General features: G+C 32.7%; 6 protein-coding genes across 6 annotated transcripts; 1 reads left to right on the top strand and 5 right to left on the bottom strand.

Moving 5' to 3' along the window:
• Positions 1 to 388: 388 nt before the first annotated feature.
• On the bottom strand, positions 389 to 1495 carry LOC129921545 (protein cornichon). Its single transcript, XM_056003429.1, has 4 exons — positions 1247 to 1495; positions 1018 to 1130; positions 783 to 926; positions 389 to 718 (listed from the first exon to the last, which is right to left on the bottom strand). The coding sequence occupies exons 1-4, from the start codon at positions 1394 to 1396 to the stop codon at positions 691 to 693; spliced, it is 435 nt and encodes a 144-aa protein (XP_055859404.1). The 5' UTR covers positions 1397 to 1495; the 3' UTR covers positions 389 to 690.
• Positions 1496 to 13733: 12238 nt separating this feature from the next.
• LOC129905710 (uncharacterized) lies at positions 13734 to 15685 on the bottom strand. Its single transcript, XM_055981250.1, has 3 exons — positions 15546 to 15685; positions 15386 to 15473; positions 13734 to 15326 (listed from the first exon to the last, which is right to left on the bottom strand). The coding sequence occupies exons 1-3, from the start codon at positions 15597 to 15599 to the stop codon at positions 13795 to 13797; spliced, it is 1674 nt and encodes a 557-aa protein (XP_055837225.1). The 5' UTR covers positions 15600 to 15685; the 3' UTR covers positions 13734 to 13794.
• A 698-nt stretch (positions 15686 to 16383) lies between these two features.
• LOC129906620 (uncharacterized) lies at positions 16384 to 17363 on the bottom strand. The gene is given in 4 exon segments (XM_055982435.1): positions 16384 to 16494; positions 16700 to 16714; positions 16716 to 17142; positions 17207 to 17363. Coding segments are annotated over 4 exon segments (564 nt in total). The 5' UTR covers positions 17218 to 17363.
• Positions 17364 to 22948: 5585 nt separating this feature from the next.
• LOC129921399 (uncharacterized) lies at positions 22949 to 27084 on the top strand. The gene is made up of 2 exons (XM_056003206.1): positions 22949 to 23345; positions 26802 to 27084. Exons 1-2 carry the CDS (start codon positions 23022 to 23024, stop codon positions 26961 to 26963), a joined length of 486 nt encoding a protein of 161 aa, XP_055859181.1. The 5' UTR covers positions 22949 to 23021; the 3' UTR covers positions 26964 to 27084.
• On the bottom strand, positions 26948 to 36401 carry LOC129921398 (phospholipase A-2-activating protein). The gene is made up of 6 exons (XM_056003205.1): positions 36098 to 36401; positions 35627 to 36039; positions 29881 to 30331; positions 28394 to 28574; positions 27896 to 28329; positions 26948 to 27832 (listed from the first exon to the last, which is right to left on the bottom strand). The coding sequence occupies exons 1-6, from the start codon at positions 36244 to 36246 to the stop codon at positions 27127 to 27129; spliced, it is 2334 nt and encodes a 777-aa protein (XP_055859180.1). The 5' UTR covers positions 36247 to 36401; the 3' UTR covers positions 26948 to 27126.
• A 4301-nt stretch (positions 36402 to 40702) lies between these two features.
• Positions 40703 to 58687, bottom strand: LOC129909485 (serine/threonine-protein kinase NIM1). Its single transcript, XM_055986562.1, has 7 exons — positions 58522 to 58687; positions 49858 to 49957; positions 45656 to 45767; positions 45402 to 45558; positions 45211 to 45319; positions 41986 to 42228; positions 40703 to 41922 (listed from the first exon to the last, which is right to left on the bottom strand). Exons 3-7 carry the CDS (start codon positions 45709 to 45711, stop codon positions 41135 to 41137), a joined length of 1353 nt encoding a protein of 450 aa, XP_055842537.1. The 5' UTR covers positions 45712 to 45767; positions 49858 to 49957; positions 58522 to 58687; the 3' UTR covers positions 40703 to 41134.
• Positions 58688 to 71888: the final 13201 nt, after the last annotated feature.

Below are 71888 nucleotides of genomic sequence, written 5' to 3'. Positions count from 1 at the left end.
TTTTTCATTTAACAAAATTTTGCCCTAAATGTCGGCTCTTCTCCAATACCATTTTTTTTAAATTCATTTTTATTTATATAGAGCCAGCTCTTTAAATCTACAAGTAAACTAATATAAAAGTACTTTGAACTGCAAGAGCAAGTACGTGCGACCCTGCGCGACTGGCGTGCATTTTATTTTCTTTAGAATTTCTAAAACAGTCGGAAACAACGTTATGCTTTCGGAAGTTAGAGGTTTTACAAAGCCAATTTGACGTGAGTCGAATAGCAGAATAGGGCTGTAAGATTTATAGATTGATTTTGATTAGATAAAAGTTCAAAACTACTTGATGTGGGTAATGTTACCAATAAATCAAACGAATACATTTAATGAGCATAATATGAAAAACGTTTCTTGTAATTTACGTTTATTTCGAGTTAATCAAAAACAGATTTATTTGAAAAAAAAAGTATTGCTTATGATTAATGTTAAACATTTTTTCGTGTTCGAATGTAGACCTGTGTTTTATTTTTTATGTTTGTGTGTATGTTTTTGTTGTTGTTGTTTGTTTGGATGATGAGTTTTTGTTTATTTCTTTATTTAATATTAAAGAAACAAAAGGTGAATCCTTTTTACCCACTTGTAAATATGTGTATTTTTTGTTCTTTTTTTTTTTTGTAATTTCTTTGGTAACTTTGATGAAAGTACATTTTACGTTGAAATCAGCGAGTATACCATTCTATTAAAAAAAAAAGATAAAAATTGATAAAAAGTGAATTTAAAGCAACAAAAATCATACAAACCCATAGATATAGTAAAAGAATGAGATCAAATAAATGGCTAATTTAATCCAACCTTCTCGCATGTTCTTAGATAGATTATCTGTGCTTAAAACAGTTGTTGGATCATACAAACCTGGCCCAGTCATTACAGGTCGGTTTTTGTACCTTGAAATTTAAACGATTAGTCATTTGTTTCTTTTTGGTTATTCACCTTCTCAACAAACAATATTAAGACGTATTTATGTATAACACTTACCGCCATATATGGTACGCAATTAGAGGTATATTAATGCATAGCGAAAACCATTCGCCTGAGAACAAGAACAACAAATTAAGGAAGATATGAAGCAAATATTCGGGCAGCACAAGCTAAAAAAGATTTTTTTTAACAACAATTATAGACAAGTTTATTTTCATTCGCTCATGACGAGAGGGGACTTAAAACAAGAAAAAGAAAATATTAACGCCTGGGTTCTTTCTCTTACCGGGTTAAGGCTATTACACTGGTCAATGGGATTTTTGTAATCTGTTTTGAGCTCATCGAATGCAATTACATGGAAAATTGCAAAGAATATTAAAAATGCATCACCGATTAAAGCCACAATATATGTGAAGGCCGAAAAATTAAAAACCATTTTTTGATAAATTTTTCTTCGTTTTTCTTAAATTTTGTAGGTAAATTTGATGGACAGTGAAATGCTCACAAGTGACATTTTTTGATATGGAATTTTTTTTTTTTTTTTTGATAAAAAAAATTGAGTGTCAAAATTGAGTGGTACTGAATGCGGCCATTTATGTTGTGCGATTGCAGCGGACTCTGGGAAGTCGTGATTAAATTAAATTAATACAGTGTGTATCAAAATGGAAAATGTACAAAAAGAAAATATGGATGTAAAAAAGTTAAATATTAACAGCCATATTTATAAAAGAAAGAATATAAAGGTTGTTTAACTTAAAACCACCTCTAAATAGCTCTTAAGTACAAACAGCCGTATTTATTAGATTTGCTTAGATTGGTTTTCAAAGGTTGTTAAGTTAAGCTTGCTTAAATATTTAATTAGCCTTTAAGCAACGTTGCTTAAATTTTTATTTATAATCGAATTTCCACAGATGATTAACTAATCGATAGTTGTGTCAAAAAATGAAGGGGAATTGACTAATCTAGTACAAAATACTATTACATTTTTAAAGACCACGTGGTTTTTGACAGCTTGAGGGTATGTAAACAAAAATTCTTAACCTTGACTGCAAAAAAAAAAAAAACACATTAGGTCGTTGACGATGATTTTTAATAAAACGCACAGAGCAAAGTCAGAGAGCATTGATTTTTTTTATTTGTATTAACCATTTTAATTTTGTTTTTAACATTCTTTAATTTTAATTTTAAATTCAAACTCCTTTTAGGGAATAATTTCATACGCCTTCACCCCACACCCGCTAGATAAATTATTACCATGGTACTGAGCTCACGATCTTAGTAATAATTCATATCTGGTCAAATAAATCTTAAAATGGCTCTAAGCAAGCTCTAATCGCGGTGAATGGCGTTTAAGTTAAGCAATCGTTAAGCAACGTTGCTTAAATGTGTAAATTTTTTATAAATACACTAGCTAACCCCACCCGCTTCGCTGAGTGCATTTATGAAAAAAATTTAACCTGTGTGAAAATAATTTAAAACCGAAAAAGTGAATTTATATTTATTGCAGTGAACATTTCTCCTTTTATTCTAATGTTTTTTGGTTAGATCAATACCTCATATTTTCAACAATAGACTTTGCGTTTTATTAATGGTTAAAGCGAATGTGTAAAATCAAAAAGCAAGTCTGATGGAATCATTTAAATTCGATTAATCAAAACATCTTTGTCTTTGAATTTTCCACACAAAATGGTAGCTTCAATCAGATTTGCCATTAAATTCTTTACGGGAAGTCTGGTACCATTACAAAGTTTAGGTTGATTGATATTCCGAAGCAATATAATTGGCGCTCCTATTGCGGAGTTCCTGGTTAATGTATTACCCATTTGACCAACCGTTATTTTTGTAGTTTTCCTTTATGCTTGGAAACACAGTTTAAAGCAATTTTTTCCTCGATTGCATTACAATAAAAATTCGTTCGTAGTGTAGTTTGGCCTTCAGATTCAAGTGGCATTATTTTCCATTACCAATGTCCAATAACTACTTAGAAAATTCTGGCACTGAAAATACTTTTGAATATTCACTTTCTATTATAAAAAAAGAAAAAGTTAAAAATTTTAATTTTTTCACTGTTAAAAATACAGCTGACTTTTCACTGAACGATAACAATTTGATGAAAAATCGCAAAATCTACAGTCATTCTTCGGCGCCTCAACTGAAATCTTACAGATGTGATCGATCATACTAAAAGGCACGTATTTTATATTGCAAGTGCCAATTTTACTTTTTCATACAACGTAGTACAAAACCGGTTTGCCCCCATAGGCGCTCTTGCCCCCACTTCCCCTGTAGTTTTTTATTCATACACGAACATTGTTCCAATATTTTTTGACTTTATCGCAAATCCATCAAGGTGAAATCTAAAACTTCAATTTTAAGTGCGCCATTGTGGTCTCATCCACACAATAACCTGACACTAAGGCAACTTAAGAGCAGAGTGAGCTGTACTGTTACTATTTAATAACGTATCATTATAACGAAGAAAAAAATAACAAAAATAATAAAAAATTATTAAAATTATTTTTATTTTAAGTGGAGTGATTGAATATAATTCAATATAAGTTCAAGTGACCTCAACTCCAAAAATGTATAAAGCGTTTCGCCCAGGTACGACAGTGGGCTCATCAGTTAGATCTGTCGTACCCTTACTAAGACGCCTTATTTTGGTCGATGTTTACCGACACTATTGTAACGATGAACGAACTACTTTTAAGATAAAAGTCTGAACACACTACCTGCTACAGTAAAGGTAGAAATGTGAACGGACCTTTAGTAATTAAGAAACTACCCTCTGAACGCATCCAAAGAAATTCCCTCGACTGCTGAATATCCCAAAATATCCCACTGGACTGGAAGTATGAAGCGCCCCCTCTTGGAAAGGAAGCTTCGAGAAGCAAAGACGAGAACCTTCGAAGACATTCTCGAATTCCGAATTTCAGGTATAAAAGGGCAGCGTGGACACCGACCGGACACAGTTTAATCTTGAATGTGAAAGAGTACAGTACAAAGTGAAATAAAGTGTTGGAAATTGTTAGTAGTAAATAAAGTGATTGAAAAGTGTGTTTGTTTGAGCGAATAATAAAAGTAAATTGATTTGAAATAAAGTGTGTTCTTATTTGAACGGAAAGATAAGTGGAAGTTAAAATAAACGAAATAAGTTTTATTGTGAACCCGGAATAAAACATTACATTGGTGTCAGAAAAGTGGAATAAAACTTATTTATTTGTGCGAATCAGATAATTTCGCGAATAAAATAAAAAGTGCGCGTGTGTTTTAACAATAAACAAAGTGTAAAACATTTTGAAATAAGAAAGTGCTCGCGTTTTGAAAAGTTAAAATGGGTAAAACACTAAATCAGTTAAGTTTGACTGAGTTGAAGGCGGAATTAACTAAGCGAGGTCTTCCTACTGCTGGATCGAAAAATGATCTCATTATTCGTCTACAGGATTATTTAACCCAGAAAAACGAAGATTTGGATACATTTCAATTCGAAGTTGAAATGATAGAAGAACGAGTAAGTACTAGTTCCGATATATCATCCATGATGGCTGTTCTCCTTGCAAAATTTGAAGAACAGAAAGATCAAATGGAACAACAACGTAAAGAACAAAAGGATGAACAGAAGAATGTTCTCGAACAAATAGAAAAACAACAGAGTAGTGTTCTAGAAAAAATCGAGGCGCAACGAACAGAACAAAAGAGTGAACAACAGAATCTTCTCGAAAAATTGGAAACCCAAAAGAACCTTCTGGATGAACAGAAAAACCTCATCGAAGGTAAGCTTGATGCTATCGAGAACAAGTTCGTTGCTCTTGATGCTTCCATCAAAGGTGTTGAAAAACAATCTCAAGAAAAGTTCGAGAAAGTTGAAGAAAAACTCGAGAAAGTAGAAATAAAATTCGATGACAAATTGAAAGGAATGGAAGTTAAAATGCAAAGTATTACTGAGGAACTTGACAAGGTTCGGAAAATTAAGATCCGAGAAAGTTCTGGTGAGTACCCAAAGAAGAAGGAAATGCATCCACCAACATTTGATGGACAAAGTTCTTGGTCGATCTACAAGAAACAGTTTGAGGCAGCTGCCACAACAAATGGCTGGGATGACGAAGACAAATGTATAGCGCTGACTCTTGCTCTTAGAGGTCCTGCTGCTGAGTTGTTACAAACTTTACCACCAGAAAAGAATGGTAACTTTAACGCTCTTGTCCAGGTCATTGAAAAACGCTTTGGAGATGGCCATATGCAGGAAGTCTTCCGCGTCCAACTCAATACAAGAGTCCAGAAAAGAGGAGAAACTCTGCAACAACTCCAAGCAGATATTGAAAGGTTAGCTCACCTGGCATATCCGACAGCAGGAGACGACATTATCAATCAGTTTGCGACAGAAGCCTTTGTACGTGCTGTATCTGATATAAATCTTCAGCGAGCAATTCGAACAGCTGGAAAACGTTCCCTTCCTGAAGCATTAGCGTTTGCACTCACTATGGAAGCAGCAGAACAGGCTTCTCAAGGCGTTCATCGGGTAAGAGAAGTTGCAGTGGAGGAATGCTCTTGTCAAAAACTCGCATTCCAAAGAAACCAGCGAGACGGAGCTGCTCGATGCTGGAACTGTAACAAGACAGGACATCTCCAGCGGCAGTGCAGATTGTCACCAAGAAGAACTGCTTGCGAACACTGTGGAAACAGGAATATTACCCAACAACAGGTAAGCGATACAACTAACACTCATGCTCATCTTGATTCCCATTCGGGAAAACGAGTAAGAACCAACTTCGAGGGGCAGAAGCTGATTTCTGATATCGATGGCCCCAGAACCACAATTCAAGTCTCACAGACTAAACGAGACAACAAAAGTCTGACAGTGGAAGCGACCATAAACAACAAACAACACGTGGCTACAATTGACACCGGTGCCACCGCCTCTATTGTACGAAGAGACTTGGTGAAGATGACGTGGCTACATAACACCAACAGCTACCGTCTGAAGACCGCCACAGGAGAAGCAGCAAGGGTGTACGGTGAAGTTCGTCTTACGATCCGTATGGCAGAACTAGAGTTTTCGCATGTGTTTTTGGTGGCAGATATATGTGACGAGTGCATCATTGGAATCGACTTCATGAAGGAGCATGGAATCATTTTGGATATCGGTAATCAAGTCCTGAAATACAGAAATGTGGAGATCCCAATGGTCTATGGCAACGAAAATTCAACAACAATTAGAACTGTCATCAAAGAAGATATGTGCTTGCCTCCTTCTTCAGAAGTTTTTGTGTGGACGAAGTTAAAGGGGAACTGTGGAAGCCATCGATACCTCATGGTCGAACCAGAAGTTGAGCAAAGTTCCGAAAACATCTTCATCGGGAAGACTCTTGTGGCACCAAAGAACAACATGGTACCTGTACGGATACTTAACATCAAACCGTACCCAATCAAGCTTAAGAAAGGAGAAGTTGTTGGGCAATGTGAATCTGTGGCCGCAATAACTAAGATCAACGAGGTGGATACACAGATGACTATGAACTCTGAGAAACTAAAGACTCAAATTCTCAAATCAGACAACTTGAGTCAACATCAGCTTAATGTTGCTGGAAGGCTTCTTCATGAATATGCTGATATCTTCTCTTCACCCAGCGGGCAATACGGCCGAACACAACTGGTGCAGCACCGAATCGATACAGGAGACGCTAGGCCGATTCGTCAACCAGCAAGACGTCTCCCCTTGGCCAAACAAGGTGAAGTTGAAGAAATGATATCGACAATGAAGAAAGACGGGCTGATCGAAAATTCCAAAAGCCCTTGGGCATCACCGGTAGTTCTCGTCAAAAAGAAGGATGGAAGCACTCGATTTTGTGTCGACTACCGCAGACTGAATGATGTGACGAAGAAAGACAGCTACCCACTGCCAAGAATCAGCGATACTCTAGATGCAATGGAAGGAGCACAATGGTTTTCGACTTTGGACTTGAAGAGTGGCTACTGGCAGGTAGAAATCCATCCAGAAGATCGAGAAAAGACGGCTTTCTCCACAGGAAATGGTCTGTGGCAGTTCAATGTCATGCCGTTTGGGCTATGTAATGCCCCAGCTACTTTTGAGCGCTTAATGGAGTGCGTTTTAAATGGATTAACCTGGAAATCTTGCCTAGTCTATTTGGATGATGTCATCGTTTACGGGAAAACATTTGATGACCATTGTGAAAACCTAAAGGCTGTATTCCAGAGGCTACGAGAAGCACATCTTAAGTTAAATCCAAAGAAATGTGCACTTTTCAAGACCGAGGTTAAATATTTGGGGCATATCATCTCATCCCAAGGAGTAATGACTGATCCAGAAAAAGTTGACACTGTGAAGAATTGGCCAACCCCTCAGGACAAGCATCAACTTCGGAGTTTCCTCGGTCTGGCAACGTACTATCGACGGTTCGTGAAGGATTTTGCGAGAATCGCCAAAAGCTTGCACCAGCTTACGGAGAAGGGTAAACCCTTTAAATGGTCAGGTGAGTGTGAGAAAAGCTTTCAGGAACTGAAGCTACGGTTATGTGAAGCTCCTGTGTTGGCCTATCCGACTCCAGGCAAACAATTCATCATTGACGCAGATGCAAGTAATGTTGGAGTTGGTGCTGTTTTATCGCAAGTTCATGACGGAGAAGAAAAGGTCGTTGCCTATTTCAGCAAGGTACTCTCGAAACAAGAAAGAAACTATTGCGTGACCAGAAGGGAACTTCTAGCTCTGGTATTGGCAACAAAGCACTTCCATAAGTACATCTATGGACAGAAGTTCCTTCTTCGCACAGATCATGGTGCACTAAATTGGCTTTTGAACTTCAAAAATCCAGAGGGTCAAGTAGCAAGATGGATCGAGATACTCCAGACGTATCAATGTCAGATTCAACATCGAAGAGGAAAGCTACATTCAAATGCAGACGCATTATCTCGGCGCCCGTGCAAGCAAGACTGCAAGCATTGCACACGGCTAGAGGAAAAGGAAGTGGTCGCTGTAAGAAGAACGAGAGCTGATCCCATTTGCGGCTGGAGTAATGAAGAACTCAGGATGGCCCAACAGGAAGATTCGGACATCGAACCCATCCTTGCATGGAAGGAACATGAAGAGAAACCAGAATGGGCCGACATCTCCGACCGAAGCCCCAATCTCAAAGCATATTGGGCACAATGGGACTCACTTCATGTGCAAGAAGGGTTACTCAGGCGTAAGTGGGAATCCGCAGATGGTAAATCTTATGTAATGCAACTAATCGTACCTCAGTCAAAGGTTAATGATGTTCTCCGAGAGATGCACGAGGGAACTTCTGGAGGCCATTTAGGCATCAACAAGACGCTGGAAAAGGTACGCCAGCAATTCTACTGGTTACGTATGAGAGAAGACGTTGAAAAGTGGTGCCGAAAATGTGATACTTGTGCCGCTAGCAAAGGACCAGCTAGAAAAATGCAAAGCAAGATGCATCAGTACAATGTGGGCACACCTTTTGAGAGGATTGCAATAGACGTGGCAGGTCCTTTTCCCGAAACCAACAAAGGAAACCGGTATATCCTCGTAGTGATGGATTACTTCAGCAAGTGGCCTGAGGCATTTGCCATCCCAAACCAGGAAACCAAAACAGTTGTGGATAAGATTGTCTTTCATTGGGTGAGCAGGTTCGGAGTACCCATGGAACTTCATTCCGACCAAGGAAGGAACTTCGAATCTAAGATTTTTCAAGAGGTTTGCTCACTCCTTGGCATCAAGAAGACGCGAACAACACCGCTTCATCCACAATCTGATGGGATGGTTGAGCGATTTAACAGGACACTTAAAGAACACCTGTCAAAAGTAGTCAACGATAATCAACGAGACTGGGATCGACATATTCCATTATTCTTGATGGCTTATAGAAGTGCAACACATAGTTCCACTGGACATACACCATCGGAAGTCCTTTTTGGTTCTACAATACGGCTGCCAAGTGAGATAAAATTCGGATGTGTTCCAAATGAGCCACAGGAAATAGATGAGTATGTTGATAACCTGAAAGAAACACTGGCTGCCATTCACCAACGGACAAGGACAAATATAAAAGCGTCTAGTGACAGGATGAAAACAAGATATGACGCGCGAGCGACAGCAACAGGGTTTCAAGAAGGAGAACTTGTGTGGTTTTACAATCCCCACCGACAAAAGGGACTATCACCGAAGCTACAACAAAACTGGGAAGGCCCTTACACAGTAATAACCAGAATCAACGACGTGGTTTACCGTATACAGAGAGGGGTAAGAGGCAAATTAAAGGTAGTTCATTGTGACCGTTTACATCGTTATAATGGTGAAAGAAGCAATGGAGTTGTTCGGGACGAACAATCCTAAGAGGGGGGCAATGTAACGATGAACGAACTACTTTTAAGATAAAAGTCTGAACACACTACCTGCTACAGTAAAGGTAGAAATGTGAACGGACCTTTAGTAATTAAGAAACTACCCTCTGAACGCATCCAAAGAAATTCCCTCGACTGCTGAATATCCCAAAATATCCCACTGGACTGGAAGTATGAAGCGCCCCCTCTTGGAAAGGAAGCTTCGAGAAGCAAAGACGAGAACCTTCGAAGACATTCTCGAATTCCGAATTTCAGGTATAAAAGGGCAGCGTGGACACCGACCGGACACAGTTTAATCTTGAATGTGAAAGAGTACAGTACAAAGTGAAATAAAGTGTTGGAAATTGTTAGTAGTAAATAAAGTGATTGAAAAGTGTGTTTGTTTGAGCGAATAATAAAAGTAAATTGATTTGAAATAAAGTGTGTTCTTATTTGAACGGAAAGATAAGTGGAAGTTAAAATAAACGAAATAAGTTTTATTGTGAACCCGGAATAAAACATTACACTATATAAAACTCACAGCATGAATATACTGTGAATTATAATATTCTAAGGGAATTTGCCCAAATTCAGACACTTAGAAAATGTATGCCCGTGGTCAGGCTTATATAATAACGAAGAAAAAAATAACAAAAATAATAAAAAATTATTAAAATTATTTTTATTTTAAGTGGAGTGATTGAATATAATTCAATATAAGTTCAAGTGACCTCAACTCCAAAAATGTATAAAGCGTTTCGCCCAGGTACGACAGTGGGCTCATCAGTTAGATCTGTCGTACCCTTACTAAGACGCCTTATTTTGGTCGATGTTTACCGACACTATATAAAACTCACAGCATGAATATACTGTGAATTATAATATTCTAAGGGAATTTGCCCAAATTCAGACACTTAGAAAATGTATGCCCGTGGTCAGGCTTATATAATAACGAAGAAAAAAAATAACAAAAATAATAAAAAATTATTAAAATTATTTTTATTTTAAGTGGAGTGATTGAATATAATTCAATATAAGTTCAAGTGACCTCAACTCCAAAAATGTATAAAGCGTTTCGCCCAGGTACGACAGTGGGCTCATCAGTTAGATCTGTCGTACCCTTACTAAGACGCCTTATTTTGGTCGATGTTTACCGACACTATATAAAACTCACAGCATGAATATACTGTGAATTATAATATTCTAAGGGAATTTGCCCAAATTCAGACACTTAGAAAATGTATGCCCGTGGTCAGGCTTATATAATAACGAAGAAAAAAATAACAAAAATAATAAAAAATTATTAAAATTATTTTTATTTTAAGTGGAGTGATTGAATATAATTCAATATAAGTTCAAGTGACCTCAACTCCAAAAATGTATAAAGCGTTTCGCCCAGGTACGACAGTGGGTAAACATCGACCAAAATAAGGCGTCTTAGTAAGGGTACGACAGATCTAACTGATGAGCCCACTGTCGTACCTGGGCGAAACGCTTTATACATTTTTGGAGTTGAGGTCACTTGAACTTATATTGAATTATATTCAATCACTCCACTTAAAATAAAAATAATTTTAATAATTTTTTATTATTTTTGTTATTTTTTTCTTCGTTATTATATAAGCCTGACCACGGGCATACATTTTCTAAGTGTCTGAATTTGGGCAAATTCCCTTAGAATATTATAATTCACAGTATATTCATGCTGTGAGTTTTATATAGTGTCGGTAAACATCGACCAAAATAAGGCGTCTTAGTAAGGGTACGACAGATCTAACTGATGAGCCCACTGTCGTACCTGGGCGAAACGCTTTATACATTTTTGGAGTTGAGGTCACTTGAACTTATATTGAATTATATTCAATCACTCCACTTAAAATAAAAATAATTTTAATAATTTTTTATTATTTTTGTTATTTTTTTCTTCGTTATTATATAAGCCTGACCACGGGCATACATTTTCTAAGTGTCTGAATTTGGGCAAATTCCCTTAGAATATTATATTTCACAGTATATTCATGCTGTGAGTTTTATATAGTGTCGGTAAACATCGACCAAAATAAGGCGTCTTAGTAAGGGTACGACAGATCTAACTGATGAGCCCACTGTCGTACCTGGGCGAAACGCTTTATACATTTTTGGAGTTGAGGTCACTTGAACTTATATTGAATTAACGTATCATTAATTCCAGAAGAAGCCAGAGCCAGTGCTTTTTTATTTTTTAGATGTTGCAATTAATAATATACGAAATGTTTTCCCCGTACCATCAGGAACCAGGTGCATATGAAAAACACAAGCCCAAACTCTAATTGATCACAGCTTGTTGTCCGGACAACTTTCTTTACACGTTGTTGCAGCTTGAAAATCTCAAAATCAGATTACAATGCCCAAATTTAAAACCGATAGTTTGTCCTTCAGTCGGCACACGGGTGCGAATTTGACGCACACACATGAAATGTATAATAAAATTCCCGGTATAATAAAATTCCCGGTTGTTTCTCTTCCTGGCGAAATTTTCCTTTGCTGATCAGAAATTCATCAACTTTTATTATTTTATTAAACAACTTTTAGATCTCTAAAACCAATTTATTCCCCCTCCGTTATATTTAAAATCCCCATTAAAAATCACATACAAATTTTATAGTTTACCGTTTAAAGTTTTCTATTTTACGTTAAAAATCACAAAAAAATAAGAATTGGATATGGAAATATGTATGTATGTAGAAATGGTCACACTTTTTAACTTAGTGTTTGTTTTGCTGACCAAACAAAAACAATTAATTAAAGTAAAGTATTTTCCTGATTTGGTTTATTCACATGTGCATTAATTGCCACACGACGCTTTCGATTTGCTATATCCTGAGTAATGTTTTCTTAATAATAATGCCAAAGTCAAGCTTTAAACGATAATAATAATTAATAAATTATTGTGAAAGCCTGTCTTAAAAAATTTGTTTACAAATTAAGCTAAGTAAAAATTTTTAAAAAGCGAGAGTGTTTTTTTACTCGTACAAATTGACAGCTATGTAAAGATGCGAGAAAAGGTATTATTTTTTTTTATACAAACCATCTACATATAAATACCTTTCAAACAAAAAAAAAATTACCAAAATCGGACCAGCCAAACGCGAGTTTATCGGCCACACACACTAAACGAACTCATTTTTATATATAAGATAATACACTAATAAATTTTTTTCAAAAGTTGATAAACTTGAGATTTGAAAACTGAAAGCTAAGACCGTCAATTTTCAGTGAATAAAATCGAATTCTAAAGTTGAAAATAAAAATCCTCGAGTTGTTTTCAACTTTGAGTGAATAAAATCGCCCTCAAAGTAATAGTACCCTGCAAATCAAAACTCAGTAGTTTGCTTGAAAACTTAACCAGAAACAGAAAGAAAATATAAGCTCATTATGGAAATACGAATGAGAAGTACTTCTGAAGGGCAAAATTTAGTTTTCAAGAAAGTACTGTTTAATGTGCATTTAAAGTTCATCCAATGCTGCTTTGATTTTATGCACTTTGCAAGTACTTTTGTTACTACTTTGATGGAGGGTAAATTCACAATTTATTTCTTGCTTTCCAAAAAGGAGGAGGTATTCAATTCGTCTGTATATTCTTTTTATATATGTTTGTTACCGCATAACTTTGGACTGAGTGAACCAATTTAGCCTTTTTGTAAAGCTGGCATCTGCATTTCCCATTTCAATTTCGTTCAGTTCTGGCCATAGAAACTATTATGGCCATGCCAGTTGTAAGAACGTGGTTCAGCCTCGGGTTAAGATATACAAATGATCTTCGATTTTTGTTAAAAAAAATTTTCTGAATCCAACATGGATGCAATATGAATGGTTTTGGTTTTTTGTGCAAAAAATTTTTGTTTGAATCCATCATGGATGTAATGGCCTTACCACTATACGGAGTTAAAAAAAAACATGAGCATGGCACATTTTTGACAGACACCTGCCAAAGTGTATGTTCAGTGGTGCCAAACACTTGGACGGATTTCAAAAATCCTGATGTCGTTTTTTTTGCACAAAATCTATGTAGATAAACAAAAAAACACACCTATTATATACTACCTATATTTTATTTTTTTTAATTTAAAAAAAATGTTTGTTGTCAAAAATGTCCTTTAAGAAATCGATTATTTTAAATAATTTGATTCATTGGACTTAACTTCTGAAGTGACCCATACAAAATATTCTTGTGTCTCTTGCATATTTATTCAGCTTTCAGGTGCCGGTTCTTCTGTTCAGATTGCTTCGATAAATCATGACAAAAAACTTTGAAAAATCATATCGCGAAAACCTATCCAAAAACATTTTATAAGTTAGGATTTTCGAGTTTTATGGGTTAAAATCTATTCGAAAAGTATAACGGCACTTGGTGTCCAAAAAACTGTAAACTATATAGTGTAATCTATAACATATACGCAGTTATTATGTCTCGGTTTTATTACGTTTACATTTATTTTTAACAAAATTTTAAATTCAAAATCTTAGATTCCCTAGAAGGCTACCCTGATTTCCGCTGCGTAAACCCCGTTGAGCTTGAGACAAACATAGGAATTCCATTGCTCCTTGTGGGTCGTAAAACTTTTGCTCTGATTTACCAAACTCCAAACTTGGAGCCAACTGTAAACTTTTGAATTTAGACTTGCCTATGCCATGAGAGCCAAAACTAAACGGTTTATGTATGTTACTTTCATTTTTTAAAGCGGAACCAAATTTTACTTTTGATCCTTTAAAATGAAAAGAATCTAATTTCTGGAGTCTTGCTTTTCTTGGAGTTACACTTGATTTAGAGACTTTTCCCGTGAATGGTTTTTGTTTTAAAGACATTAATCGAAAAGATGAAAGCCCTGAATTTGGAGTTCCCTCTTTACCAAATTCTGGCTTCTTAACAACAGGTGTAGCTATTTGTTTGTTGTAGTGTTCAATGGATTTATGATTCCAGCCATTAAAAGATAACTTGACAACATTTTTTTTCGGAGTCTCAGGTGGCTCAACGATGGGAGGTTTTTTAACAACACAAATCTTTTTCTTGAGCACATCGTCAATGGCCATCAGATCATTACAAATTTCTTTCGAAATCGTAGTTGTATTTGGTCTAAAATACACTTCACCAAAAGGCCTTGGTGAGGCAACTATATTTTGATGATTGATGATACTTGGCGATTGATCTAAGTTATTTTCTTTGTTGGTTGCTTCTTTTGAGATGAATCGATTAAAATGGCTAGAACCTTGTAATGATTGAAGTTTTGTTTGTGTTTTCCTTGGCGTTGGTCGCAATTTAGTGACTTTTCCTGTGAATTGATTTCGTTTTACAGGCATTAGCTCAAAAGATGAAAGTACTAAATTAGAACTTCGATTGCTCCATTTTTCGGGTTTTTTAATATAAGGTATAGCTGTTAGCTTTTTAAAATGTTCTATGGATGGATGATTGCAATCTTTGAAAGACAACTTTAGCACATTTTCTTTAGGTATCTCAAGGGGTTCAACAATGGCAGGCTTTTGTTTAACAATACAAAGCTTTTTCTTTAGCAGCTCATCAATCGACATCAAATTCTTGCAAATTGCTTTCGATACTTCAGATGTTTTGGTTCGATTATACGTTTCATTAAAAAGTTTTTTAGAAGTTTCAGTGTATTTTGTGTTTAAAAGATCTTTAGTTCCTCGAGGTGTTGGATAATGAAATTCCTGAGCAGGTGAATATATCTTTTTTCGGTATTCGTCATTGCTGTTTACTTTATTCCGAATAAAGCTAGATTTTGAACTGGAAATACTAGAAGCATATCTGCGTCTTGCATAGATTTTGAAATTAGGTGTCTTGAGGAGCTTTTTCGGTGGTGCAATAAAACTATTCTTTACTGTCATTGGTGGAGAACGATAGCCATTCGATCGCAGTTTTGAAGTCGGCTTATTTGATATAATGGGTATAGTAAACTTTTCTGGAACAAACTTTCGTAATGGGAATTCATTTTGAATCTTTGAAGCAGCCATTGGTCTAGGTTTTTTCAAATCTTAAAACAAAAAATTATTATATTTTAAAGGATAAGCAGTATGTATTTTGTCTTAGTACCATTTTTGAAGTTATCCGGAGTTTGCTTATAAAATTTTTGTACATAGCCATTTACAATTTCGGTTGTATTTTTTGCTGCAATCCAAGGCTGAAAAAAGTAATTTAGGCTTCAAAATTTGAAAAAAATATAAGTTTACGTATGAATTATGAAAATATGTACCTTAAAATTTAAATTACCACCGCGAACGATTTTGTTGAAATTTGTAGTAGCCATTTGATCAATAAATATTAAATTTGATTTTAAAGTAAAAGTAACAATAATTTTTACACAAGAATAGATTTCAATGATTAAGAAAAAGTTGCTAACTTGATTTTGTTGTTTATTTGAATAAAAATATAATTTTAACTTTACATTGAAGGTTTTGAATGAACAACAACAACTTGTGTGTGTTACCACCAACTTTACTTCTAAAAAGTAAAAACCTTATTTCGTGTAGTCGAAAATAATGCAGTCGAAAAATCAGTTAGGAGGTCAGACTGTGTTAAAAAAGTATAAAGCTATTACAATATTTGTACTTTTTGCGAACCAACAGGCATATTGTTGGAAGAGTTATGATTTCTCCACATCGAGAACACAGTTCCACATAAGAAAATAAGAAAAAATACCTCTTCAAGATCCAAAAACTGTCAATTGCTTGTATATTAAGCAAAATTCTTTGTTTCAACAAAAAATATGCCCGGAAATATTGTTTTTTTATTAGTTTTTTTTTCTAGAGTTTTCAACTCTATATTGGATTTATCTATGTCTTGAAAACTAATTTCATATAAGTGAGCTTTTACGGGTCACTGTGGTGTATGCGTAACATTTTTTTCTATATAAAATCTTAAACAGATAATATCTACAAAATTTATATCTTTCAGCAAAAACTAAAATTGTAAAAAATAAAAAGTCTTCTATACTACTTGTTTTTTTAATAAAAAATAATAAATAAATATTCTACAATTTGAGCTCAAAACCTTTTTGGCTAGCTTGAAGACTTCACCACACAAAGTGGATTTTAACGTTTGGTTTGCACCGTGTTGTCGGTTGCGTTGTAATGAACAGATGCGGATGTGACAATTAGATGCATTATCTGATGTCCACAGTCACTGATTAGAAAGACTCGCTCCTGACGTCAGAAAAAACACTTCTAATCTCAAAGTTTAAACAGTTAAAAAATTAGAAACAATTTAATAAAACACATCACCTATTTAATTTATTGATTTTTGTATTCTTATATTTCGCATTGAACAAAATTCTAATATAGAACGACTGATTAATGAACTATTGTTATTAAAAATATGTTTATTATTGTATGTGACTTTATTAAGTACCTTGCTATGCAAGCCATCTTAAAATTCTTAACATCATCTTAGCTGAGTAAAAACAAAACGGATATTCTGCATAGCAACCTTCAGTAACACCCCGATATGCTAATCCTTTTGCATATGCTGATCTCACAGCTGCAGGAGCACTATGATATGTTAATTTTATAAACTCCATAAAAGTTTCTGCTTCCGTATCGTTTGATTGTGCTCCTGACACTATTTGACAAATTAATGACTGCAAGCAGCTTAAAGGATCTTGATCTAATATCCCCTTCCAATTAACATTGATGTCAACAACCTCATTACTTTCGTAGGTATCCATTACGTCACGTTTTCCTCGAAGTGCTCGTTGAATTGCTTTTATTGGTCGACGTATTCGATCATAGTCCTGAGCCAAAAGATGCATCATATACATGGCTCCTAGTCCCATTACCGCCAGAATAACCAACCTTGTGGGAGAAATTCCTTTTATGTGTTTATATCAATTTTTAAATAATTGAATATAATAATCACCTTATTCCCATTGCACCAGGATTTCTTTTATCCACTTAACAAGTCAACATCCAAACACTGACTGAATTCCATTGACCAAGTCTTTTTTTTTGGTAAATCGCTTTCAGTTTTATTTGTTTGCAAAGAAAAATGAAAATCCCAAACCGGAAATCACCTCCATGTGGCCAAAATAGTTTTTCCTACGTCTTGGTCGCAGTTACATCTCGAAGCCTATAGCATTGCCTATGATACAACAACTGCGCTGCATATGGCTGCACAGGAGAATCGCAAGTATTATGTAGCTTGATCATCCTAACCAGTTGCTAGTGGCAAAGTAATAATTGAAATTGTAACATTGGATATTGCTGGCATTGGACGAGGGCACGTATTTGAAATCAAGCTTTTCAAGAAGTTGCGTGTGTTCGTTGCTGATAATCTACCAAGTCAAAAGTGGAGGAGTGCATAGTGTGTAAAATGGAATAATATAACTCGGGTGTAAGGAAAAATTCAGGTTTTGTGACAGGAAAGTGATGTCCCATAGTAAAACTACTAATTAAATTGTTTGTCACTGGTGAAATGGGTAATTCCAATGTACACGCAATACTTATATTTTCTAAGGAATCTATCGAAGTTAATGTTTAATACTTCTTAATGCTCAACTAATTTTTTTTTTTGTTAGAGAGATGTTTTCGATATGCAAATTTCTTTTATTTTTATTACTTCCTTGAATTCAGTTGTACAGGAAGCCTTTATTTTGATAGTTTGATAAATGAATTGGACTGAAGTTGAAAATAAATACCTAGATTGGAATTGATTTCTTTTATTTTATTTTTACATACGACGACTTAAGGTATTTGATTGAGATGACGGAATTTTAATTTAAGTATTTATTTAGTATTTGTTTTATTATTTTTTTATTTAATTATTTTTATTATAAATATTAATATTATACCGATGCATGTTCCTAAGATCAAGATGTGACAAAAAGTTAAGAGCATTGGGTAGAAACAAGAAAAAAAATGCACACTGGGTCGCACGTACTTGCTCTAATGGGAAAGTAGCTTTTTTATAAACAAATATGGAAAACAATTTTTTTAAGGAATTTCATAGGAAATGTAAAAAAACATAAAATTTGTTTTTATAATTACTTAAACACCGTTTTAAATTATTTTGATCACGAAATGAAGTATGCCACTTGATTTCTTTTACAAAAAGGATTTAAAATTTAATTTAAATTTATAATATGGATTTTTTTGCAAAATAAAAAAGTTACTGTTGTTTCAATAAAATACAATAATTTACTGAAAAAAGTTATTTAAAATACCTTTTTTATTTAATCAACATTTAAAAAAAAATTTAAAAATAAATCAATGCTCCGTTGTGCAAAAATTAGTTTTTCAAAAAAAAAAATTCAAATTTTTTTTAAATCCAAAAATTTGTTTTATTTTTTTTACTTTTTTATTAAAAAGTTCTGACCTGTGCCCATGTTCTGTAACTTTTATCACTGGCGATAAAATATTTTAATGACCTAAAAATCCATTAAAGCTCATCAAAATAAAAGAAATTTTGTTCCAGATCATATATTCTTAATTCATAAATTCTGAAATTGAAATAAATTTTGCTTTATTTATGGAAGAAAGTGGATTTTAGAGATGTTGAAAAACGTTTATCGCCAGTGATAAAGTTACAGAACAGGGGCCCTGGATGTGCGACTATGTTAATTATATTATTTTCGGGTTGCTAAAGCCAAATTCGAAGCCTTTTTAAAACTATCACGTCAGGTTTTCGAGATAATCCTAAAAAATGATGTTCGTTTCAGGGTGCCTGTGAACACTTTTTGAAGTTACATATCTGGAAAATTTGAAGTGATCGAGTGAAACGGACTTTGGTTTCCTTTTCAGCTTCAAAAAACATATTATTAATATATGTAGCTACATTCCTAGGTCAGCAATTTTTTGTGACTGTCACAGGGTATTTTTTGGTCTGGCTTTGACAATAGTATGTTTTTTCGCTGAAACCAACCGTTTCACTCGAAGTTCGATCATCAGGTTTTTTAGAAACCGCAAATAGTTCTCTATGTCAATCTGTTGAAACTTGAAATCCATAAATCTACATTTAAGCAGGTACAAATTATATTGATGTACCAAATACGACATCAGCGTTGCCGATTTTTTTTTTAATCGGGCCACTATTAAATACAAATCGGGCCATTTTCGTCTTTTCAGGGCTACAAACAGAAATGAAGAAAATGCACTAGCTGTGTCTTTTTAAATCCTTTTTTCCCATGAAACGCACAACTTTATATATAAAAATAATTTATGAAAAACATAAATAATAAAATTAATGAAAACATAACAAAAATAAATAAGTTAACATTGAATATAAAATAAATAAACTTATTCAGTTTTATGAAGCTGGTTAACGTTTTTATAAAAAAAAAAATAAATAAATCGAACTCGTCACTCAAATATGGAAATCTTAAATGTTTTTGGGTAAAAATGTATATAGCACTCCAGCCTATGAACTTGGTGGTAGCCCACACAAGTTGTTGTTGTTTAATAAAAACCTTCAATATAAATTGATTACACAAGCAGCTGCCCTGCAGTTATGAAAAAGCCATACACAAACCCTTCTAATAAATTAAAATTTCAACCAGTGTCATCCTCTTTCCACTTATCTCTCTCCTTGTATACAACGAATTGTTGTCATACGAATAGAGTCGGAGAAAAAGCGAAAGAAACCGAATGAACAACAACAGAATTGTGTGAGTTAGTAATAATGCTAGTCGGTTCAAGTAAACTTGATAATTTTAAAACCTGTTCGGGGTGGTACAATGCGTAGTGCGTCGGCCTCCCAAGTCCCAAGGTCGGGCAATTTTCAAATTTAATTGAACATAAGGGACTTAACACCACTGAAAGGATTCTGATGATCGGGTTACCCAACTAACATTTCAGCTTCGATTAAGGTATTACAAAAGCTACATTTCAGCTTCTTTTAAACATTAGTAAGGTTGTTGGGCATGGAAAAAGGAGAACGTTATACAAGTTTGACCCTCTATAAGAAGTTTTAATGAAGCTTTACCGAAGCTTTGAGATTTGACAGATAGCTTCGGAAGAGCTTGTATAACTCTTTAATACATGTCTTATCGAAATTATAAAAACAACTACAAAAACAAAAAAAAAATTCTTTTTTTAATTGGTTTTTATTTGATTTGAATTGATTTGATTGGAATTTTATCTTTTGATCTGAAATTATATATATTATTCCATTTGTTTTTAGTATATCTATTAACAATAATTTTCAAAGTATATAATTTTTTTACCACACCCAGGAATCGAACTTCGTATCTGCTTGGTGGCAGTCCGCCACTCTACCCACTCGGCCATCCTAGTATATTCATTAATGAAGTCAAAAATTTAATCAGTTCAAATAGCAGAAATGTCAAAACAAAAAATGTCTGAGCTAAATAATTCAATGTCAAAAGCAAAAAGTGTCCCAGCTAGATTATTCAATATCAAAACCAAAAATCAAATACTAAACTTGGTAATTTCTGTAAAGCTTCTATAAATTCATTAAGCAGGCTTTTCCGAAAAAAAGCTTTTTTCGTTTAAGTTTCTTTAACAGTATTTAAACAACTTATTACAAGTTGTTAAACAAATTTGAACTTCTATAAGCAATTAAATTCTGAAACAAGCTCAATACAAGCTGTATAAAAAGTAGTACCTGCGAGATCTCAATTTATAGAAGCTATTGTGCTAGTTGGGCCCAACTAACATTTCAGCTTCGATTAAGGTATTACAAAAGCTACATTTCAGCTTCTTTTAAACATTAGTAAGGTTGTTGGGCATGGAAAAAGGAGAACGTTATACAAGTTTGACCCTCTATAAGAAGTTTAAATGAAGCTTTACCGAAGCTTTGAGATTTGACAGATAGCTTCGGAAGAGCTTGTATAACTCTTTAATACATGTCTTATCGAAATTATAAAAACAACTACAAAAACAAAAAAAAAAAATTCTTTTTTTAATTGGTTTTTATTTGATTTGAATTGATTTGATTGGAATTTTATCTTTTGATCTGAAATTATATATATTATTCCATTTGTTTTTAGTATATCTATTAACAATAATTTTCAAAGTATATAATTTTTTTACCACACCCAGGAATCGAACTTCGTATCTGCTTGGTGGCAGTCCGCCACTCTACCCACTCGGCCATCCTAGTATATTCATTAATGAAGTCAAAAATTTAATCAGTTCAAATAGCAGAAATGTCAAAACAAAAAATGTCTGAGCTAAATAATTCAATGTCAAAAGCAAAAAGTGTCCCAGCTAGATTATTCAATATCAAAACCAAAAATCAAATACTAAACTTGGTAATTTCTGTAAAGCTTCTATAAATTCATTAAGCAGGCTTTTCCGAAAAAAAAGCTTTTTTCGTTTAAGTTTCTTTAACAGTATTTAAACAACTTATTACAAGTTGTTAAACAAATTTGAACTTCTATAAGCAATTAAATTCTGAAACAAGCTCAATACAAGCTGTATAAAAAGTAGTACCTGCGAGATCTCAATTTATAGAAGCTATTGTGCTAGTTGGGTAGTCCCCGTGAAATAGCTATAACTTCAGCTTATGAACTTGGTGGTAACACATATACAAGTTGTTGGTGTTCATTCAAAACCTTCAAAAATTTTCTGTATTTGGTTGAAATATGTACTTTTTAGAGTGCCATTTTCAAATTTTTGGGGCCACTAGGCTATTTAAGTAAAATAGTGCCAAAATGTGTCATTTCGGCAACGCTGTACGATATACCTCCAAAAACAAAAATAGCCCTGTTCCACTGGAGGTGGTAGTTTACTACTAGTAGATGTTTTGGTTAATCTAGTACTATCATCTACTCATGCTCTTCTTCCCGAGTAGATACGATTTTTTATTGAATTCGTTAAAAGTGCGTTCCATTGAAAATCGCTAGTAAACTACTAGTAGTACCTACTTTGCCACCTCCCAAAGGAACAGGCCTAATGTACAAACCCATTTTCATTAAAAAAAAATAACGAACTTCTTTTGAAATTACATCGTATACCGGAAATAAAATTGATTTCCTTTTCCAATTGGTCTAAAATCCAAACAGTGATGCCAATCTCCATAATTGCGATGTCACAAAAAAAAAATTGACACAAACGTCAATTTTTCGATTATTGTTTATCCCAAATAATCCACAACACAGTAGAGGTGCGTTCTTTTTCTAACAATAGTTAACTATTGTTAACTATCGTTAGCTTTTGTCGTTCCTAAACTACAAAATAGTTACGATTTGTAACTATTTGACAGATGAACATCGTTCCTAAACTCGTTTTGAAGTGTCAAATAGTTACAAATCGTAACTATTTCTAACTCACCTCCATGATATGAGTTGAACATTCATGAGATTGTTGATGTGTCAAAGTGGATGTTTTGTTTACAAAACGAACACAAAGATTTTTTTTCTTTTGAAATAAGAGGAAAAAATGAAAATAAAAAGGGAGTTTTGTAATTTTTTGGTGATAGATAATTTATTTTGAATAAGAAACAAAATTTTTTGCTATAATAATGGAAATAAAAGTATTCTCAAAAAAAATTAGCTGGTGGTTTGACAGTCTTACAATCTTTAACAATAAATCGTTCCTAAATGATTTGTAAAAAATTCAACGATTTCTAACAATGACACTTTAACAATAATTTTTGACATAACAACGATCGTTGACTATTGTTAGAAAAAGAACGCACCTTAGTGCAATAAAATAATAATTTCGTGTTTTTTTTTTCATAATTTAATAAATCCAAAAGAAAATCATCAAATAAAATGGGTTCACCTGAATTACCTGGTGAATCGAATGAAGATGATCTCCGTCCAAGTCCAATGCATATAATAAATCAAGGTGGAAATAATAGTGATGATAGCGATGGCGAAGATGGCAACGAATACGATGGTTACCAGCCACTTCCCATCACCGACCAAGGTGATGACTCAATGGAAATTGATAACAATTTATCAGAGCCAATAACTAATGGAGATCCAAACTTCCCAAATGTTGAAAGTATTGATGCTGAGGTTGAAAGAGAAGTATGGAGTCAACCACGTCCCCGAGAACTAGATCTTGAATTGGATAGTTCTAGGACAGAACAGGTGCGAAAATAAACAAATTACTTGTAAAATCTAGGAATCCAAGGAAAGTCAATGAATTTATAACGACTGTTGGACTGCATTACTTAAAGCTCAAATAACAAAGTTGTTAAAATAAAATTTGACCGCTCTCATTTTAGATTTTGCTCAAACTTTGTGAAGATGCTTTCTAGGACTAGGACAGGGATTTAATTTTAAGTTGTGTCGTTTCCCCGTTACCCGCTTTCGAACCTTTGAAAAATGTCATTTTCATGTTATTTTAATTTTGCTTCTGAAAACTTTTCTATTTAAGATCAGCGGAACAAATCTTTACATCGTTTAGGAGAAAGTAAGATTGTTGCGATTGATATTTAAAAGGCATTTCATTGAGTTTGGTATCAAGCTCTCTTATCAAAAATGCTTGCATTCGGTATTGATGAATCTCTTCTTCGTTGGATTAGAAATTTCCTTTCGAACTGTTCAATTCAAGTTGTATTGGATGGATTCAAGTCTGGTGTGCACCAGGGCTCCGTTTTGTCTCCGATTCTCCCATTTTTATTAATGATCTGCTCTCTGAAACTTCTAATCCATTAAATTGTTTCGTTGATGATAGTAACCTCAGTTTTTCATATTCGTTTGAAGATTCACACCCATGTCCTTCAAATGTGGAACTTCAAAGGCAAAATAGGCAAATGCCTTGTCCAATGGGGAATAAGAAACCGCGTAGAATTTAATGCTTCTAAAACACAATGCTGCTTACTATCGTTTAAACGAAACCTTCTCCCTTTGCTACTATCCATGAGAGGTACTTGCATCGAGGAAACTGAACAGCTTTCGATTCTAGGTATGTCCATTCCAAACGACCTTTTGTGGAATGAGCACATATTCGATGTTGCCAAAAACTCTGCGAAATGCCTAGGTTTCCTTCGAAGATGTAAGAAATATTTCACCACTTCTGATTACAATTTATAAAGCATATAATTCGTCCAAAGCTCGAGTATAATTCTCATATCTGGGCAGGTGGTCCTAAGACCTACTGGAGTTACTTGGATAGAATTCAAAATAGAGCTTTTAAAATAATGATAGGTGATAGGCTCATTACTGATACAATCCCACCCCTTGAGTACCTGCGGAATGTATCAAGCCTGTGCTTATTTTATAGGTATTTTTTTTAATGTTCTAATGAAAGAGTTAGCTGCATTCCTTTCCTTAAACAATTCAACCGTAATACTCTTACTTCAAGGAATGACCATCAGTTCACACTTGAGCCCAATTTCGGACGTACCGTCAAATAATACAAATCGTCGGTCTCATGAGAAAACCTCGTAACTCCCAAAATCAAAATTTTACAACAACAGAGTAGTTGGGAAGAAACGCGCTGTGCAAAATTTGAATTTAAGTCTATTTAGAGTTTTCGGAATGACTCCAAATTTTCTGGGTTGCTCCGCTGACATATTTTCTAAAGAATGGCATTCAAAAGTCAATTTTGAAAAAAAGTGGAGTTACGAGGTTTTCTCATGAGATCGACGAAATGTTCTTTCCTTAGTTGCACTACTAGAATATGAAATGCATTACACGCCTCAGTTTTTCCCTCCCATTTTAATGTTCAGAACTTAAAAACCAATGTGCATCGGTATCTCCTTTTACATCTATTCCTCTTTTCCTAAAGCTTGTACTGTGTTTACATACTATTAAGGGTACCCAAAACCCCTTTAGTGTAGTGTTTTTGTTTGAAACGACATTTTAAAGCTTTTAAATATGTTATTGTTTTTTGAGTAAATATTAAAAAATCTTGATGTATCACTTTTACTCTGTCCCGAAAAAAAAGGAATTCATGCAATTCAACACTGAAAAAAATGTTTATTTCGAACCTGCTGTACGCAGTGTTTTACGGTCGCCATTTCCGTTCAAAAGGCCGAAAGGATAGGTTTTTCTACCATTTTTATTCATAAACCTATGCTAAAATGTAGTCTACCAACTATTACCTTTAGTGAATTATTTAAGCTTGTTTTATGTTTTAAAAAATCAGCAATTTACTACTTCTAAAAATACAAATTCAGTTCTGAAAGGGTACAAAAATTAAATAATATGGAAAAAATTACCTAATTAAAAAAGTCGGATTTCTTAAGAAAAACATTTTTATTTCCGTTATTTATTGAATATTAACAAAAAGAGAAGATGAGAATTGAACAAGCCAACTTTTAATGTAACTTGCCAAAGTTTTGTAGTGCATTTTTTTACACTACGGTTCGTTGAATTAGGGTCATGTAAAATGTTTGACTACTTAGTTGGGAAAAAAAGTGATATTTGCTTTAAAACTGATGCAGATGAGTTAAAATGTTTGATTGTACTTTTTAGGGTTATTCAAGGTTCCGTAGCAAAAGAAAAAATTAAGCAGGGTGACCATTTTTTCGAATGCCCATAACTCCCAATATAAATGGCTGTGATTTTTTTTTTATTATTTTTCTGATGACAGTCATTATCTACTCTATCTACCGTTTTCGTTTTGACGTTGACTTTTGGCACACCCTGTATATAAACTCCTGCTTAAAATTAACGCACACTTTTTTCAAATGGCTTTAAAATTCTTTAGTGTATTTTTTTGTGTTTGCTTATTGTTTAGCAAGTCGAATAAATGCTAAACTGCAACAGTATTATAAACCAAAAAAAAAAAGATGAAACAATTTTAAGGATTCAAGGTCTGAAAACTTAAATTTTAAAATAAATACTTGGTATTGTCTTCTCTAGCGCATATGACAACTTGGAGTCTTCTGTTCATTCCACGAATTAACTTTTGAAGGTTTTGTTTTAACTCTTTTTTCACTGCAGTTTTCAGTTGATCAAGACTGCTTGGAGGTGGATTTCGGTAGCGAATGCATTTCTGCGATATTTCCTAGACGTCTTCTATTGATTTTAAATCCGGACTTCTGTGTGGTAAATCCAAAGCTTGCATATTTAAATCTTGAAGATATTCTCAAATCACTCTAGCATGCGTTATCGTGCATCAGACTAAACTGTGGACAAAATCTAGAGGTGATTGGAAGCGCATGCTGTTCGAGGATATCAGTCAAGTATCTCTGGGTACTCAACGTAGTTCTAGGAGAGCTCACTTACTCCGTACGTGTTGTAAAGCTGGTGTTACTCCATACAAATTTATGACTCTTCTCTAAAAGATTCGCGGGTTGACCAACGACTCTCTCCCCAAATCTTCCCACAAACATTTTATTCTATGCCTTGAAAATAAGATCACTCCTGTCTCATTTTAGAAAACTACAATGATACTGTTACATAAAGTAAAAATAGGACTTTTCAGAAAAATAAATACGATGTGCGTTAAATTTGAGCAGGAGTGTAGTACTATTAAAAACACATTTCCAAAGGTTATATAAAGATTCACTGACTTTCTCTTGATTCCGAGGTATAAATCTTACGGCACTCCACTATTAATCAAAGAATTAATTCCAACTATTTTCTTTCAAGATAATGTCTGCAATGGCTGGTATCACCTTACCAGATGTTGCAATACCCGATTGGGCACAAGGTGTGCCCGAGGAACGATGGAAGGAAGACCTCCTCGAAAGGATACGACAGCGCAAAGATATCTCACCAAATACAAACACAACAACTCGTAGAACATCATAAGTAGTTTTTTATTCACAATATTATGAGTGTCCATCTCACAGAAGCCAACTGTTCCGAATAATAACAAAGTGTTAATAAGTCCCCATAAGTGTTACAATTAAAATAAAATATTTAACATAAATTTTCGTTTTTCTTTCATTTTTTTTTTGTTTTGTTCTTTTGTTCAGAAAGCAGCTAAAAGAGCTTTAGAAGCTGCTTGTAGCTTCTCGAATCCAGCTGTTTGAGGGTGTTCTGCGAAGACTCGAATTTTGTCCATGACCGAGTCTACGGATATTATTTGGACACTGCTCAGTGGCCCATGGATTGTCGTTGTGAGATTGCCAATTGCCTGAATCGACCGGTAGCATGCTTCCAAGTCATTCGACCAGGTTAGCAACTCGATGATGCCCTCGGTGATGAGGCGACACATGTCGCTATTGGCAGCAGCTTGATTCTGCGATATGGTGGCGTTCAGATAGAATGTCGCTATTGCAATTTGAAGATTGGCACTGCCTGATTTAATGCCTTTGACGATTTCAATTGTTGGCTCTAGACATGACTCGACTTGCTGACGACCGCTAGGATGATTCATCATGTTGGCGAGACACCGAATGATCATAAGTTGATTGGGTGCCGATGTATTCAGATTGGGTAAAATAATCTCAAGGAATTTGAAAGAATTGAGGAAATTGAATATTTGTTCATTTCGAATGGCTAAACGGGTAATGTCAAGGACAGGGAAGAGTATGTCGCTGGGCCATCGGAGCAGATGACGCAGAGCTTCGATTGCAGTCTTATCGATTTCAGGAACATCAGCGGCTAATCGAACGACAGTTTCTAAAAGATTATCGCTAACTCCTGTTCCTTCAACTTGCTTTTGATTGAATTCTCTGAAAAGAAGCAGGATGATTTTTTTCAATGCGCTTAATCCAATCATGATTGATTTAACTCACCTCAATTTTTCCAAGACCTTTTGCGGGTCACACTTGTCGAAAGTTAAAAACTGGGTCACCGGAAAATGTTTGCCTGAGCTAAAATTAACTTGAACTTTAGCTGGAGCTTGAGTTGAATAACTTGAAGCTCCAGTGAATGGATCAACATTTCCACCAGCTGATGTACTGTTTGCAGCTGAACCGGGAACATATCTTGAGCCTCCAGTAAATGGATCTTGATAGCCGCTAACTGATGGTTGTGGTTCAGAAGGAACATCGCTACTTTTTGCATTTTTCACAATGAAATTTGCAACTTCATCAAGATATGCTTGGGGTAGTTCGTTTTTGTGGATAAATGTTTGTGCCACTTGCCATGGGTCCTCACCACGATTGTAGGGTAAATTGAGGGGTGGTGCGTCGTCGGAGATATCAACAGAGAACACATAGTCGTAGCTCTAAAAATAAATTAATGAAAATTATTTATATATTTGAAAAATTAAGTTTTTTTGAAAAACAAACCTTTCCTTCAAATTGTTTCTTTGAAGCTGAAGGACCTCCAGTTGCGCCTGTAACATCTCCAACTAGATTCCATTTGCTATTTTCCCAAATGTAACATTTTACGGAGCCATCCGGGTGGCGACAAATTTTCTTTTGTCCGTCAGCTGTACCATCGATTAACAGAGAATTGACTCCAGGTAAACTGTTGATAAAAAAAAAAATAGATTCAGAACAAAGATATCAGAGATTCTCTTTTATCAACAAGAAAGCAATAATTCTAAATGGCACATCAACTTTCTTATCTACACTAACTAACATTATATCTCTAATATAAGATCTACAATAATTTAAAAAAAAAAAAAAGTTTAAAAAACGGCATATATAGTAAATAATTGCAAACGTTCCGATTCTGAAGTCGCCTTATTAGTTTTCGGAAGGAAGTCGTTCAAACGCCAAAATTTTTCTTGGTTAACTTTTCAGTCAGCTTTCCAACTGGAACAACTAAATTGGAAATATTATTTTGACTGCCAACTTATGTTTACTAAAGGTGCCCAATAGAAATTGTTAGAAAGAACCGTCTTTGAGAAAATTGTAATAATTCGAATCATTTATATCCTCTTTAAATTGTACGAGGGGGGTCAAAAATTTCGAGCAATGAAGCGGTGGGAAAATTTGCCTTGGAGCAAATTTTCTACCTCCTATCGTTTGGATTTACATTAGAGCAAATTATACTAAGTTTGGTTAAAAACGGATCATTAGTATTTGTATTTCGTTAAGTTTACAAGTGATCTAATTTTGCAAGCCAAGGCTTTCAGTTCACAAGACCCATTCTGCGGGGACTACCTTATAGAAATCTGGGTCCATTTTAGTAAGTTACTAATACAAAATTCCATTATTTTCTAAAATAATTGACTCACAGTTAAAAACGCTGTTGAAAAATTTCATTAAAATTTGAAATTTGTTTATCGATGCCAAATTTTAAAAAAAAATTTAAACACCTGTGGTATAAAAAAAGGATATGTAGGTGGCCGACAAACAAAAATATGCGCGTCTAAAGGGAATTTCAGAATATTAATAGTTTTTATCGTATCTAGAGTTCGTAGGAAGTTATTGGTTGCAAAATGCAAAAAAAAAACGCATCAGTTTTTTTACAATATTTCTTCTAATACATTACCATTAAAAAAATGTTATAACCAGGGAATTTGCCTTTTTTTCTTGCTCAATCGTAAGACACTATAGATTAAAAACAAACACGTTTCACGTCCCCCTCGAGCCAAATATATGAATTTTATTTTGCCTTTTTTATGCCTTTTCTTTCGTTAATGCCTTTTTTTGCCTTTTGTCTTGTTATTGCCTTTTTTATGCCTTTTTCTATGTTTTTTATCTTTTTAGCGTCTTTAAAGTAATGCCTACACACAAAACATTCAAATACAAACAAAAAGCTAACTCAATATACTACTTACTCAATATATCTATATTAAGGATTTACTAATTATATAAAAACTTACTCTGTTTTCTTCATATCTCCAAGTTCCTCATTCATCTTTTCGGCTCGAACTTTGACAGCTTCATTAAATGCAGTGAGGACAGCTTCACTTGCATATCGGGAAGTATCTCTAGTAAACACCCTGACGACTCCATCACTGCTGCCAGTGACAATGTCGCCATTTTTAAGACATGCTACAGACCACACGGATTGGGTTGGATGAATAATAGGCCGACCCAATTCCCCAGAGTTAATACTCCACATACGCAGTGTGCTATCTTCTCCACCTGAAACAACAACATCTCGCCCAAGAGCAAGGTTTTGTGCAATAGAATAAATGTAATTCGAATGACCGCAAAGTTCCCGGACACATTCGCCATCCTCGTTCCAATACCGAATGACTGCATCATTGGCACAACTGACTAAAGATCCATCGCCAAGGCTAGCCAAACCACGAACACAATCGGTGTGTCCTGTTAGATGGAGTTAAGTTTTACTATTATCTTAAGAAAGAATATGTATAGTGGAGTGTCGTAATATTTATACCAGGGAATCAAGGGAAAGTCAATGAATCTTTATATAAACTTTGGAAATGTGTTTTTATTTAGTTTACATTTTATAAACATTTCTAAATGCCAATGTATGACATTTTGCCGAAGTTCAATACCGATCATTTATTCCTATAACATTGACGGAATTTCTTTATCTAGAGTTACCGGAAAAAAGGATGTTGGTGTTATCTTCGACCTAAAATTTACCTTCACTGGTCACATTGACTATATTGTTGCTAAAGCTCGCTCAATACTTGGCTTTATTTCAAGAAATTCGAAAGACTTCTCTGATGCATTCATTCTTAGGTCTCTTTATTTTGAATATGTAAGATCTATTCTAGAATAATGTTGTATCATTTGGAACCTAATATACCTATGCAGTTAATTTTGCAAGAATGGAAAAAAATCCAGAAACGTTTTACAAGGATAGCTTGGAATATCTTACGTTGGAATATTGAAATGCCTTCTTTTAACTCTAGATGTTTATTACTTGGCGTCCAAACTTTAGAAACGCGGCGAAAGTGCTTTGATGTAATGTTTGTGAGGGATATTATTAACTACAAAATCAATTGCACTGATTTATTTTCATTTATAAACATTGGTGTACCATTTCGTTAACTAATTTCGTTTTCTTTCACTCTATTAAGGAGTACTTTAAATTTTTACTGCTTTTTCTGGAGTGATAGAAGATAATGAGAGTAATTTTTTTTTGTAATTGTGTGTGTGACAAGGCAAAAATGGATAATTTCCTTGAAAAAAATAGTGATAACAGGCCTAGGGAAAAAATTTTATGAATTTAAAAAAAAATTAATATTAATAAGTCAGCTATTACATGAAGCCTCATCTCAAGAGGCTTCACTCTTTTTTCGAATTTTCTTTTGATAATTGATAATCATTCTTTGAGGCGCGTACTATTAGTCAACTATTACATGAAGCCTCGAGAGGCTTGACTCTTTTTTCGAATTTTCTTTTGATAATCATTCTGTGAGGCACGTAAGTAGAAAATTATTGCCAAAAAAACACTTGAAATCGATTTTTATGATTTTTTTTACAGAAAACAGAGCTGCGTTCTTGTAATAGTCAACGATCGTTGTTATGTCAAAAAATATTGTTGATGTGTCATTGTTAGAAATTGTTGGGTTTTTTACAAATCATTTAGGAACGATTTATTGTTAGATATTGTTAAACTGTCAAACCATAAAAAAAATTGTTTTGAGAATACTTTTATTTGCATATCGCACCCCCGGTGGAACAACGACGTAAGTGCAAATTTTGAATTTTCTGAGTTAAGTATGCCATAGTTTCAAGAAAAGGTATTTCCTTCCGATGAAACAAAGACCCAATTGAAAATGTTCTATTTGTATCCAGGGGGCAGAAATGTCTTTGGACCGTTACATTGTTTTCAAACGTTTTCAAAATGTTAAATCGAGTTTTCTGAAGAATCAACATTTTTGCACTTACGTCGTTGTACCACCGGAGGTGCGATATGTAATTGTAACAAAAAATCATGTTTTTTTAATCAAAATAAATTCTCTCGCATCATAAAATTACAAAAATCTCTTTTTATTTTCATTTTTCCGCCTATATCAAAATAAAAAAAATCTGTGTGTTCGTTTTGTAAACAAAATATCCACTTTGACACATCAACAATCTCATGAATGTTCAACTCATATCATGGAGGTGAGTTGGAAATAGTTACGATTTGTCACTATTTGACACTTCAAAACGAGTTTAGGAACGATGTTCATCTGTCAAATAGTTACAAATCGTAACTATTTTGTAGTTTAGGAACGACAAAAGTTAACGATTGTTAACAATAGTTAACTATTGTTAGAAAAAGAACGCACCTCTTTAAAATTGCGAGTGCTCTTATTTTCTTTTGTTCGTTTGGTACTGACAGATGAGCGAAATTCCGAATTACACCAAGAAGCAAAAAGAAATGAGGAAATGTTGAAAAAAGAAAAAGTGGAAAAAGAAACGCCAAAAAAGAGTCTCGGACTCACGACCCACGACTCTCCGGTCGGATAATTTTTTCTTTCATCTTTTTTCTCTTTTGCACTCATTATGTTTAAAAAGAGTCGCGCCTCTTGAGGCTTCATGTAGTAGCTGACTAACATAATAAGCGTTCGTTAATAAGTCTGCTTCTACACGAAGACGCAGAAATTATATTTGAATTTCCTTTTGATTTTCGTTTCGGTGCGTCGCGCGCTTTTACATGTAGTATTTTTTTGAAGACTCAAATTTGACAGCTATTTTCTTTGGGTTTTTTTTTTGTTCTTGTTTTCGTATGACGACTTCTACAGGAAGACGTAGACGCACAAGATGCACATAAGAACAAGGGAGAGAGAAAGATCGATTTCTCCTTTGCTCTTATGTGTATCTTGTGCGTCTACGTCTTCGTGTAGAAGTAGACTATGAATTTTAATTCCAAAAAAAAAAAAAAAACACCCAAATATACAAAAACAAAAAAACAACTCCAGTGGGGCCTATGTGCAACGAAAACTTTTGAATAAATTAAAAACGTTACTATACACGCAAATAATACACAACCGACAAAGCAGACTCCGCGACCGACGAAATAAAATAAAACAGAACAGCAAAAAAAAGATCAAGATCAAAGAGAAACGTCAAAAAGAGTCACAAAATTTTTTTCCGGAGACTCACGGTCAGGGATGGGACTTTTTGAAAAAAATGTCGAGGTAGGTTTGAACAAAAATAACGCAGTAGATTCATTTTTATCGCAGTAGATTTTTATATTTGTATAAAATTTTATAAAAATTAACAAAAACTTAACATTTCATATTTCATATTCTATTTGCAGTGGAAAATCTGAGAATTTTACACAAAAATCTCAAAAGTCAATAGAAAACGACATAAAATTCTCAGATTTTCCACTGCAAATAGAATATGAAATCTAGTTTTGTAATTGTGTACGAAATCTGAGCGTATAAAAAAAATAAAACAACAACAAATTTTCAAACAAATGTCAAACAGAGGAGTGTGTGTGAAAGTGCGTGTGTTTGTATGCGTGAATCTTGATCAAAATCCAGATTCAGGGGGCCTATTACGTAAAACGATTATCGTTTAGATCGGCTCGTTATCGTTGAAAAGCGACTCCGTAAAACGATTATCGTATAAAAACGATGACACGCGACTGCGTAAAACGAAAATCGTTTAAGGCTGAACGATACTCGTTTTTTTCAATACGACTGACATTTTGCTGTCGTTTGGCTTTCCTTTTGGTTTTGTTGTGGAAAATATTTTGTGTCTACTAGTGATATTCCTCTTGAAATAATTAAAATAAAAACTAATTGGAAGAGAAGATGTAAATAAATACACTTTTTATTCGTCGTTTAAAAAATATTTTCGTGTCTGCCAGTGATATTCCTATTCGGCTAAAAAATGTGAATACATTATATTTGGAAATAAAGAATGAAAATAATCAAATATTTTATACATTAAATATGCCGCCACCAAATGGATGTTGTTCTTGTTATCATATGTATGGAAAACAATCCAGGCCTTGCTAATGTCGAATTCCTTTCAATTGAAAAATCGAATTTTCGGCGATCTCGAAGCGAATTTTTTCTGAAAATCATGTTCCATACAAAAAAAATTCGCCTCAAACGAAGCAGAATTCGAATTTTTTGTAATCCCTCTTTTTTAAGAGATTTACACGGATTTGCACACACACTTTGAACATTTGACATTTCTCAAACGTCAAGCTGAAAGTTTTCTTCGTGTTGTTTGTTTATTTGAGAACACCAAACTTCAAATAAAGAGTAAATTTTAATTGAATATCGTATTTTTATTGCGGAAAAATATGAAATAAATAAAAAAAAACAATGTGCGATCAAAATATATTTTTTCCTGGCATAGTTCTTGTTAAACCTTCTCTGTAAAACCACAGCATACGGCCAAAATAATAACCTTCTACCTCATCTTCACTCAGATTTTAATAATAACTGCAATTTCCCTTTGATTCTGATTAAAATAAATCTATATTACCGAAGAAAATAAACAAAATTTTTGATCAAAGGAATCTCTGGTTTTATTTTGCAGAAATTGTTTTGGTTTCAGCTTGACGTTCGTGTAAAAATTGTTGTCAAATGACACACATACAATCGCAAAAAGAATTCGGTCTGTTTTCATGTTCCTTTTTAAGACCAAAAATTCGATTTTTTTGAGGCGATTCAAAAAATTGAAAGGAATTCGACATAATTTACTTTTTTTTTTGTTTGTTTATATAGCCAATTTTGACAGTCACAATTAGGAGTGAAGTTAGTTGCGCTTGAAAAAAGAATTAATTCATTATCGTTTTATGTAGTCGCTCTTTGTCGCGACTATCGTTTGTCGTAGCTATCGTTGTTTTGCCGTTCGTTTCGTATTATGTAATAGGCCCCCAGATTTCTGATTCTCAGATTAATTTTTTTGTCATTTTTTTGAATCTCAAGACGCAAATAGATCATGAAATCTGAGATTCTTCCTCTATTTCCCCTCTTCACCCCCCCTTTCAGCTGTCTAATTCACAAATCTCATTCTGAGATTCGTCAATAGAAAACGACAATAGTTTTACTTTTGGTATAGTTTTTATTATACTTCTGATGGGTTCATAAGTGTGTGTAAATCTGACTAAAAATGTGGAGTAAATCCGGGGTACTCCGTAGTACTAAAATTACTCTGGATTAATTGTTTTTTTTTACACTTTTGTGGCGTCAAAGAACACAAAACCTTTAAAAGTGCAAAAATAAGTACTAAAAGGGTACACTCATTGGAGTGAAAGAAAACGACATAAGACACTCTCATCTGTTTTATGTCCCTTATCGCAGAGTAAATTAACCAAATACACGTTGAACCAATAACACGTTGTTTCAAACAAGCAAACTCAGTCTGTAATGTTTTAGACTTAAACATGTACTTAAGCAGAGAATGTTTTGAGAAAAAACTATTTTCAATAATGAATTCTGATGAATTAAGTTAAGAATCTTTTTGTTAAATATAATTAAGTAGTCTATAAAAGAAATTTTAGCTCTGTTTGATGAAGAAATAAATACAAAATAGAGAGCGATCAAATTTTTGTTTAACTTTGTTATTTGAGCTTTTAGTAATGCAATCCAACACTCGTTATACAGATTCATTGACTCTTTCTGGATTCCTAGATTTTACAAATTTTATTCTTAACAACACTCCACTTAGGAGTATGTGTAATCACTTTACCTTGTAAGACTTTTAAACGTTCCCCAGCAGCATTCCAATAGACAATAGTCTTGTCTGCCGACCCTGTTACAAATTGTTTGTTTGGTAAAGATATCACAGCCCAGACAGCGCTTTCGTGGCCTTTTAAAACCACAGCGCAAGATAGACCAGACTCGTCAATGGTCCAAATACGAGCAGTTTTGTCCCAACTTCCTGAAACAATACTCATCGACTCGACTCCTTTGCTAATCGAACAAACAGTCGAGTCGTGTCCCTTCAAGACGCACGCGGGAACATAACCATCCTCTTTGTAAACACAGATAGTTGCATCATTGCTGCCAGTACAAATAAGTCCTTCAGCTTCAAGATAATACACACACGACACAAAATTTGAATGATCTCGTAAGGTTACACCTTCGATATATTCGTCATCTCTACAAAAAACAAATGATATGCAAACTTTATCTTTGTTCTAGTTAATTGAATTTTTACCCAGATTTTTTCCATATTTTTGCTGTTTTATCGCGTGATCCAGAAATAATATTTTCGCCAGTAGCCGGCGAAACAGAACGTACATCATTGCTATGACCATGCAATTCACAGGACAATTTATAATCGTCCAGAGTAACTGGTGAAGTCATTTTTGTATTTTTTTTTTGTGGAATTACGTGATTAAATTAATACTTAAAAATATTTAATTGTAAAAATTGTTTAATAAAAAGACAATTTTTGGTGATTCGCGGATTATTAAAAATACTTTGTCGATGCGGTCTTCGCGTCTTCGAAAAAGTGAAAATGCAATTTGCAAGTTTTTTGACATTTCTTTGTGCGTAAATGGGGTGTTGCCAGGTAAAAATTATGAAAGTTTATTAATTATAATCGATTGGTATAAAAATTTGTACTGGTGTTTACACGGCGTAGCATGGAAAGCCCTGTTCCATTGGAGGTGGTAGTTTATTCGTGATTAGAAATCTAGTACAACAACTACACATTCCTATCTCCTCGAGTAGAAAATCATGTGTTAATTCTAGTACTAGATCTACTCATGAGTAAACTACCACCTGAATGGAACGGGGCTAAAGCGTGAAACAGATTGAAGCAGCACCAGCAACAGCGGCAACAAACAACAACAAAATGAAACATGTTTTTGTTGTTTTTACACGAAATTTCAATATTAAGCCCTGTTCCATTGGGAGGTGGCAAAGTACTACTAGTAGTTTACTAGCGATTTTCAATGGAAAGCACTTTCAACGAATTCAATAGAAATTGTATCTACTCTTGAAGAAGAGCATGAGTAGATGATAGTACTAGATTAACCAAACTAACTAGTAGTAGATCATCTAATGGAATAGGGCTAGATGAATTGACGGTGCTGGGGGTCAATTCCCGATCTGTGCAGCTGTGAAGTGATAAGTTTTATCACCTTTTCATAATAAAATCGATTCTTGAATTGTGAAAAAATTAAAACAAATATCTAAACCTTTTCACATGATAAATTATTTATCAAAACCGAATATTTTTGTGAAAAATAATAAACAAATAAAAAACACAATTAAAAAAAAAAATAAACAATCTCAACTACACCCGGATTCGAACCTAGGCCGGTATTTATAATATTTCGAATTTATTTATTATGAAAACTTTTGTTCATATAAGCTATTTTTCTCCAAAATCAAAGTTTTTTTCATTTAGTACTTTTTAGTACACATATCTTATCACATTGAGTTTGAGAATCGCATAAGGGGTGCCTCCCAACTAGCACAACAGCTTCTATGAATTGAGATCTCGCAGGCACTACTTTTTATACAGCTTGTATTGAGCTTGCTTCAGAATTTAATTGCTTATAGAAGTTCGAACTTGTTTAACAACTTTTAATAAGTTGTTTAAATACTGCTAAAGAAACTTAAACGAAAAAAGTTTGTTTTCGGAAAAGCCTGATTAGTGTGTTTATAGGAGCTTTACAGAAATTACCAAGTTTAGTATTTGATTTTTGGTTTTGATATTGAATAATGTAGCTCGGACATTTTTTGGTTTTGACATTGAATAATTTAGCTCAGACATTTTTTTTTTGACATTTCTGCTAGGATGGCCGAGTGGGTTGAGTGGCGGACTGCCACCAAGTAGGTACGAAGTTCGATTCCTGGGTGTGGTAAAACAAATTATATACTTTTAAAATTATTATCAATAGATATACTTAAAAGTAATGGAATAATATATATAATTTCAGGTCAAAAGATAAAATTCATGATTTAAAATAAAATAAAAACCAGTTAAAAAAGAATTCTTTTTTGTTTTTGTAGTTTTTTTGTTTTATTTTCGATAAGGCATGTATTAAAGAGCTATACAAGCTCTTCCGAAGGTATCTGTCAAATCTCAAAGCTTCGGTAAAGCTTCGTTTAAACTTCTTATAGAGGGTCAAACTTGTATAACGTTCTCCTTTTTCCATGCCCAACAACCTTACTAAAGTTTAAAAGAAGCTGAAATGTAGCTTTTGTAATACCTTAAGGTCCATTTTCTTCACTCGGAGTTGAACAAAACTTGAGAATTTTTATATTAAAAATTCTCAAGTTATGTTCAACTCCGAGTGAAGAAAATGGACCTAAGTCGGTACGATGCTCGCTCTAAATTTTAGCAAGTTATCGATAACTTGTATGGGAATTTTATCTCAGCTAAAATTTAGCGCGAGCAGCGTACCATGCTTTAACCGAAGCTGAAATGTTAGTTGGGCTGTGAAGTGATAAAATGAAAAAACGCTGTGAAAATTGAAATGATATTATTTTTATCACTTCACAGCTTCACAGATCGGGAATTGAACCAGATTAAAATATGAAGGTAAATTTATTACAGGTAGAAAATCGAAGTCAGTATTGTGGAGGAAAGTTCTGGAGGAGATAAAATGTGTGACTCCAGATTTTAATTCCAACAAAGATTTTTTTTATCACGTCCATCATTAAGCAAAAATTTTTTTTAAACGTAAAACTTTTTGTCAATCAGCATCGCATCGTAATCAGCTGAGCAACGATCAGCATCGCAAAAAAGCAGTGATGCTTAATCACTACCAAAAAATTTGACGTTTGTGAATTTACCCTTTATACCGAAGATTGAAATAAAACAACAACAATTTCTAATTAACAAATTTGATTTATTTAAATAATCATTTGTTTATGTACTCTTATGAAGATATTCATTTTTTCAAACTAATTCATGCAGCAAAAAGTCTTACTACTTTTTACTATTACACATCATAATCTTAATTCATTTAATTCTACATTAATATTTATTTAATATTTGGTTTTTTATTATTACATAAAATAAAGGTATTTACTACATACATACAAACATATGTACAACATACCAATTTTTGAGGGGAAAATAATCGTTAAGATGCATGCATTCTTTTTTTCGAGTTGTTATAAAAGTGTAAGACTCTTAAAGGCTGAAATTTCTTTTTGTAATAAAGAGTTACATAAATTTATTTACAAAAAATTAACTATTTTATTTGTTTGTCTATACTTACATATTTTAATATAGGCCATTCAATGAACCCATCTACATTTTTGCTTTGGGAACAGCTATTTATAATATAATAATTGAAAATACTATATTTTACTAATTAATTTTATATGATTTTAAACATTTATACTATTTATGATTTAATATTTTATTTGAAATTCTAATTGGCATCTTTGTTTTCTATCAGATATTACCTTATATAAAGTTAAAAAAAAAATAGATAAAATTAGGTCAATTAACAACAATGAATTAAAAAATATTTAAAATACGTTCTTAGGAACGTCATATTAAAAATATGAACTTCCTAAGACCTCTAACACCAAACTGTTATACACTTTCTACATTGATGCAAAATTTTAAAAATTGAAACGAGGTCTGTGGAGTGTTTCAAATAGTAATACAACGGAACATTTCGTAAAATAAGAAACGCTTTTCTATTGAAATTATCAACTCAATAATGTTTGAAATAATAATCACAATGCAAAAGTTTTAATAATAAATAAATTAATTATAATTCTCACATAAATATAACAGTTAAAAATAGAATTTGAAGCATGTTCCTAATAACAAATATACATAACATTGCGTACTTTTATAAAAATACAAAATTTTCTAAATCTAATTATTTAATTTTACACTGTTTACTTTTTTTTTTTTTAATTAAAACATGTCTCCATAGGAGACATAAAATATAAGCTTCAATGTATCATTCTTTTATACAACTTGAAATAAAATTTAATTCTGGAGTTTCAGTGTGATTTTTGACCATTTTCTTTATAAGTTAATAATATTACATATTCCTTAGTGCACATTGGAATACATGAGTTTGCTTTTACATTAATACTTTTGAAGCAAGACGTTTTTCGAACTTTAATTTGAGCTCTTATGTTTACAAATTTTCTGTTTAACTAGTGCATGTGCATTCGGAAAGAGCCTTGTTGAAAATCTTTACTTAAAAGCGGACAAAGTTGGCTATTATACGATGACTGAAGAAAATTATTGAATTTCGAAAATAGTCATGGTTCTTGAGTCATTCGAACTCAAGAGTTAAACCTATCTTCAAAGTCAATCAGCCAGCAGAAGAAAAATCATCAAGTGTTCGTTGAATTTCAAAAAAAAACTTACCCCTTTAGTGTAAGTCATCGTTTTGACTAACAACGTAGAACATATTTTTCGAAAAGCCTTATTTTAAGTGCCAGTTAGAAAATCCGAAAAGATGAGAAAGTTAAAAACTTTGAATTGAGTCTAAGGTAAAAACACCGTGACTCACATTTTGGAAAAAAAATTCAGAAAAAGTCTAACGAAGTCTAAATGACTTTTTTTTTAAATCTTCTTGGAAACTGTGAGTAGATATATTTTTTATCTGAGTCTCACAAGACAACTTTTTTTTTCTTTCTCATCTTTTCGATTTTTCTAAATCAATTGCATTAACGTAGTTCGAAAAAATTCTTAAAAAAGCATACGTAAACTGTGCAGTTTCGGAAGTGAAGTCTACATGACTTTTTTCGAAATCTTTTTGGAAACTGTGAGTAGATATATTTTACATCTGAGTCTCAGATGTTTCTGTCTCATCTCTTTGATTTTCCTAAATCACTTGCATTAACGTAGTTCGAAAAAATTCTAAAAAAAAACAAATGTAAACTCTGCTGTTTCGGAAGTGATCTTCGAAAATTTGATAAAATCACTCGACTTGTTTGGGTGGGAACACAATATAGCATGAAATGAGAATAACTCAAGTCAAGTCATCGTGTAATATCATTAACTTATTCAATTATTGATTGTTAATTTTCTAATGATACATTTACATGCATTTTAACTTCAGCAATTTTTTGTGTGACGCAATTCAATTTTATATGTTTTGCTGTCGATCGTTCTTAACTTAAAAACTAAACTTTTCTATGAATGTTTACAGCTTTGGTATTGAATTATTATTAATTTTGACTATAAAAAAAACTGAAACTTCTTCAAGCAGAGATCATAATATTGCTAAATGATTCCAAGCCAAAAAGTCTATACTTAAAGAATAGTACATGTTCGATTTTGTTTTAGAATCTTAGGCTGTTCCTGCAATGCTATTTCTACATGACGTTTAGCCAACCATGATTGCTTTTGAAGGCGATTTATAACAATTCTATAAGCTCCAATTATATCACTTCTCGGACCATTTTCACTGGCATTTCGTAACATCTCTGAAGTCACACCAAGTTCATCTAATATTTTTCTAGCTTCTGATTCTAGAGGACTCAAAGCACTTAAATCATCGATGGCAGTTGGCAACATTATAAAAGCACCTTTCTCTTCGTCGTAATTCTTAAACAATGGTGATTCTGCAGCTGCTTCAGCATTCCAACGACGATGTTCGCAACATTTATTCGACCCATTTCCATTCATTATTGTCTTTTCTCGAGTCGTATCCAAGGGGCTTATTTTTTTCTTCATAATCGTACTGCCAAAAAATGATTTGCGGGGAAGGCTTGTTTGTGAACATTCTGCTAAACTTGCATCGTAATTAACCTCAATGGGATGTAGAAAATTGTCCACAAAAATTCCTTCGGTTTTTTTGGTATTCAAATTTAGTGGAGGCTTATTGGTAATTTCTATATAGCGTTCACGCAACGAATAGCTCTTACGTATTCGTCGAGATTTGGTACGAAACCAAAATCCAGAACGTTTGGTTGGCTTTGTTCGAAGATTGATTTCGTGTTGCATCAATTCTGTGCTAAGTTGGGGACTCATTACCCATTGACTTGAAAGCATATCATCTAAAGTTGGTCTGCCTAATGGAAGGTGGACTAGAATTCGTTCTGAAAGAAACAGTGTAAGTTGATTTATAAAAATTGTAGTAGATTTTTTTTTAGAAAACATACGAATAAGTCTAATGCATGGTAGACTGATATGTCCAAGAAGAACATAGTCTCCTTTTAGTACAGCAGTTCGCAAAGCTGGAACTGTTGGGGCTCGGAATGGCATATTTCCAACGACCATAAAATATAAAAGCACACCAAGTGCCCAGACATCTACTGGTGCTCCAATATAATGATCATCGGAGAATAGCTCTGGAGCTGCATAAGGAGGGGATCCACAAAATGTATCGAGTTTTTGGTTGGCACCTGAAATTAAAAGAATGATAAAAAGTTAGTCATTTTGTTCAAATTCATAGCTCTAATAAAATGGCGCCCAATGTGGGACACTTCCGTTCTAATCTTCTTAGAGTACTGTAAGCTTAAAGAATCAATTGCCAAGGACCAGTGGGCGTGCATTTCATTTGCACTGACCTCTATGATACCTACTTAAATAAACCACACAAATGGCGCCCAACGTGAGGCTTTGTTTACTGCAGAGCTAAATAACTGTTTAAAACCACTTGTATTGACTTCGCAATGAAACCGGAAGCTAAACTAAGAGTCAAATAAATCTAAAATCTGCTGCAAATTTAAAACACAAGATGGTGGTCAATAACTTTGCGAAAGAAAATAAATTAACTTTTTGAATCTAAATGGAAACAAAAGATAGTAAAGATTGTATGCACATAAACAATGTCAAATACATCCTCTCTGTTAAGCCAGTTGTAACATTCAACTGTCTTTTTTTGTTTCTCTATTCCTGGATATTAGGACTCCTGACTGTGCATTGTTTTGTGTGTGATTTGTTTTACCCCCAAAATGGCAATTAAGTGAAAACGCCCCAACTCCATCCCAAAAGAAATCAAGAGCAAACATTGAAAAGGATATAGACACCATGCAACAAAACAAAAAAAGAAAACGGACTTTTTGGCTTCGTTAACACAGACAGACAGAAAGTATTATTTACGATCGAATGGAGAATGCTTTTACTTTGTTTCTATAGATGGCCAAATGCTCTGTGTGTCCAAATCTAAACGGAAGAATCAATAAGGGGATTGTTTGGAATTCTGTTTTGGTGGAATGAATAAAGAAAAAAAAAAAAAAATAGTAGATAAAGAAAAATATAGCGTGAACGACATGATTACAATTTACTGATAGGGGGAAACATGACCTCCAGTCGATTGGCTTTGAACTTCGTAGGCGTGAAACAAAAATTATAGGCTAACTGGCTATATAGCGATAAAAATAAAAATCATGAATTGACGTCCTTAATGGATATAAAAGGGAATTCATCAAAGTTTTTCCAATGGAATTATTAAATTTGGTAAATTTATGTTCCAACAATTTATAAATATCTTTTCTATATTTGTCATGTTTTCTTTTTTAAGAGTTCTTAACAAAGCGAAATGCGATAAAGCAATATGGCGGCAAAGTGACATGGCGACACATAGCGACATGGTAAGATGGTGACATTGCGGCAAAGCGGCAAAGCGATATGGTGACATAACGACATGGCGGCAAAGTGACATAGTGACATAGCCACATGGCGACAAAAAGACATGGCGATAAAAAGACATGGAGACAAAAAGACATGGCGACAAAGTGACATGGCGACATAGCGACATGGCGACAAAAGCGATATGGCGACATAGCGACATGGCGACACATAGCGACATGGTGACATGGTAAGATGGCGACATGGTGGCAAAGCGATATGGTGACATAGCGAATAGCGACATGGCGAAAAAGCGATATGGTGGCAAAGTGACATTGTGACATAGTGACATGGCAACAAAGCGATGTGGCGACATAGCGACATAGTGACGTGGCTACAAAGCGATATGGCGTCAAAGTGACATGGTGAAAAAGCGACATGAAGACAAAGCGACATGGCGACATGGCGACATAGCGACATGGCGAGATAGTGACATGGCGACATAGTGATATGGCGACAAAGCGACATGGCGAAGAAGCGATATGGTGGCAAAGTGACATGGTTAGATGGCGACATGGCTGCAAAATGACATGGCGACATAGCAACATGGTGACATGGCGACATAACGACATAGTTACACAGCGACATGACGACATTTGACATAAGTTGACAAACTTTTCTTAGAATTCACTAGTGTTTTGGTTTTTTTTTATTGGTATATGTGAGGAAATAATATTAAAATCATTTTCTGAAATACAAATTTGACAGTAGGAAATTTTTCTGCATCAAAATAATGCTTATGTTTCCCTTGTCAATCTTATTTGCTGCACAAAAAAGTTTTTTGAGACAACAATTTTTCTGTGTATATATTGCAATTTTTTTTTTTTATATTGACCTACCCCAATTTATAGCAATTAGAGAAAATTTAGCACACCATCAGTCATCCACACAACCGAATCCACATGAGCAAAGAAAGTCAGACGAAACCGCTTAAATCTGGCTTAATTGAGATGAAGATTTACTGCCTTTAAATTGTTTCCATCTCGACTGCGTATTGAAGAAGGAGAAGAAGAAGAAGAGACACATTTTTATAAGACAATGCAGTCACATGCGTCATTCTTATGGCGGTCATTTCTCTTGAATTGATTTAAACAGACAACAGAGGGCGTTTTAAGTGTTAAAGGTTATTTTTCTCATTGCTAAAGTGATGGTGGTAAAAAAAAAAATAGTAAGTAAATAATGACACATCATTGCTTTTTCCATTGTATGTTAATTTGTAGTTTTCTAGCAAAAAAGTTGTCAAATATATTGGCAGTAATTATTGTCATTACTTTGCCGAAACTGACAGTTGCAGGAATATTAAAAAACAGTTTTATTTTTTGAAGTATAAACAAAAAGTTTGACAGCAAAAAAATGTGAACGTCAAATTTTCTTGCAAATAGATAAATGTCAGTTTCATCATAATGCCGATTTTTAGGCTTTTGCATAAACGTGAACGAGAGAGATAGGAATGCATTGCTATTTCAGTTAACCTATTTAAAATACTATGTTTCCATGGTTTATTTTAAGAAGCGTTAAATTTTAACGCTCTGCATTTGTACCCATGTCAGCTGGTTGTCAGCAAAAAAAAAACAAAAGCTTAACTTGAAATAGAAAATAAAGAAATGGAGTGTAAATTCAAGTGGCATGACATTGATTGATCGATATGTTTCAAAAAATCTTTTTCTGTCATGTCATTTAATTGACAAAGGTTTCTTCCTATGGAAATTATTTTAAATAAATAAGAAAAAAAAAATAATTGTAGATATGCTTACCATTTATCAGTTCTGTGCTGAATCCAAAATCAGCCAATTTGAGACGATTCTCAGAAACAAGCAAAACATTTTCAGCCTTTATATCGCGATGAACAAAACCCAAGCTGTGCTAAAATTATATCAAACAAAACATTCAAGTGTCAATGAGCTGTCAATTAAATAATTTATAGAATAAAAGTTATTCAATTTACCATATGCTTAACAGCTAAGAGCAATTGCTTGTACAATGGCGAAGCATGAGTCTCTCTAAGTGGTCCATTTTGTGTAATGTGATTGTATAATTCACCTCCTCGTACCCATTCGGTGACAAGGTAGACGCGACCAAGAGTTTCCACTACCTCAAAAAGCCTTTATAATGATTGTAATATATATAAACGTTATAAAGCTTGTATAGTACTCTTACAGACTTGAGCAATAAGGAAAGTATTTATGCTTATATACTTACCTCAGTATGTTGGGATGATGAACACATTCGAGGGTGGCAATTTCTCTGGACAGCATACGAAGGGCTCTAGCATCTAGTCCACCTCTGTCAACTACTTTGACAGCAACTTTGTCTGCAGACAAAACGTAAAAGAACAAAAAAAAAAACAAAGCAAAATTAATAAACTCTCAGAAAAAATTAAAAGACGAATAATGGAATGAAAGACTGTAATGCATTAAAGGTAGAAATGACAGGTCTTTGAAGTTCATACGACATGTAATATGACAAAGACAGAACAGTGTGTGGTGATTAACATTGTTTTTTCTACTTCTATACATTGTTTTTTGCTTCTATTGACAACCGAGAGTGCAAGGGGAAGTTTTTTCGAGTAACGTCATAAAATTAATCATGCGGTATAAAGCAATATTGATGTTCATAATTAAGCTTCACTTGAAATACCACCAACGAGAATTTTGTAATGTAATGAAGCTAGTTTTTACAACGAGAGTACCCCATTTTATGTGAAACCATCTTAAAAATTGTTGCATAGGCAAAAGGTGCGTCGGTATGTCAATTAAGTAGAAAAAAGGGATAGGTAAGAAAATGAGAAAGGAAGTGTTTGGAAAATTTGGATACGAAAATTTCCAGGATAACGGTCTGCCTTTAAAACTTGAACTTCCTTAAATTAAAAACCAAGGAGAAGAAAAACAGCAAAACCACACCTTCCGAAAAGCAAGAAAAGTGTAATGGCTTTGATTGATTTTTATCGTGGTGCAAAGTTTTTCAGAGTAAGTCCACTCATGTGAACGTAAGTCGCTGGTGACTTAAGTCGGAATTCTGTATAAGAGTTGGATTAGTTATACAATTAAAAACTCATCGGAATGTAAGAATAAGGTCACTTGTGGTTTTTTTGTTCAGCAGGCACTAATTATGCCCCTGGTTGTCCAACAGATCCGGAACGTCGTTCTTATTTCCTTACAACAAATGGCGCCCAATGTGGAGCTCAAATATATCTATAAAAGATTTACCTAAACTTATGTTTTACTTTTGTACTTGGCTGCACTTCTATTTTTCCTTCTCTGCTTTGCTGTCATATTTTATTATCTTCTACTTGCTTTATTACAAATGGCGCCCAACATGTGACTTGAATCCACACGTCACTGATATTAAGTTATATACTCTGGTGAGGTTAAATTTCAAAGCGAAAATCCTAAGAATATTTTTTGCGAAAATTATTTACTTCCTTCTTTTGCCTTACAACAAATGGCGCCCAATGTGGAAAACTAATTCTGACCGGATCATTAAATACCTCTCATACCTCACATTATCAAATAATACTTCTGCCTCATTATTTTACTCTCCGGAACTAATGAGCAAAATCTGATTTCAGAAATTCTCAATAATTTATTCTATATGGGGCCTTTATACCGTGCATAACTATAAGCGCAAACTTTCAGTCTACCCCAATTAAGCAATTTGAATTACAACACAAGTCTTAGCACCAATGCCATCAGTGTAATAACAATAACACAGAAACCAGAGAATCTATTGTAATATTTGGGTACTCATTACTAAGCGATATCCGTTTTGTGAAACAAAAACTAATAACACCCAACAATTCTGTCTTTCCCCGAGGGATATAATAATTGAATAACCCACGAATGACGGTCCCTATAAAAGTAGTTGTAAGGACTTCACAGCTTTATTCCTCTATTAAATACTTGTTGCGTAGTTCAACAAATAAAATAAGGACGAAGACTTGTAGTAGTCTGTAGAAGGGACTGAGGTCGAGTGTTGTGTATTCAAGTTGAGGTATTCCTATCGCCTCGTTACCAATGATGTATGAAATTGTTTACGTAAACCTAAACGAGTTATCGATTTCGATTAATTAAATTTACATCGTTTGGTAAACACACACAAAGAATAAACTACCACCCATTTGATTGAGGGTTCAATTTATGTGAACTAAAATAATGAATTTCTATATGTAGGTGTGTATAGTAGACTATATAGAGTAAACGATGACGATATGAGTGGAAGGAATAGAAGTCTACAACTTAATAAAGAACATAATATGATTGCGTGTGAAATTGGAGATAGATAAGGATGACATGCTTTTTGTGAATATATCAAAGCGGGCTTTAAGTTTAACTTTTATTTTGTTGTGTTAGGTGAATCAACAGGAATTTGAATACGATTTGAATAATTTATTTTAATTAATTAAGTTTTGTTTAAACTATTTGGATATCATTAAATAAATAATGATATTATGAAACAATCTTGATGTACATATTCTTAATTGGAAGTTCAATGAATTCATTTTTATCACGCAAGAAAAGACTGCTGATGTCGTTCTATGAGTAAGAGGTTATATGAAATTTGTCAGAGTTCATAAACATTTGTTTTCCATTACTTCTTCATTATTGACTTTAACTTCCTTAGTTTTGGATTTAAAATGGCGCCCAATGGGAGGTTCGAAAATTCTAATACTAACATAATTGATTTAGCTTATTATGTTTTTTGCCTCAATACTTGACTGCTCTTTTCTTTTTCTTTTCCTGCTTCGCTAAAAAATATATTTATCTTCCAATTGTTTAATAACAAACGGCGCCCAACATGAGACTCTAATCAATACTACTTTCATATTAAGGGATATACTCTTGTGAGGTGAAATTTCAAGTAGAAAATTCCAGAGTTAGTGACAAGTTTGTTATTTTGTGCAGTCTAACAACAAAAATGGTGCCAAACGTGGAGATCAAATCCAAGGCTCTGATGTATGAGACAGATGTATTTACCAATTCTCTACCGTTCCTCTTTTATGCCTTCTTCTGGCTCTACGTTCTAATACCTTGGATTTTGGATTAAAGTTAAAAAAAAAATGGCGCCCTACGTGGAACCTCATTGTTTTACCACTTTTATATTAAAGTTCAAAGAAATGGCCCTAAAATTTTTATATTTTAGAGACTTTCTTCTCTCCTCTTGCCTTTTGTGACAGTTCAATTTCGGTTTTTGCAGTTCGGAACAAAATGGCGCCCAACATGAAACACGAATTATCTTCATCTCCTCTTGTTTTTCAACAATTTCAAATTTCAAAGATTTTCTTCTCTTCTCTTGTCTTTTAACAGTTATATTCATACTTTGAAGTTAAATTAATAAAAGATTTTTTAATTGTAATTTTTTGCTACAAATTGGCCCCCAACGTGGAACCCGATTTCTTTTCATTTCCTTCAGTCTTTGGAGAGTCTTGGTCTATTTAGATCTTGGGGTAATTGGTAACGCAAAGAAACGAAAAGTAAAAAATGACTTTAAACTTACATTTTCTTTTAATAAAATGGCGCCCAACGTCGGACAGATATCTTCCTTATTTCCTATTGTTTTCAAAAATTTGATTTCGATTTTTCCCTCCATTTGCCTAACAGTTTATTTTTATTTTTTTTTTTTTTTGCTTTTGAGGTAAAATAAAGAAAGTGTGTACATTTAAAATACAATTTCGAGGGACAAAATGCCATCCAACGTAAAACCCAAATTTTCTTCAACCCTTGCGAAGACTTTCTTCTCTCTTAATTATAAAGTGCAGATTTAATCAGTAAAATGGCGCCCAACGTGGAACTTGAATTCTCCATATCTCTTCTTGCTTTGCAACAATTATATTTATAATTTAGAGACATTCTTCTCGGGGCTTGCAACAATAAATGGCGCCCAAAGTGTGGCGCAAATCTTCCTTATCTTGGATTAAAATAATTAAATGACATTTAATCTATTGTTTTTAAGCAAATGCTAACCTTCTGAAACCAATGTTTATCTCAGTTGCAGTTTTTTGTTGATGACCGACAACGAACGCATTTATTCCCTCAGCTCAGATTATAAAGCTACTTAATATAAATGTACCTTATGGATCAGTGACTATTGCAGAGAGCATGCAAAATGCATCAAAAACTTCCGGAATAAAAGTTCACAGTCCCGCATGAACTTTTTCTCCAACAGCAATAAAAAACTATTCCCATGCAGATGATACATCAACAAGAATAAAACAAAAATACAATAAACTTTTTTTGTTTTTAAACAAAGTTCTTAATCAAATTAATTAAATTCAACCAAACGTAACGAGTGAAAACTCTGCCAATTTTACAGTCGTTGATGGAATATAAAAACAAACTTAAAACAAAAAAACAAAAAAAAAAAACAAAAAATAACATTAAAATTTAAACTGAAATGAAACTTACCTCGCGTCAACTGGTGCACGGCCAATTTGACTTTTGAAAAGTTTCCACGCCCGATATCGCCGCAAAATCTGTACAAACCCACTCGCCTCCCAAGAGCCACCTATTAAAGAAGCAAAAAACGTAAAGAACAAAGTTAAGACATTTTCAAGTTAGTAAATCAAAGTGAATCAATTAGGTCGGAAAGGGCGTTCTTTTATCTTAATTTTAAAATATCAGTGAATCAAAGCTGTATATTGTGGGGGAACTTGTTGGTGAAGCCCTATAAATCTAACCTAGTTGAAACAATGTACTCTTGAATTGCAAAGGAAGTAAAAAGATAGAGCTACGTAAAATAGACTCCTACACACATCGGATCTGATTACAAAAATGGACTAGACTAGAGGGAGTTTATATGATATTGGGAAAAGATTAACGTTATCTTTTAGCCAAGTATATTGTGTTTAGTGCTTAACAGTTGGCCTGAGTTCTCACATATCCGGTGTATATACTACAGGTAAAAACGGATCCTGGATTGTACAAAAGGTATTATGTTATGTTCAATAAAGTAACCTTATCGATGATGGGTTTTTAGTACAATTTCACACACACAAAACAAGGAAGCCAGTTTTGTTTTTGTTTGCATCCGTTTAGGTCTATAGAATAGGAGAGGGTGTGATAGCTGTTAACTAGGAAGCCTATAACTTTCAAAGCCTTTCGAACATTTACAAAATTGAAAACATTCATACTGTTTACCTATACCTACGACCGAACGGCCACCGTCAAATATAGAGAGGTTATTGGTTTTGAAACCCAGATATTCCGCAAGTGAAGTAAAACAGTAACGCCCCCTGTCGGAAGTATCTGGCTGTGGCCAGGCTTAACGTTTAAATTACGATTACAATGACCAGAGGTGCAGATTTTAAGTGGGAGAGAGGTTATAGCCTTAGGCATTTGAACACTGGAACAGACCTTAATAGTAAAGGGTAATAAATAAACATTGGAGCAAAAGCAATTGGAATGTTTATCTGGTTCCCACATATCCGGTATGTTTTTTTTTTTTTTTTTTTGGAAACAGAAGTGTTGCATCTGGTCAATATAGGAAACGAAGGTTCTGTAAACTCAATATTGTAGGGTTAAAGGGAAAATTGAACCAATGTAGAGAGAGAGAGAGAACAGGCTTTTAGGAATAATTATTATTATTAATTTAAGATATTTGAATTTGTATAAAGGCTTACAGTTAGGTTATGAATAGTTTGAATCTCTATGATGCAATAAGTTTCCGATTAGAGAAGTGACATATTTTAATACGGAATTTGGGTTATTTGCAAAGAATTATGTGGTTTTCCATTAAGAACAGTACTAAAAGTAAATTTTGTGAAACGAAATAACGATAATAACGTCATCAAATACGAAATATTCGATTGGTATTTCGTATTTTGCTTTTATCTTTTGGTCCGTAATACTTCTTAAGCTGGAGTTAGAAAGTCAGAGAAATCGTTTAACGCGTTGACTCTTGGATGTCACCAAAAAACAATCTTTTCTCTGTCAACGTTAAAACTCAAAACTTAGTATCGTACCCATTAACTTTTCTTTTTCTTGCAATAAAATGGCGCCCAACGTGCCGCATGAATTTATTCCATTTTGACTGACTTACTATCTACAATTATATAAAGATTTTATAGACTTTCTATTTTCCTTTTTTTATTTACATTTTGCATTTAGGAGAAAAATGAAAAAAAAAAAAGAATTATTTTGAACTAAATTTTCCTTTAACGAATTGGCGCCCAACGTGGAACCTGAATTTTTCTGATTTCCTTCTGTTTTTGGATATTTTCTTCTCTTCTTTTGTTTTATTTAGATATTCGAGTAAGGTAAAGAATCAACTTTTAAGTTTTAACTTAACCGAAAAATTCAGCAAAAACGATTCTTCAAACAGAAATTACAATAATTCTTAGAATAAAAACATTTCGAAAAAAAGTTTTTTGAATAACAATTCTTGGGATGAACACATTCAGTCGCATTCCCGAAGGCTCTTGCTTTTTGGTATACTTTCTTCCCGAATCACCCCGTATATCGTTCCTCTCAATGGTTGCCAACTCAAAAACCATGTTCATAGCTTTGGTGTTTATAGCTCTGGCTTTTCATAGCTTTAGTTTTTCATAACTTCGTTTTTCATAACTACGGTTTTTTATAACTTCGGTCTTTCAAAATTTCGTTTGTTATAACTTCGGTTGTTCATAACTTTGACGCGCGTAACTCTGTCGCTCATAACTCTTGTATTCATAGCTTCGTCGGTTTCCCGTTTGAAAACTGTCTCTCTATATGCAGTAGATACAATAATTCACAAAGCTACTACATTTATTCGACTTTCTTAGTTCAGACAGAGCGTTTTTTTTTATTGAAAGCATATCTTTTTTCCAAAGAAAGAACAAAAATAGAATTTACCTCAATTTACAAATTTAAATAATTTCAAACTTGTATCTGCCTACCCTATTTACACTTAAACCCTTTTCTTAACTCAAATGACACTTTCCATGTACCTATCAAGGATACTGCCTAAAAAAGTTAAGCCCAAAGGTAAACTGAAACAAGATAAAAGCTGTCATCAACGATTATCGTTTCTTTACGTGGATTACTTGTAGTCAATTTATCGAAACACCTGTGTGTGTCGTCAAAGATTAACATTTCATTCATGGAAACGATGATTAATGGGAAAATTATTTCTTCTCCACATTCATGTGAAAAGACGACAAACTTTATCTGATTTCCATTTCATGTTGCAAAAGCAAAAAAAAAAAAAAAAAGAAAAAAAAAAGAAGCGTGTAAATGAGAAAAGGGTTATACATACAACTGTTATACTTCTGTTGCTTGCGTTCTGTGGCACTGTTTGTGTTAATGTCTGTATTAGCATACATTTCCATAAAATGAAAAAAAAATATCTAACGTCCTTGAGGAAATATTCCAATTTCCAACATGTGGTATCTGTTGATAAAATCAGATTTTTTTTTCTCATTTCTTTTTTTTTTCTTTATTTTGTTCAACAGGACGAAAAAAAAACGTTCAAGAGAGAGTTTTTGATGAATATGGTAGATATTTTATATTGAAAATGTACTTATTGCTAAAGGCTTTCTATTAAAATACAAAAATTTAATTTATTTACTTCAAAAGAAAATTACATTTTCACATGAAAATGACGTTTGTTCTCACACTCAATTTAACATTCCATCACACATTTAATTCGTGACAAAAGAACTTTTTTATGACAAAAAATGTCACACTTTTGTTCAATTTTTTTTAACTGCTTTGTTTTGTTTAATAGCAAAAAAAGAATTAGAATAATTATGACGTGAGAAAGGTTTCCATTTATTCACGTGTAGTGAGTACTTACCATTTAATCGGTGATTTTCTTTTCATATTCAAATAAGCACATTTTTTATCGATTTGGGGATGATGTGCAACATGTTAAAGTGGTTTCGATTTATTTTAAATTATCGATGTTTTTATGAAAGAGTCTATAGTAGGCATATGGAACACTCATCATGACCATGAACAATGTCAATGTTTAAGCTTAAAGAACCAACCGACATACAATTATTATAACAATAATAGGATTAGCAAACATAACCATTAATCAATGATAATGCAATAGCGGCGCTTCGCACGCACGCCCGGCGCACAGTGGGCCCATATGGACTTAGGCGTCTCAAAAATCTGTAACTTTGTTGTCTTTTGTGATAATTGCTTCAAATTTGAAATATAATGCCTTTGATAAATGACGAATCATTCAACTTACTTTTTTTTTGAAATTAAAAAAAATTTAAGCTTTTAAAAATTAGTCAAAGTTCAAAAATTACGATTTTCGCTTGATTTGGGTATTTAAAAATATCTTTAACTTTTTTGTCTCCTGAAATAATTAAACCAAATTTGGAACATATAATCTTTAATGTATCAGAAATCATTGAGCGTAGTTTTTTTTTAATGCAAATTATTTTGAAAAGTTAGGCAAAGTTCAAAAAGTACAATTTTGGCTCGACTATGGCGTTCCAAAAATTTATCATTTCTTCGAGTCTGAAAATAATTAACTCAAATTAGGAATATATTACCTGAAATGTTTAATAAATTATTTGACACACTGTTTTTTTAGCTAATATTTTTATTTAAGTATTAAACGTTTATTCAAAGCTAAAAAAATACGATTTTGACTAGGCTAGAACGTCTCAAAAATCTGTAACTTTTGTATTTAAAAGATTATTTTCTCAAAATTTGCAAAATAAGATAAAACTGTTTTTTTAATTTTATAAAGGAATTCCTTTCGTGTCTTAAAATTACTTAATTATTTTTATGAGTATAAAATAAAGAAAAAATACATTTCAATGTAGTTTGTTTGTGTTAAGTTATTTGAAACTAAGGCTATTTAATTGAAAAATTATAAGAAAAATATTGATTATACTCATTTTAAATAAAGTCGTTTGTAAGGCAAAGTGAAATAGTCGAAAAACTACGCTTTTGAGAAAAGATCAAAAAAAGAAATCACAAAAAAAAAACTGGTTGTCAATTTTCACGAAAATCCTTCTTAATTAAATACTTTAAACGGCTCTTTTGAAAATCTTCGAGTAAAATCAAAATCAGTAAATAAAATCTCTATGTAACTTTTTCCATAGATGAAATTTTTTTCAACAATTACAATATTAAATTCTAACATTTTTCTGCTACCTTAGACTTTTTCTAATAGTACAAATATCTTCAATTTCGGGTGCATATACTAAGTCTAAGAGCCCACAGCAAATTTTGGGAGTGGAGGTATAACCAAAATGTGAGTATGCAGTTTTATAACCTTATGTGTTTTAATAACGAATTCAAAAGTCTGGCAGCTTTAAATCGCGGCTTTATATGATTTCCGAGGGGTTAAATATCGCCAGTTTTCCAATTAATGTGAGTAGGCTAAATTAACACAAAATCACATTTTGAATATAAGGGCTGATGCTCTGTCATTCCCCTAAGGCCTGAAGACATCAATCTTGACAGTGCGATCAATAGAACTCAACATATGTATTGAAACAGGTCAGTATGCACCAAAATATTTTTTTTTGTACTATGTCTTTCGACAGATATATCGTTCTCTATCAAAGAAAAGCAGATAAAAGCAGCCAATTCTTTTTGTATCTTTTAGTACATAAACCAAAGAACATAATTGTAAAAAAAGGTAGACAGCGGAAGACAGCGGAAACATTTAAAACTCAATTCGAAATTAAAAAAACTGCAAATAAAAGCTTATTGTGTGAAAAAAATAATATTAATTAAAAACATATTTTTAAAAATTTTTATTTTCAGAAATATAAATAGCAGTTAAAATAAGCTTTCCAACGACATACAACACTTATATAATTTATTCAAATATAGTTTTGAAAACGTATCGTGAAGATTTGCTTTATTTTGTTACTCAAACAAAGTATTTTCAAGTGGAGACTTCAGATACAATTTTGTAATAGAGAAACTCATTTTCAAAATCAAATTTCAATGAAAACATATAGATTGACTTTCCCTTGATTCATTTAAAGAAGAAATTACCAAAAATTAAAATTTCATAAAAACCATTTTTTAAAACGCAAATGGTCCTTTGGGCCCATTGTGCGGCGGCGCGGCGGCGGTAATGTATAACAACTTAAAGCGGATTCCAAATCAATTTCTTTGGCTTAGAATTTAAGTACGTTGTCTCACTTTGAATAATAAGAATGACTAAGTATTTGATAAATTGTTTGGAGTTTTCCAAATTTTAAATTGATTTTGTAGGGACTGTAATTTTTCTAATCCATGACTTAGTTGATAAAGTCTGAGGGAGAAATTTTCACTGCGCAAAATGTGTGTTTTTACCTTAAATTAGTTTAGGTGAATAACGGAAATAGAAAGTCAAACTAATGACAACCCTGTACCTCACGCAAACATAAAAGTTGTTAAATGATTCCTCTGTAGAAGATTTTGTTAATCAATTACTGACCGTGACCACCAATAAAAATCGTGTTCATGTTAACGGATTAAAATTCAAATTTCGTCAAGAAATCGTTCCCAAACATTGCTAACCTAGAAAACACAATTTTTTGACTAAAAAATAAGGATTTCCAAAAATAACTACATAGGACTTTGAATTTTGTAAAGTGTTTTAAATTTTGTTTTGAAAAAATATTTTTTCTTTTCGAAAACGGGACATGAAATTTTTTTGAACACTTGGTTTGAACTGATTCTATCAAAACTGCATTTTTAGTTTTTCTCAAAAAATTGGATAGCGTAAATATGATATTTCCGTTTCTATGTCGACTTGTCGACTATGTCGTTTCTATTTTTTTTTTATTTAAAGTAAGGTGGTAGCAAAAATGTTCTTAAGCATGTTATTAGGCAGGTATTTAAGTGTAACAACAAAATTTTCAATATCACAAAATGCCGTGTCTAGAGAGGATCTCTGTACGTACCATGTAAAAAACGGCCGCACCAGAACTTAAACAGTTTTAAAAATATTATTCCTCACAGAAACACGAACAGACTTTTTGATAAACCAACAAGATCAAATGTAAAAGCAGTTAAGAGCTGCTATTTGTGAGTAAAAAATCGGCTAGTAACTTCAAATGCGTGCCAAATTTCAATACTACATCGTACGCATCTCTGTGCAGGATAAAATAAAAATGTGTCCCAATTAAAAGTCAAAACTGCTTGTTTTAGCTGTGTATCGTTGACCTACTTTTCTAAGGAGGCACGCACATTATTTAAAAGTTTTTTTCTACCACCTTTCTATCAACTTAAAAAAATCCTAAAAAACAAACTTTTTTTCTAGCAACTATAGAGTGGCTTGAATCCCTTAATAATTGGAATGGTTAACTAATATAGTATAATGTACTTTGAACTACAAGAGCAAGTACGTGTGACCCAGTCTAGCATTTTATTTTTCAAAGTCTAATGGAATATGGAGGAGTCTGTCCATTTGAGTGTAAAACAGCTGAGAGTTGTATTGGATCTTCTTGAGAGTTGATTTTTAAAGTTATACTTCTTTTCTCACAGAGTGAAAATTCAATTTTTGACATGAATGGCAAAGGGATTAACTAGTGAGCTAAGCATCATGTAGTTCTCTTAATAATTGTAAAACTGTTTTGTTTACTATGGTGTGTTGTGAACCTACTGACTTAATTTCTGTGAGTGACAATTCGGCAGTATGACAATTCGGAGCAATTTTACTATCAAATGGACTAGCATGATAGCCAATCTCGAGTCGCGAGTGACGCACATTGTTAACAAATTAGTTCATGTGTAAGATATCAAAAACTTTAAAATTTCCTTATTTAAAAATAATAATTTTAATGACTTAACAATTAAAATCAGTCAATTTTGAGTTGAATTGGGTAAAAAAAAATTGACATCAATTAGTCGGTAGCAACTTTTCAACTAAATGGTTTAAGATGGTTAAGATTTTTTATTTCAAAAAAAAAATTTGTAAACCAACAAAATATTTTGTAAAATAAATATTACGCATACACCACAGTGACCGTTTAGTTTAAAACATTAAAAATTGGTATAAAATATTTTACCACTGGAAAAAAAATAATCGTTGCAGGCTTATTTATATCCACTTTAGCTTTGCTTCGAGCTTTTGAGGACAGTTCCGGGCGTACTGCTAAATGCAGAGATTTTTTCCTTAACTGAACTACATGAATGTAAAATGCTTTATTAATCTTTTACTTTTACTAGCATGTTTCCAGGACAAACAATCGTAAAATTTGGAAATATTACAACGTTGACATTAAATCAAGAAAACAATTAATATTTCTATTGATTGATTTTTAATAAGCTGAAGCACATTTTATAAAAATTTAACTGGTGACTTGGTATTCTTTAAATACTTCATCTTAAACTACAAGAAAATATTTGTCACTTCAAATAATATTGAAGTTCTCTAAACCCGAAGGCTTATTATTTGATGAGAATTCTAACTGGTTAGGGTAATAATTATGAAAAGAAAATAAAGTTTTATTTTCATTTGCAATGCAGCAGTAGCAGCAACGTCAGCACAATCCTTGAAAAAAACTGCTTCAGATTCATATCCTCTCAAAAGATCCAACTTAAATAAATTAAAAGAAAATACTTTTGTGCCTTTCAAGAATTCAAAAGATCTATTCATACTCTTGTACTAAAAAAAAAATAAAACCTAAAAAAAAACTATACGCCATCATAATTCTAATGAAATTGATTATTCAATTTAATAAAAAAAAAACCTCCACCGCGCACCGAACAAAACCAACTAGAATATCGCTCACAAGAGTAGAATAAAAGTTTTAATTAAAATTTTTCAAAAGTAAATTCAAATAAAGTATAAAAACACATGATGCTTTCTAAATTGATTGTTCGCTATGACTGAATATGAGAGAGAGTTGTTAGTTGCCTTCTGTTTTAAATGAAGTGGAAACCCCAGGAATACACCCATTTTACCGCCCACTCTTCTCTAAAACATACATACTTTACCCACGTACATCACTCGTATATCTATATTTTTATCGGATTAAGGAAAATAGCACACTTTATGAGAGTGTCCTTCTCCCTATTCGATAATAATCCTCTTCAATGTTGGAGGAGGAAAAAAAACAGGGAAACAAAAATAAAAAGGAAGAGGAAAAATCCAACAATTGATGTCCTTGCCATGCTTACCTCGTGTCCACATCTTGGATCAGACTGCAAAGCTTTTGTTAGCCGGTGATATGGTGGAGTTGCAGGAGGCGATGGTCGTACAGGTGACTCCTGGAATTCACTGACGGTATCCACGACTGCAAATTTTATGCAAAACTTTTTTATATTTATAGATTCCTTGTTTTTCTTTTCTTCTTTTTATTTCTGGGATACGAGTATAATGTATATTTTTATCTCTCGGATTGGCTCCGATTTTTTTTCGTTGATTTTGTTTTTTCACAAATTTTGCTCCCAGGTCTGTCGATTTTATTCAGAGATATTATTCTTCGTGATCTATACTCTACCAGCCTTTAGTTTTTTGGTTTGATTTGTTGGCTGTTTTCACAAGAAATTAAATTGAAAATTTATGGCGATTGTTGCAACTTTCACCTGAATCATATCTCTTCAATTATTTATGAGCGATATCCTGTCGAAGGTGTGTGTTTGTGTGTGAGCCTTGCGGGAGAGGAAGCGAAGAAAAGTCGTTAAGTTTATAACGACATCATTTTTAATGCCATCACTTCGGGGGACAATTCACATGGAGTGTGTTTTATTTTTTTTTTACGCAGAGAATATCTGAAATTCGAAGAAGAAAAAAAAAAAGAGAAGAGAATATTGGTGTTATTATTTTTAATAGGGCTATAAAATTACAAAAAGTTAGAATTTATTTTTTGACATTATGCAAAAAAGGACGAATATATGTATAAAATAAAAGAACAAGCTGGGAGGATTATGTTACACGCATTTTGCTAAATTTATCGATAAGTATGTGTAGAGGTATCCCTAAAGCTGTGTGTTGCTTGGGTAAATGTATTTTGTTTCGAAGGATATAAGAGAATACATTTTTAGAAATGGAGGTATTTTTAATAATTTGTTAAAGATTTAATATTTCATTTTTTTTTGGGATAAGAATTCTGATAAATTTTTAATGTTATGTGATTATGTTGGCAGTCGGTTTCTAGAAATGACGTCAAAGATACTCAATAGTCAATAGGATTGATATAACGATGATGTGGAAGAAAAATTACGATACAGTACAAAATTTGTTGCGTATTTTGATTTTGAGGGTTCTTTATGGGTAACCATTTCTTTTTATAGATAAGAAGCTTAACTATTTTGGTGATTGATTGAAGATTTTATATTCTAAGTTATACCCAAGAGATATTCTTGCAAACTGTTTGGCATGATTAAATCATAACTCAAATTCTTCGGACTTGAGATTTATTTATTCCAATAGTCAAAACCACAAAAGATTACTGATTTTTGTAATATTATAAAATTTGAGATTAATGAAATATACACGATTTAAAAATCCTTAAACGTTTTAGTATCACAAAGATATATTTTTCTTTTTAATATTATATAGAAACACATTGAGTGAACACAAACCCCAACCAAAGGTATCACTATGTATAATGAAAAGTAGACACGTGGGAGCGTTATTTTTCTCCCGAGATCCACATTATGAAGAATGAGAAAACATAAGCTGAATGAAAATTCTCTATTTAAAGCCTTATAAAAGTATGGCGTATCTTTACAATCCTAGTTTAACCATACCAATCAAGAGTACATTGATGTGATATAAACAAGCACTTATTGGATAAGTATCGAAAAAAGTGGTTTTCTAAGTGTAGGTAGCTCTAAAGCAAAAATGTTTCTAGCCAAACTGCTGTGCTAACATCAATTTTTTAAAATATGTTACTTGATGTTTTAGTGATGGTTTTTAACATAAACTTAAATTTTACAACCCAATTTTTAAAATTGAAGTAAAGAAATAAATTTTACTTGTCTTTCGAATCTGGGTCACTGTGGCGTATGAGTACTTTTTTTTAAACGAATTCAAGCACGCTAAATAAATAAGTAAGCTTTCTAAGATTAGTTTTTTTTTTTTTAAAGATAAGTTAACATTTCAAAGCTGAAACTATCTATATCTATATCTAGGAGTCTATGCTGAGCAATAAGCTAGGCTTCATACATATAACACTTTTTATTTTGGGTTTTATTAATGTTTAATATGAATATTACACATTGTCTTATTTTAACTATATTTATTGCAAAAAATGTTTTGTATACCGACAATCTTAAAATAAAATTATTAGAAATAATATTTTTAAACAAAATGATCTTGCAAATATAATAAATGTATAGTTTTGATATTCAATTCAAATACAGACGCAGAAATCATGCACTGGACTCTTGTCTTGTCATTTAATTTTCATATTGGAACGGGCAATATATACATTTATAACATTTAGGGAAAAAGCAACATACAATAAAAAATTAAAAAAGTGTACATATAAAATTGGAACAGTAGGGCTCCAACACGAACATTTTTTAAATTAGAGCTGCACAACGTTAATTTGAAGTGGTTTACTTAAAAAAACATACTAAAATAAAAGATTTAAAAAAATATATAAAAATACAGACAGGAATTTGTAACATTTAAAACTTATTTTTATTAGTAATAATCAGTTCTTCAAGGAAAAAATGTAAAAAAATGAAAAAGGTTTTTTTTTTTTTTTAGTTTTTTAGGGAAAACTAAAGTTAAAATATGTTTTGTTTCATTGAATTTAAATAATTTGGAGTGTAATTTACATATATTTTTATGTTAAAAGAACTTCCGAAAAATCTATTAAAGTCACCTACACTGCAATTTAAACCTGACCAGGGAAGACGATTTTTGATTTTATTCACTTTGATGAGGAAATTGATTTTATATTATCTACCACTGACTAATATAGTTTCCCGAAGGAAATTTGCACTAATTTTCATCAGTGAGATAGCCTGATGGTAAAGCACTCATCTAGTGACCCAAATTTGTAGGATGGATTCCCAGTGGCTGAACATTTTTTATTTTTTTTATTAAATTTATGATTAAAAACCACATTAAACTAACATCAATCGACTATGAGTTTAAAATTATCGTTTTCAACACAAAATCATTCCGAAAAATAGTTTGAAGCCTTGTTTGAAGTTGTTTTTTTTTCTCTTAGTGTAGCAGAAAATCTATAAGCTAATCGTGACTACTTCATTAGTTTGCAAGGTCAAATATCAAAAATGCGACTTTTTTGCATATAAATTTAAATTGAAAAAAAAAAAAATTAAGGAGTAAGACCTAGTGCCTAAAAATTCTTTACCATTATTGTTAACCTACAATTGGACCTACAATTTATTCGATTCTACGTTGTGCGTACTACTATGGATTAAATCGACTGAACACGCACAGTAATATAATTCTAAAATGGTTTCCATCCAGGGGCGTACACACCATTGGGGCAAGCGGGGCCGTGCCCCGGGGCCCCCAACACGCCAGGGCCCCGACAGAGGACAATTCAAAACAAAAGATATGATATTTATCATGAATCACTTCGTACACAAGAGAGACATATTATATATATATTCTTCAGTGTAATGCATAATAAATTGCTTTTTTTTAAAGAAAAAAATGTATATTATCTGAGGGCCCCGAAAAATATTCCTTGAATAATCTAAGTCACTAACAAATGAAAGGTACATCAGGGCCCCAAAAAAAAGTAGGGCGTATAATTTATTGTTCTTATTTTCTATATTAAAGGGGCCCCAAATGTCAAAGGGGCCCCAAAATTTAGTCTTGCCCCGGAGCCTCGACAATTCAACGTATGCCCCATCTTAAAAATTAGAAACAACAAATTAGAGAATGATAAAAGATGGTTTGATTAAGGTTAACCTCTTGTGAGAGTCACTACTTGGTAACGAATACTGTCAAGTATTTTTTTAAGATTTAAAACACAAGTTATATATTAGTTTATGGCCCAACCATCAAAAACTGACTTTACTTATACATACCTAAAAACTTTTCTTCTCTTCATAAACCTTGTCCATATCTTTCAACATTTACCCCAAACACAAGGGTTTCATACTTTTTATTTAATATTAAGAGACAAACTGAATTGGCATAAATTTGTCCTTTTACAATTTCGGCAACCATCATAAAAAAAAAATAATATATACCCACACAACTATACCACCGCATCCAATTTCAAAACCACAAAACGGATTTCAAACTTTTTTGCAAAAACCTTATACACTGCGCGTCACTTGAATAGAAACAACATTTTTTCTTAAGAAAATTGCGATTGGCGCTTTGGTGAAGTAACTTAGTAGATTTTTGGTTTTGCATTTTCAAAGAGGAACTTTTAACAAACAATGTTGTAAAAACAAAAAACCGAAAACAGAAACCGTGTGGCTACTAGTTGCGTTTTTTCGCATTACTTCACAAAAAACAGTGTTTTTTTTGCGTCACTTGAATAGAAACAAGCTCTTAAATTAGATAAAAATGATGAAAAATCATGGACAACACTAATTTTAGTAAAGCAGTATTAAACTTAGACATTATTTGCACATTATAACCAATTATGGGCTACGAGCTACCAACAGGCACCACAGAAAATGCATAAATAGCAGCTAACATTGGAAATGCACTTGCACTATGCAAAATTACGAAAGATATTCAAAAATTTGCCAAATTTGGATGAGAATATTTTTAAAATATCGTAAACTAGTGATTGAATAAAAAAGTAAGACATGTGAGTCCCAAATCAAGAGCAGAGAAAAAAAAAAACTTAAAAACTAGCTGCAATTTCCTTCACTTTGCCGCTAAAATCGGTCAAAAACGTGGTGTTAGTGCAATGGTAATGTGTTGGTTTGTTCCATCATGGAAGTTTTAAAAGGTGCACAACATTAAAAAAGCCTCAAAATGCAAAATAACAACATTTTAAGTACTACTAAGATTACAAAAAAGTTAACTATTTTAAAGTTGCATTCGAACTGAAAAGAGTGGTTTTTTAAAGGAAAACATACTAACTCAGATGGACCACGTTAATATTAGTCCTATTTCATTGGTTAACTTTTATCGCATCGCCACCAAAGGGCACTAAAATGTGTTCTAGTAATACGTTTTTTTTTATGATGTGCAATAGCAAAATTGAAGCTTCACGCTTCGAAAAAAGATGAAAACTTTTACAAAGAAATAATGGTGGAAGCTCATGGGAAGTTTGGGAACGTGGAAAAACAACCGTTTTAGAGATTGGGCAAGGATAGTTCCAGAAAAAACAACGCAATAGAAACAAAACAGATGCATTCCGGATGAAAACGAAAGTTTATTTCTCTTATTCAATCTTTAAATTGTAGAAAATGTCATTTTATTAATTTGTAAGAAGTTACCAAACTCTTTTATCAATTTCTCCAATTAGGTCCACGATTTTGTGCATTTTTAATGTTAAATTCTATTTATGCATTTTCTGTGGTGCCTGTTGGTAGCTCGTAGCCCATAATTGGTTATAATGTGCAAATACTGCCTAAGTTTAATACTGCTTTACTAAAATTAGTGTTGTCCATGATTTTTCATCATTTTTATCTAATTTAATTCAAGTGACGCGCAGTGTAGATACCAAGACCATTCATACTTGCAAAACTATTCTATTCCAGCAGTTCTGTTTGCTTATACAGCACCCCAATGGTGAAGTGAGTGAACCATATCTTATATATTTTACACCAGAGACACTCTCCTGCTGATATACCCTTTTTTGAGTATTATTTTTTCCTTTTTTTTTATTATTTTTTGATTCCAAAAGGCTTTTGGCCAAGAAGCACAAAGTTAATAACATTTATTTGAGTTTCATTCCAAAGTTCAGAGAAAGATAGAAGACTTTTTTTGTTGTTGTTGATGAAATTTAAAGAAAAATGAAAAAATATGAATTCACTCTGTGTATTTTAGGAAAAGTTAGGAATAAATGAAATAAAGAAAGCAATCGCTTTCCAACAAAATAGTATCTTGCTGTTTTTTCCCGGAACTGAACTTAGAGAGCATCTTAAAATATTTTTCTCTTTCTTCCTCTTTTTTTTTTTAATTTATTGCTGAATAAAAGCTTGAAGTTAAAATTAATTTCTCAATTGGTGTCTGAGAAAGAGGGGAAACTCCATAAATATCTTAAAGTGACTTGTCTTGATTTTTTTTTTATTTTTAAATGAGAAGAAATTGCCATAATTCTTATGACGTAGGTACAAGGTGGAAATTAATCTTAAAAACCATGTTTTAATTTCCGTTTCCCGGAAATCGTTTTACACATTTTTAAGTTGATTATGATTTAAAGGACTCTCAATGTGTTTGTTCAATTTTAATAGAATTTAATAAGCATTTTAATTTTGAAAAAAAAAAAACGAATAGGCAAAAGTGAAGCTGGTCAAGGCCACATGAATTCAAATTGATTTATCAAAAATAAATTATAACTGGTAAAAGCCTCTTTTTTAGAATAACTTGAAATTCTATTTTTGTGAAATTGGATTCTTTTCTATGTCAAACAATTTGTTTTATTATTTTCAAGGTCATATTTCAGTGCTTTTAGTGTTCTGAACGAAAAAAAAAAAACATAGACAGACGGCTGGCGAGGACGAATCTTATATTCGCAATGTGTCTAATGCACGCAATCCGGCTCATTTGAATTTCAATTTTTCACCTCCTCAAACGCTTTATCTTTGCCTACACCCACGCGTCTCATCCTCCTCATCCCCCGCCAGCGGAAAAATACAAACACTTCATTTAATTTTTATGTTTTTGCTTAGTTTGACTCCGCCAAAGTTCCGAGAGAAAACCACCTCGATTATAGTTTACACGTCACTCAACCAGGCACAATGTAGACATACACAAAATGGACACAAGGCAAATTCTGTGAAAAGTATTTTTGTGTTTTTTTGAGATGGGAATAGAAATGTTATTTACACGATTAAATGATTAATGCGATCACGATGAAGTGACATTGAGTCAAGTACACGAGATGGATTTATTTCTTTATTCTTGAATTAAGTGGCGCAAATTGACATTCAAATTTATGTAGAAGATTTTTATGTCATTTTTTTTTTTGTTGATAAACATCGAAAATGGAATTGCTCCTTTGGGGAGTTTATAAGAGTTTTTGTTCATTAAAAACAAATATTCATTATGGATTTTCAATCAGAAGAAGATTCAATATTATAGTATTTTCCTGCAAACAATGAAAAGTAATCAGCTAAAAGGTGAAGTGATTAATTAATGAAAAAAGCAATTCACTTTCGGTTCGATTCGAAAATCTTTAATTCAGATTTTTAATTTATTTATCGTAGACAAGAGAGAGTGTATACGAGTACCAACTACAGTCTTATTATGGGCTTCCTTTATTGAATTGAACTTTATCTGAAGTTGAAATTAATGAAGTGTGAAATGAACGGATTGAAAGCAGACAATTTATTGGTCACAAACATATAAAAATGGCAGTCAACTTGAATGCAAGCATATAAATAGAGCATGACCATGGAAATGCTCCTTTTTTTTAAATATCAATTTTTAATTGGATTTTTGTATTGCACAATTTTCTCAAGCCTTTATTTTCAGAATCTGATGGGGATTGAATGACTTTTTTTTCCATCGAAACAGGTATACAAAGAATATATTTAAAAGAGAAGTGAAGATTTCAATTCAACGGAAACCTAATTTTTAATATATATCTCGGTATCGGATAAAACGTTGTTGGTTTTCTGATAAATATACTTAAAAGATTTGAAAAGGGAATTTTAAATTAAAATGAAAATTTTCTCTTTTGAATTGATTCTAAAAATGAAAGAATAAAAGGTATTACCTACCAGATCCAGGGACCAGGGGTGAGCAAGAATTTCTCTTTAATAATATTAGAACGTATCAGACTTTCCAGGGCGGCACAGTGGGCAAGAAAATTTGCAAGAACTTTTTAGATTGGAAATATAATTATCTTTCTTTTTCTAGTAAAATATTTAAAATATCAAAAAAATGCACAACTGTACTGTAACTGTAACTCTGAAAGTAAAACTCTTAGAGAAAAAATGTACTAGAGAAAGAAAGATAATTGTATTTCCGATCTAAAAAGTCCTAGCAAATTTTCTGTTCTACCAGTCGTTCCCAAGATATTCAGACTAATCACTAATACGTTTTTCAAAATGACCCACAATATAAAAAAATACGCAAACTGAGATTTATACTCAAGATAAACCCTTTTTACTTACGATATAGGTACTATAGGGCAAGTTTAGGATTCGTAAAAAAAATCGAACTCTAGATAACAATTTTACATGACATTACGATGATGGAGAATGCCAAAAAAGTGGGTCCGGCAATTCTGTCTGTCTGTCTGTCTGTCTGTCTGTCTGTCTGTCTGTCTCTATCTGGAGCTGCAGCCTAAACGAGTGAAGTGATTTTCTTCAAACTTGGTAGTTAGCAGTTTTTGGTGATTCCCTAGTGGGGAAATTGAAATTTTTTTTTTTATGACCAAAACTAACGGTACCTGCCATATAACGGAAATAGAAAAGTTAATTTTTTTCAAAAACGGCTCTAACGATTTTGATTAAAATTTTTGTGTGTAGTACTACACATAAGAGCCAACTTTTCAAATAAAAAAAATATTTTTTGTACCGTTATTAACGGTACTTGTCATATAACGGTTTTTTTCGTTTCTGAATATCTCGTACAACATTAACCCGATTTACACACAAAAGTGTGTAAGTAAAGATAATAATAAAATTTTAGAAATTTTCAAAAAACGCATTTTCGGTTTCTTAAAAAATATTTCAAAATTTTTTTTTGAAAAATCAATTTTTTGAAAACGGATCAATGAAAAATTTTGAAATTTAGTTTTTATGTGTAAATTAATTATTTCTTCAAAATGGCATACCAACTTTTTTTTAAAAAAATGTTAAAAAAATTTTATATATAAAAAATTATTTTTTTAAAAAACGGCTCCTACAATTTTCGAAAATTTTTTTCTAAAAATACCTTTTTATACAAGAAATAAAATGGCTTATTTTTTTTTTTTTTTAAGATAATTTAAAACGGAGTTTAATCTTATATATAAAAATGAGTTCGTTAAGTGTGTGTGGCCGATAAACTCGCGTTTGGCTGATCCGATTTTGGTAATTTTTTGTTTGTTTGAAAGGTATTAATATGTAGATGGTTTGTATCAAAAAAAATAATACCTTTTCTCCCACTTTCACATAGCTTACAATTTGTACGAGTGAAAAAACACTGTTGCTTTTTAAAAAGTTTAACTAAGCTTTATTTGTAAAAAAATATATTTAGACAGGCTTTCAAAATAATTACACTGGTTTACAAGGGTTTTGTTGCCGAAACAAAAATACACTTCTCTGAAGGTTTTCGGTGTGCTGAGCTCGAATCCGAAGTCAAAAACAACAAATCAGCTCCCGTTTTTGAGATATTACCGTTAGAAAATACAAAAAAACGTTTTTTTGAGTTCTCCGGATATTATTCTTTTGTATAAGGAAATTTGTTTGAGCATATATAGTAACGGTTTCTATAAGAACTGTTTTTCATCTTTCGATACCTGTTTAAATCTTTTCAATATCTTTTGTATTGCCCGTGATATCTTAAACTGAAGTCAGTGGGTTTGGCTTCATATATCATAAAGAAGATAATGACGTTATAAAATTTAAAAAAATACCAAACAACTGGATATCTCGGGCAGAAAAAAGATATGGGAAAGATTTAAACAGATTCAAAAAGGTGGTAAATAGTTCTTATAAAAACCGTTACTAAATATGCTTAAACAAATTTCCATATATAAAAGAATAAGGTCCGAAGTGCTGTATTTTCTAACGGTAATATTTCAAAAACGGAAGCTGATTAATTTTTTTTTGACTTTGGATTCGAATTCAGCACACCGAAAACCTTCAGAAAAGTATATTTTTGTTTCGGCAACAAAAAAAAAGTGTAATTTTGTTAACCAGTGTTATTATTGTTTATAGTCTGTCTGTGATGCCTGTCAACGTTTGAATTTGCTTGAAGCAGACACTCATTGGGACTCAACGCTTCCTGGTGCATTTGTTTTGTCTTCGCCACATTATATTGTTCTTAGTAATATAATCACATCTAATCCTCCAAATCCACTCGAACTTTAGCATAATTTCCGTGATTAGGATTAGATACACCGAATGCGCCGTGTGACATTAAATCCACATTTGGATTACACAAATGAAAAAATGTATATGCGAATAAAGCATTGGCACAATTAGGATTGGTTGCTCCAAATCGTGAAGAGCAAGATGTTCTTGATCAAGAAATACTACGCGGAAGGCAATACAATTGCGTTGAATTAAGAATATTTGTGCAAACCAATTCCCGAAGTATGACACTATTATGCAAGGTGTCATCAATCAGAGTTGTGATTTGTATTTCTTAGATCCACCCGATGGTACGGGAAAAACATTTTTGATATCATTACTTTTAGCATAAATACGATCTGAAAATAAAATAGCATTGGCTCTGGAAATTGCAGCCATGTTATTAGATGGTGGCCGTACAGTCAAAGAATTCATACTTTTTGATACAAAATAACGTACAATAGGGGATAAGCTCTAAAAGACGTTTCCTATGGAATTCACGCCCGGATAATTACCAGACCGGTCCAATACTTAATTTTTTTGTACCGAGAAATAACGTGACATGCTTAACTTTAATGGCAAGGATCGCATTTTGCATAAACGTTATTCCTCGATATACAAATTCAAGTATTGGACCGGTCTGATAATTCTCCCGGCATGAATTCCATAGGAAACGTCTTTTGGAGCTTATCCCTTATGTACGTTATTTTGTATCAAAAAGTATGAATTCTTTGACTTTTTTTTAAGGCAATCCGTATCTACATGATAAGGGCAGGTAAATGGGATAAAAAAAATTAAAGACATTTCGACAAAAACTTTAAAAATTCAGCAGCATGAACCAAAAAATTGTATTTTTTCGCTTGGGCCTAATAATATGGCAAGGCTTTTTGATACATACATACTGGTATATCCAATGAATTCAAAAACTCCGTTTGGTAATTTGATACATTGCTTTCATTTGTGATAAGGTCAACCGATTTGTAGGCAAAACATTGTGCATTTATATAGTTTAAAATTGTTGCATTGATTTCAGAAACATTTTTATTTGTACCAGCCATTATTGAACGTTCACTCAGCTAAGTATGATTTTTGTAATTTGTCTTTATACTTGGAAATACATTTTGAATAAATTCATTTTTTGAATTTACATTGAAAAAATTGTTTTGAAGTGTAATTCGGCCTTCCGAATCAAGTGCCGCTATTCCATCAACAATGTCCAATAACTGCATAAATTACAAAAATTGGTTAATGTTCATTACAATAAACCAGTTTTTTTCGGTTTAAATGTATTTTCAAACAGGTTCTATTTTTTTTTAAAGTACACTCAGCGAAGCGGGTGGGGGTTAGCTAGTTAATTATAAAAACAAATTTAATTTTTTATACTACTTATGAAATTTTAAATTTCTTGAATAAAAAGCTTTAACATTATTGTTACTTTAAGCATAAGAGCAAGTACGTGCGACCCCAGTCGTGCAATTTATTTAATACCGCATCCCAACTTAGCTGACGTCACAACTTTTTTTAGATGTTTCAATATTAACTGAACTAGCATTCGAGTAATTCCATGTGAAAAGAATATACGAAAAATACCTATGTCATAAAATCTTTTTGTGTCATATTTTACCGGTTCCTTAGCTCAAAATATGACCTTCTGTATATAAATAATTTCCCAAAAAAATTAACAAGTGAGTAGAATGAATTAATTCCCTAAGTCACTCAATTTTTGAGAGTAAAAAAAACATGATCTTAAATTACTTTTTTGCATATTTCTTGCGCCTTTATACATACTTCAATGAATGTTTTTTTTGCATTTGTAGGGTGATATTTAGACCTTTCCAAAACCGTTATTAAAAATGAAATTAATCCATTTTAAGCTGATCTATTACAAAAAAGGTGAAAAACACATTTTATTTTTTTTCTAAAAAACCCATTTTTTATTTTTTTTTTCAAAACTGTTTTTGAAGTAAAAAATTATGATCTTTTCAATAAAAATAGTTTAATTAACTATACTATCAATATGAGAGTGAAAGTTCAAATGAGGGTCACATAACAATCCTAAATCACAAATGGAGTTAACTACAGGAATAGGCTCACAATTAATAGTATAAGATCTTTTTGACAAAGGAGGGCGTTTACGAGAAAATATCATGACTTGGCACTTATTAATATTTAGCTCGAGAAAGTTGTTATGGCACCAAATATAAAATAAATCTAGGTCACTTTGTAGCAGTAAAACATCTTGAGCACAAGAAATATGTTTGTATATTTTCATATCGTCTGCATAGATAAGCAACTCAGAATTGTTAATAATTTTGTCAACATCATTTGCAGTGAGTACAAAAATAAGCGGTCCAAGGTGGCTACCTTGTGGGACTTCAGACGATGCATTTATTACGGTAGACATGCTTGATCTAAAAATAACCCTATATTGTCGGTTGGATAGGTACGATTGAATCCAAGATATAAATACTGGGGGAAAACCAAGTTTTTTAAGTTTAAAAAGAATAATTTTGTGCGATATTTTATCAAAGGCCTAACTAAAATCTGTGGAAACTGAATCGACCTCTTTACCTTCTTCTAGAGCGCATAGTGCAAAAGACACAAATTCAGTAAGGTTTGTAGTGGTAGACCTCCCCTTAAGAAATCCATGTTGTTTGGGAGAAAAAATGTGTTTGCAATGAAAAAACGTTGTATCGTAAACAATGCATTCAAAGAGTTTAGGTAGATATGAAAGTTTTGCAATAGGTCGATAAAGAAAATAAGTTTGACAAATTATTTTTTGTTTGCTTTTTATTAAGAAAAATAAAGGGTTTTGCAACAGATGAGACCAAAAGTTTTATTACAAAAGGGAGAAAAGACTGTTTTAAAGATTTTTATGTAATTTAAAAACTTTTTTATGTGTTTTTTTACTTGCTCTTTGTGACAAGTATTGGTTTCGTGTGGAAAAACAAATTGAGGTTTTTATCAAAACCAACATCACGATGATGAAGAAGTCCGAAAAAGTGGGTCTCGCAATTCCGTCCTTGCGTCTGTGCGTCCATTTGTACACATTTCCACAGCCTAAACGCGTGGACAGATTTTCTTTAAATTTGGTACAGATGATTTTTATAGAATTCTGAAAGTTGTTTTTTTTTTTTATATCTCACTTAGAAAGTGCACCTCCCATAAAATTTTTTCAAGTTATACCAAATAACTCAAAAATGGCTCTAATGATTTTGATTAAACTTTGTACACGTAATATTCAAAGCAATTTCAATGAAACTAAATTTTTAGTTTTTCGCAAAAAAGTCAATTACCAAAAAAAAAGTTATTATTTACCAAAATTTTGCCCTAAATGTCGGCCCTGCGCCAATAGAGATATAGAGTCAGCTCTTAAAATCTACAAGTAGTAAACTAACATAAAAGTGCTTTGA

This window comes from Episyrphus balteatus, chromosome 1, assembly GCF_945859705.1.
Source record: "Episyrphus balteatus chromosome 1, idEpiBalt1.1, whole genome shotgun sequence".
Lineage (NCBI taxonomy): Eukaryota > Metazoa > Arthropoda > Insecta > Diptera > Syrphidae > Episyrphus > Episyrphus balteatus.
This window is presented reverse-complemented; position numbering and strand designations above follow the sequence as displayed.

What these genes read in the sequence shown, in the direction of transcription:
- LOC129905710 (XM_055981250.1), bottom strand. Translation starts at nt 15,599, where the DNA reads ATGGCTACTACAAATTTCAACAAAATCGTTCGCGGTGGTAATTTAAAT. An exon ending in GTGGTAATTTAAATTTTAAG is followed by an intron (nt 15,474 to 15,545) that starts GTACATATTTTC and finishes TACTTTTTTCAG; the next exon opens with CCTTGGATTGCAGCAAAAAA. An exon ending in TCCGGATAACTTCAAAAATG is followed by an intron (nt 15,327 to 15,385) that starts GTACTAAGACAA and finishes TTTTGTTTTAAG; the next exon opens with ATTTGAAAAAACCTAGACCA.
- LOC129921398 (XM_056003205.1), bottom strand. Translation starts at nt 36,246, where the DNA reads ATGACTTCACCAGTTACTCTGGACGATTATAAATTGTCCTGTGAATTG. An exon ending in AAAATATGGAAAAAATCTGG is followed by an intron (nt 36,040 to 36,097) that starts GTAAAAATTCAA and finishes TGTTTTTTGTAG; the next exon opens with AGATGACGAATATATCGAAG. An exon ending in AAGGTCTTGGAAAAATTGAG is followed by an intron (nt 27,833 to 27,895) that starts GTGAGTTAAATC and finishes GCTTCTTTTCAG; the next exon opens with AGAATTCAATCAAAAGCAAG.
- LOC129921545 (XM_056003429.1), bottom strand. Translation starts at nt 1,396, where the DNA reads ATGGTTTTTAATTTTTCGGCCTTCACATATATTGTGGCTTTAATCGGT. An exon ending in ATTGCGTACCATATATGGCG is followed by an intron (nt 927 to 1,017) that starts GTAAGTGTTATA and finishes TTAAATTTCAAG; the next exon opens with GTACAAAAACCGACCTGTAA. An exon ending in TTCTTTTACTATATCTATGG is followed by an intron (nt 719 to 782) that starts GTTTGTATGATT and finishes TTTTTTTAATAG; the next exon opens with AATGGTATACTCGCTGATTT.
- LOC129921399 (XM_056003206.1), top strand. Translation starts at nt 23,022, where the DNA reads ATGGGTTCACCTGAATTACCTGGTGAATCGAATGAAGATGATCTCCGT. An exon ending in ATAGTTCTAGGACAGAACAG is followed by an intron (nt 23,346 to 26,801) that starts GTGCGAAAATAA and finishes TTTTCTTTCAAG; the next exon opens with ATAATGTCTGCAATGGCTGG.
- LOC129909485 (XM_055986562.1), bottom strand. Translation starts at nt 45,711, where the DNA reads ATGCTGTCCAGAGAAATTGCCACCCTCGAATGTGTTCATCATCCCAAC. An exon ending in CATCATCCCAACATACTGAG is followed by an intron (nt 45,559 to 45,655) that starts GTAAGTATATAA and finishes ATCATTATAAAG; the next exon opens with GCTTTTTGAGGTAGTGGAAA. An exon ending in TCTTAGCTGTTAAGCATATG is followed by an intron (nt 45,320 to 45,401) that starts GTAAATTGAATA and finishes ATATAATTTTAG; the next exon opens with CACAGCTTGGGTTTTGTTCA.